The sequence below is a fragment of the Dipodomys merriami genome, unplaced genomic scaffold (assembly GCF_024711535.1).
Source record: "Dipodomys merriami isolate MVZ:Mamm:240054 unplaced genomic scaffold, mDipMer1.0.p SCAF_20, whole genome shotgun sequence".
Lineage (NCBI taxonomy): Eukaryota > Metazoa > Chordata > Mammalia > Rodentia > Heteromyidae > Dipodomys > Dipodomys merriami.
This window is the reverse complement of record NW_027203382.1, coordinates 29,928,397-30,000,485: the sequence shown is the minus strand read 5'-3', so window position 1 is coordinate 30,000,485 and position 72,089 is coordinate 29,928,397.

Here is a 72,089-nt window from a genome sequence, read left to right as displayed (position 1 = left end):
AAACTAAATACATAAAAAGTATATAAATAAAAAATGAAAACAAAAATCCCCTTAAAGAATATATTTAGGGCTGGGAATGTGGCTTAGTGGTAGAGTTCCTGCCTAGAATGCATGAGGCCCCGGGTTCGATTCCTCAGTACCACATAAATTAAAAAATTTTAAAAAAAGCCAAAAGAATATATGTAGCCTTCCTAGTTATGTAAGATTTTTGAGAATAGTTCTTGTGCATGCCTATATTGAGACAGCAGAAATTAAGAAATACGTTCAGGCATACCTGTTCAAACCCCTATTTGACTGTGGAGGCTTCAGGTCCTGACTACATGTCCTATACTTTTGGCCCCATTGCAAAAATTCAGACATGGGATCAAAAAGTGTTTTGGTTTGGGAAATAGGAAGTCTGCTGTCAGGGAAATAAGCAAGTAGTTTATCATAGCCCTCATTTGCATTTTTATAGTTTGCTTGTATCAAGAGTCAATCTTGGGAACCCTCTAAAATCCTAGAATCTGAATTATCTGCTTAAAATGATGAAACTGCAGTTGTCCAAAGCCAAGTCTATTTTCAGTTTCCTGTGGCTAGATTCATTCTGAGTCTCAACCTAAGCTATTTAGTACACCCTTTCTATCTACCTGCCCGAGTCTAGGGATAAATAGCGGAATCTAGGAAGATCAACTGAACATGTGTGATAGATTGCTGGGGGATGGAGACTTTGGGTTCTGTGTTAGATGTTGGAGGCTCAGAGATGTCTATGAGACTCTAAGGTATACAGCTACAGCTTTCAAAACTGTTTTCCTCCAAAATCAGCTATAATATTAATCAATACCTTCGGATAGTGTTTCTTATCCCATACCATCAATTTGTCTTTTGGAGGAAGACCAAAATGAATTAATCATAGGAAAGGTGGAACCAAAGGGCACAAGTTCAAGACCTGACGGAGAAACAGGACTTTTAATTAGGAGTTTTGATTTCTTTTCATGAAATATGGAGGATCCTGAGCCTTATCAACACTTGGGAACATCTAGTGGATTTCCCCGCCCCCCAAATAGCTCTGTGTTCTTTGCTAACAGGAAACAGAAAAAGACTCATTATATTTTTTTAAAAATTGGACTCAGGTCTGCTGTGAATTAGAATGACACCACCAATGCATTTCAGATGGGCCAACTAAACAGCTTTCGATGGAAATTGCTTTCAGTGCTTGCTTTCCCACCTCTTGCCCAGAACAGGAGCTTGTATTTCCTGCAGAACAATGTCACTCTACTTAACCAACTTTCCTGATACAGCCAGTGCCTCTGGTGTCTAGGTGTCCAACTACTGTGGGTTTTGGTTGAGACTGGAGTCACTTAGATGCTAAGGTTTAGAGCACGCACTCTCAGGGTCTATAAGGTAGTACTGTGCATGCTAAGCACCGGGTGAAAACAGAGGGCTCTGGGATCCATCATGAAGTATTTCCTGTCTTCCTGTTAGTGTCTTCTGGAATCACGGCTAACTCCAGAACCCCTGACCATCCACACTGGCGCAGTCAATCCACTTGCATGTGTACAGGAGCCACTTTTAGTTTCCTGTCATCTCTGCAGGCACAAAATACCATCTATGTGTTTTCATCTTTTAAAAGGTAGGATGAAGAATCTTAACATTTCCCAGACACTGCCTATTTTATCTCTGTCCTAAGAAAAGTGTCTTTAAATCAAGATGCTCAACATTTTCTCATAAAGAAGTAGTTTTTATTTTGCTTAGAATTTTGCTTAGAATCAGGACATATTCAAATTGGATCTTTGAATTATTTTATTTTCCTGATATGATAACCATTGACTCAGTGTGTTGCTTATTTGTTCATGGACCAACCAATATCTTCCTTCCTTCCTTCCTTCCTTCCTTCCTTCCTTCCTTCCTTCCTTCCTTCTTTCTTTCTTTCTTTCTTTCTTTCTTTCTTTCTTTCTTTCTTTCTTTCTTTCTTTCTTTCTTTCTTTCTTTCTTTCTATCTTTCTTTCTTTCTTTGTCTTTCTGTCATTCTGTTTCGGGCTTGAACTCAGGGCCTGGGTGCTGTCCTTGAGCTTTTGTGCTAGAGGCTAGTGCTCTACCACTTTTTTGCCATAGCTCCACTTTTGGTTTGGGGGTGGTTAACTGGAGATAAGAGTCTCCTGGACTTTTCTGCCCAGGTTGGCTTTGAACTTTGATCCTTAGATCTCAGCCTCCTGAGTAGCTAGGATTACAGAATCAATTTCTTTTTCACACCTTTTGTGAGCTAGGCATTGTTCTAAGCACTGGGTATACCAGCATGAACAAGATAGCAAAGCCTCCTGTGCATAAAAAGTCTACATGGAAGACAGGATAAGCGAATGATCTTTATAGTATGTAATATATGATATCATTTGTGAGTGAGACAAAGGGACTGAGGTCATAGAGAGCAACAGGTGAAGCGTGTGAGGCTGCTTTTGGTAGAGTATTGAGAACAGGTCCTGGAGAAATGGTGTTCTAGCCACTGGGGAGAAAAAGTTGGGGGTGTTCCGAGGGTGCATTGTGAATATAGGGAAGAAGGGGAAGCTTGGTAAAGAAATACAGACAGCTGTAGGCGATGATTTGTCAGTAGGATCCCCTTCAGATTTCAAGTGACTAGTGAAGTTTATTAGAAAATATTATTCTAAACAATTTCAGAAGTGTTTACCCTCTCTCTTCACTTATCATAGTGGGAATCATAAAAAGACTAGCTCAAGTGAAGTTTTATATAAAAATATGTGTTCCACTTCATGGTGGTATGGAAAAGAGATGGCCTTGATACTACAGACTCAATGAGTTCTAATGGTAGAGATAAATTACTCACCCCTGAGCACACGACACACAGAATGACAACTGAATACAGTCTCATTCCTGGTCATCCCTTCTCAGCTAGAAATAGACCATCCTTTTTGGTCTTTGTAGTGGTCCTCAGCAATAGCTAGCTTTTCTGTGCACATCTATCCTCGGGGCTGTCCCCTAAGTTCCTCAAGGGTAGGGATGGGCAAAAATTGTTATCCAGAAGCAAACCCAACACCCAACATATTACCATGCCCATAAAAACTTCTCAATGAGTATTTGTTGAATGATTAATATAGAGGTACTTAACATAATCTTTAGGGAGATTAGTTATTAGAAAGGCAGTGCCACTTTTTTTCTTTTATAGCTTTTACCCAATTGTTTGTACAGGGAGCCCATAATTATTACTGTTCATATCAATAACAACAACAAAAAAACCCTAAGTCCATTATAGGATCCTCGTCACATTGCTTTGATGATACCTTTGGCCCAGTGACAAGAGTGACTGAGCTGTTTAGCAGAACCCACAGTCTGTTGCATCACTCTGCGGAGATGTGAAGTAATGTCTGAATGTTTAGTTCCCAGGTCCCAGGGGAGGACTGGCTCCGACTCTGCTCCTAGTTCAGACAGCAACATCAGCCCTGCACCCTGTTCCCGAATCCTTGCTCTAGAAGCTCTAGGCCAGTCCCACAAAAGACATCTTGGCAAGCAGGTCCATTAGGAAGTACATACACAGCCCCAGAAGGGTCTCATAATTACAGGTGTCTTCCAGGGAAACGTTGGGGGGAAGATAGCACCTTTCTATGTAGTCCATTCCCTATAGTGCCTGAAAGGAAAGAGCAAGAAGTGGAAAAAGCAATTAGAAATTGCTTTGTGCCTTAACAAACAAACAAATGCAACACCCACATTGCATACAAATCCCAGGTTAAACCCCTGTTTATACCAAAGCAAAAGACATCCTTCTCTAATGCAGATGGTGTACAAGAGATAACAGAGCCAGGAGGCTATCTGGCCTTGGGGGTTGGGTGCCAGGGAATGTTTCCCCTTTTAAATTAACATTCTGCAATCATCTCACTTTGCTTATATTAGAAAGTCTTTTTCAGTGACAGGAAAAAGGCTCAAAAAATCCTTCTAGAATTTGAACTAACACTGTAATGTTGTTGTAGGACAGAAGTGGGAGATGAAAATAAAGATAATGAAAAGGATCAATGTCAGTAATTTGTTGGTTGGCTCTCTGCCCCAGATAACTACTCAGCCAACACCCAAGGAAACTGGGCTATATAGTTAACAGGCTTTTGGGCCGGAGACACCGAATGGCATTTATAAGTAAATGGAGGATTCCTGTGCTCACGAGGAAACACTCAGGAATGACAAACTTCACGTCCAAGTTGGCACTTCTTAAAGACACTGTGCTGCCTGGTTTACTTTGGTCTAATACCATATAATTATTGTCAGATGAAGAAAGATGAAAGATCTAGTGTATTTTTTTTAAACTTCTCCCCTTCCCCCCCCCCCCCCGACTTATTCTGCCCAAAAACATAAGCTAAAAAGAAGCCGAAAAAGATTTTTTTTTAAGGCCAGTAAGAAAAGGACTTTGGACCAACAGTGAGGGCAAAATCTCCACAGTTAAAAGAAAGACTACAGTTTATTGTGTTTGGGTTTAGGATCACCAAGAGACCAATTAACACCTTATTTTGGGGTTAGCCATTCTAGTCTTTGCAGATAGTTTCCTAAACAGGACTGGGTGTGGAATCCATAGAGTAGAAGTGATCAAAGTGTTGATTAAAGAGATTGTGGAACAAATAGATTCTTACAGAAAATGCTAGAGGAGTGCCAGGCTTGAGCCTTCGGAAAGCTTGGTACCTCATTCATTGCTGGTTGTAAGCTTCACAAAAGACAGCCTTTAAAGGGGAATCTGGTTTTCTTAGAACTAGTTAGTAGTCTATTTGTTCTCTGAAGATTGCTTTGTTACATGCTTTGGTTGCCAAGTACCCAGGGGTCTGTATCTCCTAGGATTTGGAGGTTGGGGCTGAATCTGAGATTTTCAGCCAGGAAATTATTTTTTAAAAATTGTTCTTGGTTACCGCCTGTTTTTATGTTCAATTGCTTCGTGATTGCCATCTGCAGTTAGAGAAACTCTACTGCTTTTCTTGACTGTATTTATTTTGCTTATGAGGGAGGTGCTGAACCAGGAGGTGGAACTCTAGTTCAGAGTTGGTGTGACCCCTGCATCTTGAAGCCCTAATGTTACAAAGCAGGGCCCCAAAAGAAATCACCCTGGTTATTCCCTTTGGCTGTACTCTCCCACTCTCATCCCCAGGGGGGCTAAATGAAGCTTGTCTTTCAAAGAAAGCATGAGGATTAATCACAGGTCCACATTCCCATTACTTAAACTTGTAGGGCTAACCAACAATAGAGCTTGTATGGATCAATATAATCTTACTTTGTACTTGAAGAAAATGAGTCCTGGAGAAGAAAAATAATCCCCCAATGTACACAAGTCTCAAAGTAAGTGACCAGCAGAACTAGAAAAAAGACCAGACCTTGCATTCTCAGACTAGCTTTCAACTAGTATTTGACTTGGTAATTAGAATTGTCAAGGTTCCAACCTGGATCTTTTCCAGAAGGGGTGGCTTAAGATCTGGTGCTAAATACCCCCAGGGATGCCTGGCCCATTGTCCCTTTCCCTTTCTTCTCAGTCGACATCTTGGAAAGTAGCAGTCTCCCCATCTCCGATGTCAGAATTATTGTTTAGAAACATTTCTAGCCTCTCTCAACCTTCAGAATCCGAATCTTGGATGAGAATGCTATCCAGAATCTACACTTCAATAGGCACCCCCAGAATATCTTAAGCACTCCAAGAACTACTTTATCTGGGCCAAAGTCTATTTCATGTACTTCATTGACTTAATGTTTTAGAAATAAGGTATTACCTTGTAACACACTAGTAACATAGGAAAATTTATTTTCCTCTCAAATGAATGGTATATCTTATGATCAAAGCAGGTGAGAATTAAGGACATACTGTGTTTTTATTTCTAACTTTTTAGTTATGGAGGAAGCAAACATTTTAATTTGTGTCTGAATTGAAGTTTTTGACATTGATTCTTTCAGTGCTTAAGTTCCTCTTTAGTAAAAAAGAAAAAGAAAAATTGGGAAGTTTTATTTTCTCGAACATCTTCTTTTTACTTTGCAGTGAATGATAGTTTGCCTGGACCAGCATTCTTCACCGAAGAATTCTTAAAGGCTATGAAGATGACTATGTCTTTGGGCACCTGTTGAAGATAGGAGTTAATCTAGTTTTTTTCATTGAAAGTCATTTATCTTTTCTCTGGTACTTTAAAAAATGTTCTCTTTATCTTCAACGGTTAGCTGTTCCTTTAAAAATGTGTCTTCTTATTGTTTCATTAGTATGTATTCTGTTTGGTTCTTCGTATAACCTTTTGTTCTGAGAACTCATATGACTTCATTCTGAAAGATTCTTAGCCAATATCATTTTGACTATTGATTCTCAGAAATTTTTTTCTATTCAATGATAGCCTGTCAATATACCTTCCATGTCTCTTATCTGCTATTGAATGTTTTTCTCCTTCTTAAGGTAGGTGTGTGTGTGTGTGTGTGTGTGTGTGTGTGTGTGTGTGTGTGTGTGTGTGTGTGTGTGTATGTGTGTGTGCCAGTTGTGGGCTTGAACTCAGGGTCTGGACACTGACTGTCCCTGAGCTTTTTTTGCTCAAGATAAGCACTCTACCACTTGAGCCACAGCTCCATTTCTGGCTTTTTTTTTGGGGGGGGGAAGGGTGGTTAATTGGATACCAGGATTTCATAGACTTCCTGCCTGGGCTGGCTTCAAACCATGATCTTTCGATTTCAGTTTCCTGAGTAGCTAGGATCATAGGTATGAGTCACTGGTGCCTAGCTGTCTTAAGCTTTTTAATTTAAACACTATGCTTTTATTACCAGGATTTCTAGTCAGTTCCTTTGACTATCTACTTGTTCATGTTTTATTCTAAATTTGTTTCACAATTTAATGATCTTTTGTGTGTGTGTGTGTGTGTGTGTGTGTGTTTGTGTGTGTGTATGTGTGTGTGTGGTAGTCTTTCTTTTTCTCTTAGAAGATTCTAACAATTTCTATTGTAAATTTACTCTCAGATTCTGCTATTATTTTCAATTAAACTGGAATGAATGTATCCCAAATCTTGATTTCATTGGTTTCCTTTTTCAGAATTAGTCTTCAAGTGTTTTAAAATTTTAATCTGTGCAATATACTTTTGGAGCAGTATTACTGTCTTTCTCCTATCCCTTCCCCTCCTGATTACTCTTTTCCATCTAGAAGTTTTGAAATTGCTTCTGTTTATGTTCTAATGCCTCATCCTAATCTGTTCTATGTTGATGACTCCAGATGTCTGTCTGAGGATGGTATTGGAATACTGCAGATTCATTCAGAGTCAACAGCCAGCATGGCCCAAATTCTGATCATACCCGTGAGTCTCTATCTTCTAGGTTCACATTCATGTAAGTTCTAAACTCAAGTAGCAGGTGCAACTTTTTTTTTCCTTTCAGGCAGAAATTCTTTAATTCATTCAGATTTGAGCGACAGGCCTTGATGTAGGCTCCAACTATCTAGGGCATCTTTACTCCTCAATAGTGTGGAAGCAGTATCTTACTTATCTCTGCCTGTCTCTATAGCTTATAAGATTTCAACTTAATAACTTACTATGTTATATTTCTGTTCAATTTTTAGGGCATAGCTATTTATTTCTTCTATATGTATGTATATGAATGTGGTTTACTTAAAAAAAACTATGAAGGGGGAAAATCTGTCTTTTGAACTTACCCTTAAAATATTTTCTGTGCAGTTCCATAGTGTTTAGAGTTTAGGAAGTGACTTCAAAGCATGAGCTTCCTTCTTGGCTCAGCGGTTAAGAATGGCAGCATCTCCCTCCCTTGTGACATCATTACTGCCCTTATTGCCACCACTATATTGTTACTGTCTTTGCTTTCCCTGCTAACATGCATTCTTTCCAAAAATGGCTCTCTGCCTGACAAAACCCATTCAGCATCAATTAATTCTCTCCTAAGTGACTTCATTAAGCCTATCAATGATTCATTTAGTAAGTACTTTTGTAATAAATTTGCAATATCCTCTAAAGAAATGGATCTGGAAAAAAGCCAGGTTGGAGGGAACATGGTTTAAGAATGAGTGAATCATTCTCAAAAGCATACAGGGTGGCTAGAGAAATATATCAGTATGATTGTGTAGTTCTGCAGATTAAACTAAGATTTTCTTTTGTGTAGACAATGGAACATACAATAAAAACCAAGCTTTCAGAGAATTTATGTGCTTTAACCTTGGAAGAATACTCATGATATAAGGCTGAATTACAGCAGTAAGAAAGCATAGGTGAGTGAGGGATACTCAAGAAATTGGTTCTAGAATCCCCTTAGATGTGCAGTATATAAATCATATGGCAAAGAAAGTTAAATGGATTGTATAAGGTTATACATAGATTTCCAGAATAAATTTCAATTCTGTCATTTAAAAGTTTAGTAAAACAGTCCCAACATTATTTTTGACAAGTCACTATTTTTAAGTGAGGTCTTTGATGCTTATTGACATTTGTCCAGGCTCACTCTTCGGGGGTGGGTAAGATCATTTGTCAGTTCACAGAAGGGGAAACATTTCATTTGTATAATAAGTGTTGGTATGAAGATATGAACAAGAAGCTCAGAGAAGACTTGCCAGAGGAGGAAATGTCAGAGCTAAGCTTACACGAAAATTAGAGGTGTGCCAGGCAGATGGGGTGAGAGAATAGAAAAAGGTGCAATAGTTCAAGTATAAAATAAAATGGGTCAGAACACATTTAGTAGTTTCTTTCTTCCTCTCTTTCTTTCTTTCTTTCTTTCTTTCTTTCTTTCTTTCTTTCTTTCTTTCTTTCTTTCTTTCTTTCTTTCTTTCTTTCTTTCTTTCTTTCTCTCTCTCTCTCTCCCTCCCTCCCTCCCTCCCTTCCTCCTTCCTTCCTTCCTTTTTTATTTTTTTCTTTTTGTGTGTGAGGTCGGTTATGGGGCTTGAACTCTGGGCCTGGGAGCTGTCTCTCAGATCTTCAGCTCAAGGCTCGCTCTCTACCACTTGAACCACAGCACCACTTCTGGTTTTCTGGCAGTTAATTGAAGATAAGAATCTCATGGACTTTCCTGCCCGGGCTGGCTTTGAACTGTGATCCTCAAATCTCAGCCTCCTGAGTAGCTAATAGTTTCCTTTCACATGACCAGTTTGTGCCATCCCCTTTCTTATAGCATGGTGATATGGAGGGATGGGAGGAATTACCTGTACTCTATTGTTGTAATACCAGCAGTAGAAATTATCTACCACCCTTCTTCTTACTGGGAGTTGAATCCTATTGTGCCTTAACTGCCCTCAGTACAACTGTGTTCCAAATGCAGACTTCCACTAAGATGTTTTCTCCTAGAGCTTTGCTCTCCATCCCAGGATGCACAGAATTGGGAAGGTGCCATACTGGTGGGAGTGTTCCCATAAGAACATTTTTTGTTCTCCTTTCTGTTTCCTTCCAAGAATCTATGGTTCCTGACTCTTCCCAAGTCTCAACCCCTATATATTTTTCAATGAAATAAATTCTGTCTCATTTGACCAATGAAACCAACCCATGCCAGGGGATAGAAAGGGGTTCAGCATGAGTAAGACATGGTGTATGCAGGATAGTGAGAGCTGGTAGCTAGAGAATTAGATAGATAGGCAGCTTTGGCAATCTAGAACCCACAATCCTCTTGTCACAGACTCATGAGTGCTAGGACTACAGGAATATGCCCTCATATCACTGATGATTTGATCTTCTAGAAATTAGACTAGTGAGATGTAAGAGAAAGAGAGAAAAGAGACCTTGCTATCAGAAGTAGAGGGCTCAGATGACAGTGAAGCCACCTCAGAGAAAAATAGTATAAGAGGTTGTGTGTGTGTTGGACAGGGAGCTCAGTTGTGGTTCAAAGTGCTGTGACCCAGAAAGTCCTCACCTCCTGCAGCAACTGAAAAGAAGCCCCCCATCTACCAACTGTGGTATTGGCTGTTCTGGTCCAGCTTTGAGATTCCAGCTGAGCCGGCCTGGGAGCCATCTGAGAGGTGGATCTGGAACTTCATGCAGAGACAGGTGGACATGGAGTGAATAAGTGGATGACAGTACCAAGAAGTTTCAAGCAGTATATGAAGCCAGGCAACCTGCCAATGCCAACGGTATTCCTACAATCCTTCTCCTTTGCTCCTCTGGTGGACCCCAGGGTTTCTCAGTCTAGGTCTCTTTTCCTTGCCCCCATCTCTTGCCACTTTAAGGTGTCTGTCTTCCAGTGATTCTCACCTGTTACAGAGGTGAGAATGGTATTGTTCTGGAATTGGACTGGGGCCCATAGAAAATGGGTTTGGCCTACTTGGTGACAGAAATAGGGCTGAGAAATAGAACACAGAAGAAGCATCCTGTCAGAGCCTGACTAAGGAATTGATTGGTGCCAAGCTGGTCGAAGGCACCAGACTTTGTCTACCATTAAGCGGTTCACACCCTGAGATTTCATTACACTCTGGCAAAGTAGTTTCTGGCAAAACTCAGTTTTGCAGAATAAGGTATTCTTAAAGTAAAGGGAAAGATTACAGTACTCTGGGCACAATTTGTGGAAAAAAAAAAAACAAAAACGAGAACACTTTCCTTTTCTTCTACATCTCTTGCAACAAGAAACAAAATATTACCCTTACATTCAAATGCTCAGAGAGATTTATCTTTATCATGAAATACTTTTATCCTAGAAAGTTTTCTCCCATAATTTTCGTTTATGGTTTGAAGGTTTTGTCTTTCCTCAAACTCATCTGTTTGAACTTAATCCTTAACAGTGTTGACAGATTGGGTCTAATGGGAAATGATGAGGCCTGGATAAATGTCATTTGTTGTTGCTGTTGTTATTATCATTTATTGTGTGAATGGCTTTGTCACTAAAGTGAGCTCTCATGTTTGTGTTGTTTTATACACACTTCTTGTTCTCTGCACATACCTTCACCAGATGCAGCCCTTTATCTTGGACTTTCTTGCTTACAGATCTGGGAAAAATAAACATCTTTCTTTCTTTTTAGGTCTGAGATTGGGACTCAAACTTTGTACATGACACTTTTACTCATCCGCTAGTGCTCTACCAACTGTCATGCCTCCAATCCTAAGCATTTCTTTTCTTTATAAATGATTCAACCTTGTGGGTAACCTGCTGTAACACAAAATGTACTATGACAAAGGGTAAAGGACAAAGATAATTTTTTTTTGTTGTTCCAGTACTGAGGTTTGAACTCAGAGCCTGGGTGCTCTTTCTTTCTTTCTTTCTTTCTTTCTTTCTTTCTTTCTTTCTTTCTTTCTTTCTTTCTTTCTTTCTTTCTTTCTTTCTTTTTCTCCTTCCTCCCTTCTTTCTTTTCCCTCCCCTCCCTCCCTCCCCTCCCTCCCTCCCTTCCTCCCTCCCTCCCTCCCTTCCTTCCTTCCTTCCTTCCTTCCTTCCTTCCTTCCTTCCTTCCTTCCTTCCTTCCTTCCTTCCTTCTTTCTTTCTTTATTTTTTTGGGGGTCGGTCATGGAGCCTGAACTCTGGGCCTGGGTGCTGTCCCTCAGCTCTTTAGCTCAAGGTTAGTGCTCTACCACTTGAGCCACAGCGCCACTTCTGGCTTTTTCTGCTTATGTGGTGCTGAGGATTTGAACCCAGGGCCTCATGCACTCTACCACTGAATCACCTTTCTAGCCCTTTGGGTGCTATTTCTAAGCTTTCTCTCTCTCTCTCTCTCTCTCTCTCTCCCTCTCTCTCTCTCTCTCTCTCTCTCTCTCTCTCTCTCTCTCTCTCTCTCTCTCTCTCTCTCAAAGTAGAGCTCTACCACTTGAGCCACAATTCCATTTCCAGACTTGTTTTTTCTGGTTTTGGTGGTGATAGTCCTGGGGCTTAAAAGCAAAGATAAATTTAACATTCCCCCCGCCCCCCCGACTTATTCTTTGGACTTTCCATCACACAGTTAATAACACACTTATTATATTGAAGATGATCATTTATAGGTCTTTTGGGTTAGAAACTTTAGAAACTTCTTGCAGATATAACCTCAGTTTTAATCACTCTTCTTTCTTTTCCGAGAGCTTTGTCTAGAGAGCCTGGTACTCAATGAAAATTTGGTAAGTGCTTGTGAGTCGGATGTGATTTTCTTCCTTTTGTTCTTTTTCTTAAATTTCTCTAGTTTTTATTCCTTCTTCCCTTTTTCAGGAATGCCTTCATCCACTCCTATTTAGTGGTTGGGATGAGGAGGCAAGCATATTGAGAAATCTTATAGCTCTATAGACCTGTCTACCTCTGACCCAGTACCCGAATAACTGTCCGAAGTTCATGAACATCAAGGAATTAATAACTAACAATCGTGTACTTGCTTCTCAAAACAAATTCTTTTTTTAATTTATTTTTTATTTTATTTATTTATTTTTTTTGTCGGTAGTGGGGCTTGAACTCTGGGCCTGGGCGCTGTCCCTCAGCTGTTCAGCTCAAGGCGAGCGCTCTACCACTTGAGCCACAGCGCCACTTCCTCTATTTTTAATTGTGAAAATACTGTACAGAGGAGTTACAATTAGATGGGCAAGATAATGAGTACATTTCTTATCAAGCATTGTAGCCTCCTCCTTTGTTTACCCTTCCTATCCTTTCCCATCCTCCCCTGCCCCCCTATCCTCCCCGCCTCCACCAAAGTTGTAAAGTTTGTTTTTCCACATAACGACTTGTACATCTCATTGTTGCAATGGATCCACCTGTATCCCTATTTAAACTATTTGTTTTTTCCCTTCCCCTCCACAAATTATACCAACCTCAAATACAGTAAAAGCAGGGGTTATACCATGGGAGAGGGACATACAAAGCAACAAAGAAATGATCTTATAAATGTGTTAGAAACAATCACCTGAAAGGAAAAGAAAACATTTGAATGCATATCTTAAGGTTCATTTCCCTAACATCAACTTATCTGACCTTTTCTGCTTGACTCAGACATATACTAGTTATTGCAAATAAAGGAAACCATGGGACCTATGTTTCTTTGGGCCTGGTTTACTTCACTTATTATAATTTTTACCAAGTCTTTCCATTTCCTAACAAATGGGGCAATGTCATTCTTTCTGATGGAGGCATAGAATTCCATTGTGTATATATACCACATTTTCTTGATCCATTCATCAAAACAAATTCTTTTGTTGACAATATAGGACTGTGACTTCTTTTTCCTCCTCTCTTTATGGTTCTCCCTAATCTTGCTGTCTTTCTTATCTCCTTTACATCGCTTCCCAGCCATCTAGCTATTAAGAGATTAAATACTTCCCAGCCCCTTTTGGTTTTTAATACATTTTCTTTTGGGAGTTATTCTAAGAGAAAGGCAATGGTCTCTATTTACATGGACAAATCTAAGCACTTGATAAATTCTTGAAATCAATTCTGCTTTCAAATAAGAGACAACGAAGGCCTGGTGCCAGTGGCTTATGCCTGTAATCCTAGCTACTCAGGACCCTGAAATCTGAGGACCATGGTTCAGAGCCAGCCCAGGCAGGAAAGTCTGTGAGACTCTTATCTCCAATTAGCCGCCAAAAAGCTGTAAGCGGCACTGTGGCTCCAAGTGGTAGAGTACTAGCCTTGAGTACTTGGGGACAGCCCCCAGATCCTGAGTTCAAGTGCCATGTATGACAAGAAGAAGTAAAAGAGGAGGAGTAGGAAGAGGAGGAAGGAGGAGGAATAGGAAGAGAAGGAGGAGGAGAAGGAGGGAGAGGAGGAGGAGGAGGAAAGGAGAGACAATGATTCTTCTGAGGAATGACAGCGGGGAGGGATGCATTCTACAGACAGGCCAGCCAACACGTGGCTATAGCTATGTTGATGTTTAGAATGAGAGTGTAGCCCTTTGATGTTTTTTTTTTTCTTTTTAGTATGTGCTTTATTTCCCTAATTTCTCCTTAGACTCTTAGTAAAATTCTTTTGAAAAACCCAACATCTGTCAGCTGAATCAGAAGAAAGGGCGTTTTGTATACTTCTAGAGTTGAAAGCAAGACTCATCATAAGAGTTTTCTATACCTTCTGGCAGTGATTCCTAATTTCAGTAGGTATCAGATGTCAGGTCTGCCCTGGAAAAATGGCTCCTTCCCCATTATTCTTCCTGGGTGCACACATGGCCCCTTCCCTAGAAGCTCCTGCCCAGCATTCATAACCCAGGTAACTGGCACACCTGGGAGCAGTGGGAAATCCCCCAGGCTCTGAGGTCTTCACTGCAGCCATGCCTCCTCCCTACCCTTTCCCCATATATCAGTCTCAATGATTAGTTCTGCCCCTTGGTTTACTCCTGGCCCCTTTCCGCTTCTCCTTTTCCTTTCCCCTGCATCCCTTGCACTCCCTGCATCCCTCAATTTTTGTGCAGGCCCACAATATGCTCTCCCCCCAAGCCTGAACCATGTGGTTCAGGCTTTCAGCTGGACCTTATACCAGACCCCTTGAGAATCTTCTGGAAGTGATGGACTTCTTTTATAGAAGAATGTACAAAAGCACAAAAGCATGGGTTTGATTTCCAGGGAATTGGAAAGCCTTGTGGATCCCAAGTGGAGGATCCTTGTTATGCCAGGTAAGGGCAAGGCACAGAAAATAGCCACTGTTGGATGGGGGCCTCCGTTCTTGGGTGAGCTCACTTTTTTTGCCTATCGCGTAGATTTGAAAGAAATTATTATTTCATCAATATGATGATGATGAATAGCTTACATTTGTTGAATACTTGTTAGCACATGATCTCACTGAATCCTGCCAACAACCTCTTGAGTTAACCGTATTATTTTCATTTTGTCGATGAGAAATCTGAGACCTAAGGAGATTTAGGCATCCATCTTAAGTATCCCAAGGCAACCCCTACAAATCCAGTCCATGCTCTTCATGCTTTTGCAAAGTGAATTCTTGATGTTCTGTTGTGTTTATGTATGAGATTCCCTTAAACATCTGAATGCCAAGGTTGCCTTCCAGTTCACTTTGAGGTCACAACCATGTGTAGCTGCACCCATTTCTGTGAGTGTCATTCGGCATTCTGGAAAAATCCATCCTCACAGGGAATATTTTCATAAAAGAAAAAGACAGAGTTTAGTGGGTTTGTCTGATACCAAGAGCAAGAGATTGTTCTCCTGAGAGACTTACTGGTTTCTTCTTTTGTAGTCACAGCCATTAAGTTAGTACCCACTGTATGCTAGGTTCTGTTACTTCAACGGATCTAGCCACTTGTTGCTTACTTAGTGGGAAAATTGAACAGAATTGTTGGATTTCAGAACAAGATTCCTACAAACATGGTCCAGGAGACTTGAGTGATCAGAACTTGGAATGACCAGAAATTGATGGGGGAGAAGTTTGTCTCTGCATTGGTATTCAGTCCCCAGTAAGGATCTGAACTGGAGGAATTGTGGGCTTGGGCTTTCAGTCACAGTGGTGACATTCACAGGATATGGTAGGGAAAGCCATCAGTAGTCATGATGTAGTTGTATAGGACAAAACATACTCTCTTTATGATAAAGGCTGTTAATAACCATGAGACATATTAAGTTACTGATACACAGTGCGTATTATAAAACATGCAGGAGTTAGAGGTGGAGTAGAGAAATACAGAGTGAATTGTCACGCAGAAGACTTCATTCACTGTTTCAGGGAAGAGGGTCCTCCCAGTGGGGCCCTTCCCCTCCTGCTGTCCCTTTAGCCAGACGGTGAGTGTAACAGGAATCCTGCACAGTGTCCTCCAGCACATGCTGCACGTTACTTGGACAGAGAGAACAGGCCTGCCCACGTTGTTCTTTGAAAATCAGTAATTCTAAGACTTTCTGTCAGGTCAAATACAAACATAGGGATTTGTCTCTGTGAGATGAACACATCTGAAAAAGCAGATTTCAGGAGTTGTTTTAGTTCAACAAGTTAATACATATTTTCTATAGAGAACGGCCTCTTCTTTTCATGTTGCTTTTCATTTTGCTTTTCATTCATCCACAGTCCCCAAACACTGAGAAAACCCCATGTTGGTGGTGTTCTTGCTGAGACACAGATGTACAAAAGCCAGGAAGTCTGCCATTCATAAGGATGTCACTTCTTCTCTCCCAGGTTGACATTTATTTTCCCAGGAGTGGGAATCAAGGACAGTGCCAACTCCATCTTTAGACATCTTTCCTGGGTATGGGAGCCTGGGCTACTTAAATATGCATTGTGTGCACGGAGAGTGAGGTTGGCGGTGTCTTTGGTGCAGCCATTTCCTTCCCAGCCTGGCAAATCCCAGGGTAAACCCTTTCAAATGGGCAGAATGGGGCTTTTGGAAATGCAAATGTGTGGAAGGAGGGGCTTGGGGACACAGGATGGCTTATAATTAATGATCTTTTGTGTGTTGCTCATGAAGGGGGTCAACTCAATAAAAAACACATCGCCTTTTCTTTGTCAGTGACAGATACTCTTATCAGAAACAAGGCTCTGATTGTACTGGCTTCTCTCTGATGATGGGGCAGAGGGATCTCGGTGCCTGGTGCTGAGGGGAGCAAAGCATGGGAAGAGGGGGAGGCAGGAAGGTAGGCTTCTCTTGAAAGACCATGTGAAAACACTAGATCTCTATTGGAAGAAGGATTGAGGAACAATTTCATTTACACTGCAGCTTGAGGATAGGGTTCAAGTCTGTCTATATATTATGGCTTTGAGGCAGAAGTCTGGCAACTCTTAAGAAGGGACTAAGCACCCATCACTTACTTTGGAGATAGTAGATCAAAAATAAATAGTAAAATAGACACCCCTCCCCCACTCCCCATGGGCTTTCTGGACTTACCCTTTTTAATTTGAAATTTAGTATTCCCCTTGAATAGTCAAGAAGCAATTCAGAAAGCACCAAGTGGTAATTCAGAGACTGTAAAAGAGACGTAGTAACTGATGAATGAGATTCCCTGTTAGCTTATTATAGAACAGTAAGTAGCTTGCTAGGTGGAGAGGTCTCATGCTTTAGAAATACCTTTCAAGCAGCTGCACCTGAGAGAAGCTAGTTTTAGGGTAGTCACTGGACAACTGAAAACCTCTAAGGTGGTAGAAAATTTGACATCAATAGTTTACTCTGGATTAAAGTCATTCTAGAAGATTTCTTGTACAGAAGGTATAGGAACACGAGGCTCTCTGAAATAAGTTCAAATAAGTAATCATAATGTTGTAAGGTAAATCATCCCAGAAGCCACATCTTAAAATATAGAATATTGGAGTCTTTATTATACAGTTAACAGGCTGCAGGTAGCTAGTTGTTAGGACCACAGCATGCAAATACACATAACATGGCTAGAAAACATGCTAAAGAGGACAGAAAGAACAAAAACAATACCAACAAAGCTCCAATGGAGAGCTGAATTGGGATGCCATGATGTCGGGAGGCAGCCAGGAGATCCAAGACAGGACATGATCACGGAGACACTTGTGGCATGGTGTCCTGGCAGCTAGGCTGGTCTGGGCTTAAATAGGTCAGTGCACAGAGTAGATTCTCAGCAAATTCTCAGTCCCAGGCACTGGACTGACAGATTCAGTAACCTATCAGCCAAGTGCCTGCCCCTGACTCCAGGGATCTGGGCCCTCCCATCACCTGAGAGGCAGGTGATGGGCATGGGTGTTTCCTTCCCCCAGCATGAAGACAAGATGCCAGACCCTACCATCCACCATGTAGCTAATATGGCGCTGGCCAGACCTGACCTCCTTACTTCAGTAAGTGTTCTCTGGCGTGCTGAGCAGAATAGCAAACGCTCATTTATTGTCACGCTTGTATGACTTGGCCCAGCTGGGTTACTTCTCAGTCCCTCAGGGTCTTTATCTGTAAAATGGATGCAGAATGAGTTAGGGGCTATAAAGTATGTGGCCAAGGAAAGACAGAGTTCTGTGTTAGTTCTCCCCTCCTCCTTCCCCTTCTCCACTTCTTCCTCCTCTCTTTTCCTTACCTGCAGGCAATTCTTGCCACCAGACCATAAGAACACAGCAATCTATCAACCCCAAATATTCTCAGAATTTTCCAAAAGGGTATGTGTGTGTGGGGGGGGAGGGGAGAATCCTCTGAAAATGAAATAAACAGAAGAACACAAGGAAAAGGATTCACATGTAAAATTTCTCTTTAGAAAGGAGCTAAATGAGTTTAGTGTGTGGTTCATGCCTGTAATTCCAGAATTTAGGAGAAAGGAAAGATTACAAATGCAAGGTTGATTACATAAGGAGATCTAGTCTCAAAAAAAAAAAAACCCAACAACAAAATAAATGTTTTTTTTTTTCCAGGAAAGAAACTAAATGTAAGTCACATGTGACATTTCCCTTCAGTCCTGCTACCAATTTCCTGAGTCTGAAGCCTACGGCTTCTTTTCCCTGCTTCTCCCAGCACAGGAAGGCAGGAGACCCAGAAGGAGTTCTTCCTGGGGCTCAGAGCCTGGTTCTGGCCGTCTCTCTGCAGTAGATGTTTAGGGCCTGTGAAATCATTCTACTTCCTGAGACTTGGTTCCCTCCACTGCAAAACAACAGGTCTGGGATCCCTGATCTTTAGGCTTTTTGGCAGATTAGGCAGACTGGGGTTGCAATACCCAAGAACCTGGGCACTCCATGTATAGTGAGTACTGGTTGAGTAGTTCCTTTGGCTTCAGGTGGGCAGGGCAGGGCAAGGCAGAGGTATAGGTTCTCTGGGCCCTGTTTGCTGTCTTTTCATTTGGCTGTTTTACTTTTTTTTTTTTCTTTCAGCACTATGGCCCTTATTTAGGATAGGAGCTTCATCTATCCCTAAACCATTCCATTCTCTACACCAGGGCTCTGGAGTAAATGGGCCATTCCTCTCTACCAGACTTTTTAGCACTTGTTCCTGTGGAACAAGCTAGAGTGCTTGGATAAACACCTGTCCTAGAATGAGCAAGGCCGCGATGACAGTAAAGGGAAGACTTCCTGTTGCTGGCGCCTGCTTCTTATTAGTAGAGCAGGATGGTAGCTGAGGCTTTTGCTGAGGAAGGTGATTTATTAGTTCTTGTATTAGCACTTTAATGAATTTATTGCTAGTGTGTGTGTGTGTGGGGGGGAGGGATGAGGGGAGGAGACTGGACTAGAACTGGAAGGTCACCTAGAGCCCCCCAGGCTTCCACCCTTCTGGTTTGCTGGCAGAGCTGAGGATTGTAAGAGCTTGTGACGGCCATCTGCAGTTCAGGCAGCTCCATGGAGAGCAGCTGCTCAGAGTGTGGCAGGACTCTTCCCAGCCCAGAGAGAAGCTCATCCCTCTTCTCAGCCCTTCCAGGGTCCTGAGAGAGGGTGCTGACCATGTGAATGTCAGGTGAGGTGGCCAGTGGAGAGGAGAAGGGGTGCTTTTGCAGCCAGAAGAAGAGTACAGAGAATTGAAAAGCTGTCAGAGCAATGGATGTCTGTGAGGCTGTGTATTGAAGGGAGGAGAAGTTGCTCATCCATTCAGATTTCTGAATGCAGTGACAAAAGCCTCTTAAATAGATCTGAAGAACAGCGAGTCCTGGAGCTGGTCTTGTTCTGGAAGTCAAGTAACCTCAAGTGGGCTTGTTCATGGTGGCCCCCTGTGTACCTATATTTCTGCCTTCCTAAGCTGGCTTCACCTCCACTCAATATGTTAAGTTCCCTGAGAGCCAGTTTGTTTTCTTCTCATCTTAAAGACAAGTAACGAGAAACTCAAGAGATCTGAAGTGAGATGGTGAAGGTCACATCGCAAGGCAGGATTAGAACTCATGTCTTTGACCTTTGGTTGAGTGCCAAAGGGAGACAAGGAAGAAGATTCATGTTGATCTGGACCTGCGCCCTCCCTGTACTACCACTGTGCACTGGTTACTTGAATAGGAACTATTTCATTGAATTTTACTCTGTGAAGGAGGAATTACTTCCCCACTATAGCCATGAGGGAGTAGAGAGTTTTGAGGGGTTAATGAATGTGCCCTGATGAATTGTAAAGTTCCTCAGATAGATTATAACTTTTGGACCCGCATGTTCATGATCTTTCTACTATACTTTGTGATACAAATGTTCAGCACTACCATTGCTCTTACAACTTGGTGAATCAAATCAACACCGATACTTTTCCTGGCCTTCTATCCCTACCAAAACATAGCTGACCATTCTTTCTCTATCTTTGGGAGGTCATGCCCTTTGACCAAATGATGTAGTTCACATAGGACTGAAGTGAAATCTTTGCTTTGGTCCCTTCCAGATCTCCTAAGCAGGAGAATGTCCTCTGTATCCAGGAGATACTTGCTAATAATTTTGGCCATATAATAATTGTGTGGTGATATTGTGATTGACGTCCTGGGACTAAGGATACTGAACATAATTTCATATTCTAGATAGTTCTTCAGACCCCTTTTCAAATACATTGCACTTGTATGAAATAAATACATTTTTCCAAAGACATTTTGTAATTTACACGGTAGAAATGTAGGATAGAGACAAGCCCTATCCCGTATTCCCTTCTGGTATACACCAGAGCATGACTTCATACTCCAAACAGAAGTCTGGCCCTGAATAAATATATCCTATATAATATTACTGCTTTCTTTACGCTTTCTTTTTTGCCAAATGGGAATAATTATGATACTTACCTTACAGTAATGTTGTGTTGTTTTAATAAATTGGTAGAGGTGGAAGTTTACCACGGTGTTTGGCACAATTAATTCAATAGACATTAACTTAAATCCTAAATTTGTATGATGAAACTTTTCTATAGAATGCTCAATTGTGAGTTGGGCACTGGTGGCTTACACCTGTAATACTAGCTTCTCAGGAGACTGAGATTGTGGTTCAAAGCCAGCCCAGGAAAGAAAGTTCATGAGACTCTTATCTTCAATTAATCACCAGAAAAAGCTGGGATGGATCTGTGGCTTAAGTAACAGATCACTAGCCTTGAGCATAGAAGATCAGGGACAGCACCCAGGCCCTGAGTACAAGGCCTGGTACTGGCATACACACACACACACACACACACACACACACACACACATACACACACACACACACACACACACACACACACGCTCAATTACATGAAACACCCAATGGTTCTACTGTTCACCTAAATTTAAAATTTAATAAAAAGCAAATTATTTTGTGTTTCTTAGAGTATCTACTTGCAATTGGAGATAAGCATTCTAGTAGGGATTGGAGTTTCAACCAGAGCAAATAAACCCAGATGTACCTATGAACATTGCTCCAGGCCTGAGTCATGCTTCTGCAACTGGATTATCTGTGTTGTTCCTGTCTTCTGGAGCCTGGGGTGGACATTGGTGTCCCTGGTGAAACCTATCTGTGCTACCATTGTTCTCTGGCCAGGAGTAGCTAGGAAACCCTGGAGTGTGAAACTCCACGTGGGCTCCTTCATTCTTTGGTAACTAATTTGTGTGTGTGTGTGTGTGTGTGTGTGTGTGTGTGTGTGTGTGTGTGTGTGTGTGTGTGTGTGTGTGTGTGTGTGTGTGTGTGTGAGTGATGCTACGGATCAGATCCAGTGTATCAGACACATTAGGCAAGTGCCATACTACTGAGACCTACCCCTGTCCATCTCCTTCACTCTTTGGTAGCCCTCGATGACCTTATAAATCCCTTTGCAAGGCAGTTAGACTTGGCAATAGGTGGTTGTACTTTAAAGAGCTAGGGCATTTTAAAGGAATGTGAGAGGCGCACATTTGGGGACAGAGATTAAACAGTTCGACAGTAGATAAGTGATAAGCTCTCTTTCAACAAATGGCTATCTACAAGTTAACAATTCACTAGCTCCAGCAGAGAAGCTGTTGACCAGGCTCCAAACATGGAAGTTGACTCAGAAAAAGAGTCTGTGGCAAGTGATGGAAGATGAGTTTATCGTCTCTGTGCATGCAGACCCTCCTCTATGTTGTTGAGAGACAACTGCTTAGGAGACCGCCACGTGGTTCATGCAGAAACGTTTATTGAGAGGACAGCAAACTGCCAGCCTGCACAAGCTGGAGGTGCAGGGATGCAAGGGGTGCAGGGGGAGAATTAATCATGGAGATTTGTTATATAGCGAGTGGGCAAGGAGAAGTCATTGCCGCAGTGAGGGTAGGGAAGGCTTGAATTCTGGGCCTGCATGCTGTCCCTGAGCTTCTTTTGCTCAAGGTTAGTGCTCTGCCACTTGAGCCACAGTGTCACTTCCAGCTTTTATCTTAGGAGTTTATTGGCGATAAGAGTCTCACAGAGTTTTCTGCTCAGGATGGCTTCAAGCCATGATCCTCAGATCTCAGCCTCCTGAGTGGCTAGGATTACAGGGGTGAGCCACCAGCTCTTGGCTTGATGATTGTTGTAATATATTCTAGTTCATACAGGAGTATTTCTCAAAGAGTGTTTTTCAGAATCACAGATTGGTTACAAAAGAAAATCCCTAAGATCCCAAGTGTGGTGGGACCCAGAAGCTTACATTTAAGGTAATTCTGATATACACATAGGTTTGAGTAGCATTGGACTGCAAATGGTATAGGCGCCTAAGCCTTGGGGATGAAGGCTTCGTTTCTGTATCTATTGATCTCATGTAGGCTAGTTTGTGAAAGAGTTTCAAGAGATCTTTAAAAGGAGGGTTGCAGCCTGAAGTTTTCAAGATGAAATGTCTGTGACAGGTGTGTTTGTAAAGTGGAAGCATTGGGATGGGAGGAAAGGCCTGGCCTGACCTCGGTGGCAGGGAGAGGAATGAGTGAACGTAATCTCAATGTTTATGAAGTGCCTCATTGAGTTACTGATGTGTCCATCCTCCGGGCTTAGTCCTAATGCTTCTTAGTATGTGGTCGGTGAGGAGGGAAATTTGGGGATTTGTCTCTCCACAAATATTTATCAATGGATGTTTTGGGAATGAAAACACACCAGGAAGTAGGTGTAATTTACACAAGTGCCTGTCTTTGTGGGGCTGGGTTGGGTCGATTGGACATCCATGAGATAGAATGGGTACCAACCCCTGGTTGATTTGAGATGCTCCTGATTGGGATGCAATGAAAGTTTATTCTTGGCAGAAGAAAACTGAAGGCTGGAAAATAGAAGTTATAGAGGGAGAGTGAGCGGAAAGGGGAAGGAATGTATTGGGAGTATGAGATAGCTCACAGAAGCTCAGTAGTTGCTCCAGATCCTGTCAGTCTTTGGGGATGTTTCTCCAGCAGAGACCAGGGCACATTGTCCTGCTTGTGGTTAAGCCTGGAGTAGAAGTAGGGGAATGTACTAGATGGGAACATGATTATCTGTGTGGGCTGGGGAAGATCGGAACAGAAAATTTATGAAAGGAAACTGGATGTTCCCAAAAGCCCGGATCCAGCTGCCTGAATTGCAGAAGACAGTGAGGTTGAGCCCTGAGAGGGTATTTCATGGCATCACAAAAGGGTGGCATTTTACATGAGAAGCAATGGGTTAGAGAAGAAAATCAAGTACTAAAGTGAGAGAATGTTAGATTAGGGTAGATGGCTTTGTACACATCCTTTTCTTATTTTCCAGATAATAACGGGCAAATCAAGAATGTTAATGTCAAGAGCTCAGGAGGGGAAGACTTAGGTTTGTGGCTTGCCTTTGGGATTTGGTGTTCTTTGGTCTGCCCAAAATGAAGGAGAGATTTCCATGGAGCATGGTTTATCCTGGGAACGGACCTGCTTCCTCAGTCCTCAGGTTAGTTGTAAATGCTGTGCTCCCATGGCTTAAAAATAATGGGTACCCCAATTTGCTACTTTCCTGATACTCTTCTTCCCTTGTGATATTTGGCTCAAGTGGACAACTATTATTCTATTATTATTGTTGTTGTTGTTGTTATTTTATCAGTAACTCTTCCAGGCTTTCATTTTTGTTACTGTCCTAACTACATGAAGGTTGAGAAGCGTGTTCTCCAAAGTGCATTTTAACTCCTGATGCATGAGCTGAGCATTGAGTAACCTCATATGGTAATTAGTCCTGGTTTTTCCTTTAGGTTCCCAGCAAGCCATGAGCGGGCTGGGGTCTCAGCTTGGCATGGGGAATACACAAGCTGAGAAGAAGTAGCAGAGGCCCTCTGTGGGCAGCACCTCCACAAGGCCCTCTTGGAGCCGGCTTGGTCTCAGAAAGCCCCATAGTTGGTCAGCATTCCTTGTGAGAAGATTACTGATCTCTAGAACACTCCTGCTTGCAGGGGAGGGGGGAACTGTGGTGTTTGCTCCATGGGAATACTGTAGGGGGGGTGGGGGGACTCCTTATTCTCAGCACAGGGTGAGGGAGCTACGGAGGAGAGGATTTAATTTATGTTTCAACAAGCACAATGTGTTAACTCATACTCATCCAAGTAAGGGAGTCCTTTCAAAGTAGCCTCAAAGTATGTTAAATGTTGCCTTCAGGGACCCAAGAATGTTACTCAGAATAGTGTACTTTCATGAGGGTTCTGATTTCAACCTCTTATATTTTTAAAAATTTAATTTAACTTAGTGTGTGTGTATGTGTGAGAGTGTGTGTGTGCGTGCACGCACTCCTGCGTGCATGTGTTTGTGCCAGTACTGGGAAGTCAGAGCCTCATGGTATCACTTGGCTTTTTCTCTCATGACTGGTACTCTGCCACTTGAACTACACCTCTACTTTCAGCTTTTTGCTGGTTAACAGAAGATAAGAATCTCATGGACATTTCTGCCCAGACTGACTTCAAATCATGAGTATCTAGGGTTACAGGTATGAGCCAGTAGCTCCCTGTCACAACAGTAATAAGTATTTTTTAAAATTAAAGTACTTCCATCCTTAGACATTTTCTCTGAATATATCCAGTAGTAGTAAATCTTTATACACAAATTGATGTTCATAGAGTGTGAAAAGTCCTTAGGAATAAAGGTCAGTGAATAAGGTAGCTGATCAAACTAAGGTAAATTGTAAGATCTAGATAATCTCTTCTTCATTGAAAATGACCTTTAAAAACCTTCTAAAATGGGCTCAAGAAATGACCATGGGAGTGGAATCAGCCTCCAAGGTAAATCTACTCATGGCAATGCGCAAGGTCTAATTTGTTTAACATATATGTCTCACTACTATTTTTCTCACATATTGCTAATATCTCCAATGAATACCGAAGTTATAGTCCCCATGAGAATTATGTGTCTAAAACAAAGCTCTTCCTCTTTTGTAAAGTGCTCTACATACATATAAAGTGAGTGAAGAAACTGACTTTGAGCAAATAAAAATGCATTATGATTTTAGCAGAATGAATGTTTTTGTCTATACAAGGTTGATGGACTGACAGCTCTTCCTTACTGTGAGTACATAGAGTGAAAAGTCTGATAGCAAGCACGTACGGGGACATTAGCTTTACTGGTGATGAATACTAGAAGAAGGACTTGATTTGATTTGGCCTAAACCTAGCTTGAACAATTTGCTCCTTTAACAGATTATCTAGTGGAACACTTGAGTGCTTTAAAAAGATAACCTCCAAATGTATCAAGAATGTTCTAATTTTTTTCCCTTTGGCCTTGGAAAATTTCAGGCCAAGGTTGTCTTTTCCTTCTCAAATTACAGGCTCTCGAACTGGGCAGGTCAGCAAAATCCAGAAGATAAGATGTGAACGGGTCTATCTGTCCATGTCATCACGTGCAGAAGTTGAATTGCTGGGGTATTTGATGAAAAGACTTCTCAGTTCTCACTAAACTGCAAGTGGGTTTGGGTTTGGCAGATCCTTAGCTGCAAACCACTGAGAAACTCTTATTTCTGAACAGTATATTGTAAAAACCACGTAACCATTTCTTCAATTTAGATTTTGGAAGTTCCAAGACCTTTTCAAGTCCCTTTCTGTGAGAGATTGATTTATGATATAAGAAATTAATATGTGTCATTGTGAGTTGGGCATTTGACATTCTGGAAAATTGTTCAGAAGTTAATAAACATAAGGAGAACACCATAGGGCTAGTTTTTGCCTTAAGTGAACCAAAGAAAGGTGAGAACACACAGAAGTAATTTCTTGTAAAACAAACAGTAGTCATTTCAGTATTCTCTGTACTGACTTGAAACTTCAAATGGAGTCATAATAACAAGGAGGGAAAAGTACTACTAGGTAGGAGGTATTCAGTAACTACTTACAAAGTTAAAAAAAACTTTTAGTTATATATATTGCCTAAAATATTTTTTCTGTGAAATATATGAAGAATGTATGTTGTCAAATTTCTTTTTTGGATATGTAAGTGACTTAAGATTCATATGTTTCTCCTAATTCAGTTTACATAAAATCTCTTAAACTTAACATGGTTTTGCAGCTGATTATTCTCTACCCAATTCTGAGAAAAAAGTATTTTATAATACAAATATATGGAATTTGTCTTTAAAAAATAATTATACTGGGCTGGGAAGGTGGCTCAGTGGTAGAGCGCTTGCCTTGCAAGCCAGAGGCCCTGGGTTCGATTCCTCAGCACCACATAAGCAAAAAGCAAAAAAGCCGGAAGTGGCACTGTGGCTCAAGTGGTAGAGTGCTAGCCTTGAGCTGAAGAGCTGAGGGATAGTGCCCAGGCCCAGAGTTCAGGCCTCACGACCGGACCCCCCCAAAAAAAATAAAAAAAAATTATACTACTGAAAGTATTTTTCTAACAACATCAAAGAAAATTTTAAAACAAAAATGACTTATCTCATTATCCTACCCCATTTTTATGTATCATCTTCCAGTTATTATTCACCCATGTCCACATTCTTTATTTTATTTTATTTTATTTTATTTTATTTGTGAACATATTGTACAGAGGGGTTACAATTACATGGGCAGGATAATGCATACATTTCTTACCAAGCATTGCAGCCTCCTCCTTTGTTTACCCTTCACCTCCCTTCCCAACCTCCCCGCTCCCCCCCAATCCTCCCCCCTCCCTCACCCCCATGTCCACATTCTTAATCTACTTGTAATCATTGTAAGTGCCATTTTGTAATCTCCATTTTCATTTGGAATATCTGTAGTTAGTATTGCTGTATTACTACTACTACTACTACTACTACTACTACGATTGGGGGGCTTGAACTCAGGGCCTGGGCACTATCCCTGAGTTGCTTTGTGCTCAAAGCTAGTGCTCTACCACTGGAGCAAGCACCACTTCTTGTTTTTGAGTGGTTAATTGGAGACAAGAATCTCATAGACTTTGGGTCTGGGCTGGCTTTGAACCATGATCCTTAGATCTCAGCCTCCTGAGTAGTTAGGATTACAACCTTGAGTCACCAGCACCTGGCTAGTATTGCTATATAATTGAGAATATTCAAATAATCCAAGAAAACCAGGCTGCCTCAAATTCACAATATGCATTGACATATACATTACTGCTTTCTACTAGTTTATTTATTCAATATGGGAAAAACTCACTAGATATGTTATGAAGATAGAAAATGAAAAGGCAAGCAGCTTCATAAGAAATGTAAAGTATCAGCAGTGAGTGTGTAGCCTGAAAGACATGCTAAAAATAGAATGAAATATATAATAGAATACAAGATGGTTACTCTCAGATAAAGAAGGAAAGATAGTCAAACACTCGATCACTTTGAACTGGCAGAGTCCCTTAGCTGATCCTCATTATAATTTCATTGTGGATCAACATATGCTTGGTTCAAGAAACAGATAAAATCTGTAGTTGTTCAGCAAGCATTTTGGTAAACTACTAGTGCCTATGGCTGAGGTAAGAGTGCATCTTTGTCTTGAGGAATTTTCCTTTTTTCTGGGCCTCCTTGTGCCAACCACAATTCAGGTTCTTGTAATGTCAGTAGTGGAGAAGGCTCATTGGGCAAAGACAGAGAGACCGAACATCTGAAGATTGTGTAAGTAGCTTTCAGGTGGTATGGCCCTTTCACCTTGCTCTGACCTTATACTAATTACATTAATATAGTTCATCTAGTTCCCTTTACATCATGCCAAATGTTTTAAAGGAATTTGATACATTGCACAATGTGAGCATGTTAATTTGGTCTCTGAGTCTTTCTGTCCCATGGCCCGTGGCTAGCCTGATAAACACCATACTTGGAGATCACCGTAGAACAAGATCATGAAGATTTCCAAAGGCACTAATGTACAGTAGAGAGGCATTCTGACTTCTAAACAGTAAATTATGGAAGAATTTGTGTGGGCCAAAAGACAGAAGCTGATTTAGCAGCAAGATAGGGCTTTGAGTCAGCATGTTGTCTACAGGTGCTTAAATAAATATTTGGGTACTGAGAATTGGGCCTAGCAAAGGAGCCAGGCAACTTGAAGTGTGGAGAAAGAAAGTGGTTGGGGTTTAAATCTGGATTTAAGATGTGTGAGCTAAATGAGTGTTAGAATTCATATATATGTAGGCCAATGGTCAAAGATCTCTGGCTCTATAAGCTATTTTTTTTTCTTGCAGTGGAGAGAGTCTGAGAACAGAAAAAGGAAAGAGCCATGTTTCCCAAAAGCTGTATTTTTAATTAACTAATTAATTCATGTTTGTGTTGGACCTGGGGCTTGAACTCAAGGCCTGGGTACTATCCCTGAGCTCTTTTGCTCAAGGCTAGCACTCTACCACTTGAGCCACACCTCTACTCCTCCACTTTCAATTTTTTAGTGGTTTATTGGAGACAGGAGTCTCACAGACATTCCTGCTCTTTGAACTTTGAACTGTGATTCTTAGATTTCAGCCTCCTAAGTAGCTAGAATTTTAGGCATGAGCTACTGGTGTCCAGTGGCCAGAAGCTGTATTCTCCCCCGCCCCGCCCCCCTGCTTTCCTGGAGCTTGAACTCAAGGCCTGGGTGCTGTCTCTGAGCTTCTTTTGTTTAAGGCTAGCACTCTACCACTGGAGCCACAACACCACTTTCAGCTTTTTCTGAGTAATTTATTGGAGATAATTCACAACAGTAATTGATTGGAGTCTCACAGACTTTTCTGCCTTGTCTGGCTTTGAACCATGATCCTTAGATCTCAACTTCCTGAGTAGCTAGGATTACAGGCATGAACCACTGGACCCTGGTTCAGAAGCCGTATTTTTATAACATCAAGTTCCTCCATTGAAGTGTTGAGATTTACTTCAAGATATTTCAGAATATATTATGAACTGTGTGTGTTTACAAGCACTAGAGATGACACTCAGGGCTTTTATGTATGCTAAGAATGAGCTTTACGACTGACCTACTCTCTCAGGCCAGCTTGTCGGTTTTTTTTTTTTAATCAAATTCTACAGCAGATAAAATGTTTAAATCAGGGTTCTAGATTCCTGGGATAATAAATTAGTATTTGAATGATCCTAGTTGGAAAGTCATACTCAGAGACATTATGATAAGCCTCCTTCAACTAGGCCCAGGTAGTTTAATTCTTGATGACTTGTTAGTTACAATAGGAATGTTAGAAATATCTTTTAATGGAGAATAGATTGGGTGCATTGGGTCAAAATATACATTTACATGAATGAACTAGGCTCTGGGTGAGCAGAAAGCCCGGCACCTTTTTAGAGTGCCATCTTTCACTCTAGTTTAGCATCTTTCCTCTTGGTGAGGAATTCTGTCATGTTGTCCAAAAAGAACATTTACTGAATCTTGCCACTGGAGAATGGCTCCATCTGGATCAGGTGAACCTTTCATGGAGGGGTTTGTTAGTATGCTTTAACAATAGAGAGGCAGGACTTCACTATCTCAATAGAACAGGACAGAGAATGGCATTGGGCCTGTATGCTAATAAATGCTCATACATGTGCATGGTCTTTGCTATCATTATGGCATATTGTCAAGAACTGTGAGGGGGTCTGAGACTTAACCTTGCTTAGAAGCTAACAAGTTATTCTGCTGTGCTTCCACAGATGCTGGCAGAAGACACTAGACTCTGAAATCACAGATGAAGGGTAGTTTAAACCTTGCAGCAGAAACAGCAGCCAGAGTAGCAGCATTTTTAGGCTGCTTCCTGGCTCTCACAGGGTGAAAAGAGAACAACCAGATGACACATAAGAAAACCAGATGACACTTAGATGTAGAATGGATTGTGTTATAGGAAATAATGCCTGAGTTTGGAGAAACTGATTTTTTTTTTTAATATAAGGAGGAGGGAGCTCTAGAGAGACAGTCTTTGTATTCCAACATTACTCTTTTGACAATATTCTTGAAAGACAGTTCAGAACAAAGGCAGTTTATATCCTGCAAACAATTCATGGAGGACGTGAGAGAACCGTGGAGAATCATCTCCCAACACATCAACCCCAGGAATGAAGTGTGGAGGAAGAGTCCTGCTCCCCACCCCCTAAAATCACTGGAGGCAACCCGTTCACCAAGGAACATGAGAACTGTGAAAAGCCAAATTGTCCCATTGCCCCTGTGATCTTTGAGTGAAGCTGGCTGAAATCCTCCGGCAGAAGTGGTGGGAAGGCCTTGGCTGGGACTTTGTATTTTGTCCCCTTGCCCTCCGCCTGCTCAGTTGGAGAAGTCACTCTCCAATGTTCATGGCTGTAAGCTGTAAGAAGGCTCAGTCAGCCAACTTCCCCTCACCCAAGGAAGAAGCTGCAGGGCCAATGGTAGGCCCTAAGCCAAGCCACCGCTGTTCTGTGGGCTATACCCTGGTGCAAGAAGGCCAACCACTGGGAAGTAGACTCTCAGCTTTTCTGAATCTGACACACAGACACAGAATCCTATCACCATCCCTGTAGGAGTGGTTTACTGAGTGGGGCAAGTCTGAAAAGGGTCTCAGTACATAAGAGAGTGACCAGGAGAGTAAAAAGATGGTTAGGGAGGCATGAAAGGAGGCTGTGGGAAACAAGAGAAACCAACCCTTTCTTGTTTAATCTTAGGAATTCTCCAGTCCCCAGCCAAGCAGTAAATGGAGCTACGGGTGCTATGGTACTGCAAAAGATAGCAGCTTTACCAGGAAGCAGAGCATTGTTTCATGTTCTTGTTTTGAGCTTGTGTTGATAACTACATCCTTAGGGACTGAATCCTTGGAAGAAGCCAGCTGGGCGTTTGCTGAAGCTATCAGTTTCTGGATATTGAATAGCTGGCATTGATAGAGGCGTGTAGGGCAACATTCCATCAGGGCAAGGCTGAGATTAAGACATAGAGACCTGATAGAAGAACAGATTTGTGTTAACACACCCAGCCAAGGGGAAACAAACAGCTTCTCTACCTGCCCCATTAACCGCAAATTCTCAAGCCAAGCTGGGGGCAAATGACAGGAGGCAGGGCTCCCCAGAACACCATTAAGCAGCTGGAAATTGAACCATTAATCTCTACGATACAGCTTAAAGGGAAAGGAGCTTTCTAGTGGATGAAAATGCCGGTAGGCTCCATGCTGGGTTAGTGCTTCTAGTTGGAAGGTGGTCTACCCTTGGGAGAGCTCCCGGGGCTGGCTAGAAGGGTGGCAAGCTCCCTGGTAGCACCCAAGTGTTTTATTATAACCATAAAGGGGAATGAATGGGACACCCTTGGAATTTGCAAATGATTTCAGCTTCACCAATTTGATGGTGAAGCACCAGATGAGGAAAAGAGACCTGCTTCTGCCATGAGGAAGCCTTTGTTTTTGTCGAGCCCTAGAGAAAGAATTGGAAATCCTATCCCAGGAAATATGGCTAACCCAGACCATCTACAGACACTCCTCTGGGATCTAGTCAGCCTGGCTTACCGTGTCCCTTCTTAGAGGCGGGCTTATTGGCTTCTCATAAAGAATTCTAGTCTCGGGTCTGGGGATGTGGCTTAGTGATAGAGTGCTTGCTTATGTGCATGAAGCCCTGGGTTCAATTCCTCAGTACCATATAAGCAGAAAAAGCCAGAAGGGGTGTTGTGGCTCAAGTAGTAGAACACTAGTCTTGAGCACAGAGAAGCTCAAGGACAGTGTCCAAGCCCTGAGTTCGAGCCCCAGGACTGGCAAAAATAAACAAACAAATAAATAAAAAAATAAAAATTCTAGGGCTGGGAAGGTGGCTCAGTGGTAGAGTGCTTGCCTTGCATGCATGAGGCCCTGGGTTCGAGTCTTCAGCACCACATAAGCAGAAAAAAACCAGAAGTGACACTGTGGCTCAAATGGTAGAGTGCTAGCCTTGAGCTGAAGAGCTGAGGGACAGTGCCCAGGCCCAGAGTTCAGGCCCCATGACTGACCAAAATAAATAAATAAATAAACAAAAATAAAAAAAATTCTGGTCTCTTTGAAGTTGAAAGAACTTCATTAGGTCCCAGGTCTACTTCAGATGTTCTCAGGATATAACAGTATCTAACAATTATTGCCCACTTTCTCTATCCCAGATACTGTCCCAAAGCCTTATGCATTTTCATTCATTTACATCTTCCCGATCTCTAGTGAGGTATTGGACATTTGCAACAGGGTTTAAGCAACTCACCCAAGGTCACCCAGCTAGTAAAGGGACAAACCAGCCTTTAAACTATGCAGTGAGCTCATATCCCAGGACATGCTACTTCTCATGAAACTCTCTTAGTCACTGACATGCATCCAGGAGCAAGTGGGGCATCTGTTGTGCAGAGACGGGTTGCTGCGCTTATTTGATGCGCATGGATGTCTGTACTGTGCATGCTCCTCCATCCTGGGCTGGGCTTGGTGCACCAGTCGGGATGTGCTGTTCTCTGTCCAGCTGCTTTCCTGGAATATTGCCATAAGTTTATTCTCTGTTGTCTGTAAGGTTGCATTCCTGAGGGGACAAAGGACAGTCTGAGAAGCTGTGGGTCCATTGTTGGCCTTTTCCCTACATTATTTAAGCACTGCCCAGCTATGTTCTTGATACAGTTATTAAAGCAAGCATAGGTTCATGAAATATTGGAATGATACAGTGGTGGAGTAAGAAACAAAGAAGTTTTGGTAAAGTGGGTTTGACTCCCATCTCCCTTGTGTAGCAGCTAGGAGGGCTTCAGAAAAGCTGAGAACTCAGAGCTTCCCTGGGAAGAAAATAAGAGTTAATCTTCATGAGAGCACTTGACATAGGACTTGGAAGGGCTCAATAAACCTGAACTCATGAGACACAGTGCGTAGTAGGCTGTCAATAAACTGTACCTCTCTTCCCTTGCCTTTTCCATGTGAAATACAACTACCCAGAACAAAGAGGCAGCTATTTCAGCCACAGACCCTCAGAATCTTGTTTGCTTCATTCCTCAGAAGAGGATCTGCTGGTGTTTGTGGGGGAGAATGGGCAGTGTATGCACCAAGCCATTAATAACGATGTGGCTTGACTGTTTGAAAGCCAAGGATATACTCATACAAGGCCTAAGTATGTTTTTACAGCTCCACAAACCATTCATCCACCTCAGCAGGACTTTTTGAGTGCCAGTAGAATTTTGATGTTTTCTCTTTTCTCCTAAAAAAAGTGATTTACATTGCAGAGTAGATTTTGGCTTTGGCAGGGTATAGAGTTGGTTCCTGGACATTTTTGTTTTTGTTTCCTTCACTATTTATTAAAAGGAGAATCCAGCTTGGAGGGATCCTGGATCCTATGAATCTTGTTAAAAAAAATTTCAGCTTCAACCACTTTTTGAATGTAAGAGGAAAATAATTGATTTTAAAATATATACATAAATTTCCAAGTTGGGATCCTTGCCGAGTCCTGGGGAGAGAGAATGGTGGGAATATGGGAACCCAGAGAATTCTCAGAAAGGCTGGGTAGAGGAGTCTCTGGGCTCCTGTGGGAGGGCTGGTGCTGGTGGGAGCTTGGGGCTGGCTTGTCAGGGGTTGCCAGGAAGAGAAGGCTTAGTGAGTGCTGCCTTTGGAAGCCCAGGAAAATGCAAATCTCATTCATAACTAAGTTCCTTTTCAACCTGAATACACTGGGGGAGGAAATTATGAGTGTGTGTGTATTGGCCAAAGTAATTTGAATAGAGTGCTATTCTGTTCCAATGAAAACTGCTCTCCTAGACAGCACTGAGGGTGTTGATACTCCTATCACTTGCATAATCGGGAGCTGCCAAATTCAAGATCTATTCCTGAGATATTGGCCATCTTGTGTATGTGTATGTTGGTCCTGAGGCTTGACTTCAGGGCCTGGGCACTGTGCCTGAGCTTTTCTGCTGACAGCTAGTGCTCCACTATGTGAGCCACAGCTCCACTTGCAGTTTTTTTTTTTTTTTGGTAGTTAATTGGAGATAAGAATTTCATGGACTTTCCTTCCCAGGCTGGCTTTAAACCATGATGCTCACATCTTAACCCCAGAGTAGCTAGGATTATAGGTGTGAGCTAACAACGCCAAGCTGACCACTGTTTTTGTTTTTTTATTTTGTTTTTGGTTGAGGGGTTTGAACTCAGGGCATGAGCATCATCCCTGAGCTCTTTTGTCCAAAGCTGTGCTTTACCACTTGAATCACAGCACCACCTTTGGTTTATGAGTAGTTAATTGGAGATAGGAGTCTCACAGACTTTCCTGCCTGGGCTGCCTTTGAACCACGATCCTCAGATTTCAGCCTTCTGAGTAGTTAGGATTACAGGTGTGAGCCACTGGCACATGGCTTGTTTGTATATTTTAATAGCATATAGTCATGGTGTGAGGGATGTTCATTGTAATAATGAATAGTCATTGTAACCATGAACAATAATTTTCTGTAATAATGTGTGTCATGTGTTTTGAACAAGTTCACTCTCTCTGTTATATTCCTATGCTTGTTCTCCTCCTCCCTTTTTCAAACACTGGTGGGTTTCATTATGTTGTTTTCATGTGTGTGTATGTGTGTATACACACATACACATATACATACATACATACACAATATATGTACATACACATATACGTAATTTAATTTGGGCCTTTCATACTACTGTATGCTTTTCCCCTACCACTGACTCCAAACAGTGTCCCTTTTGTATTCATATAGTATCATTATCATTATCATCTTCATAGTTTTAGATCTAGATACCTCAAGTTAGAGAAACATGCAATATTTAAGTTTGGGAGCTTGACTTATCTCACTCAACATAATGACTTGAGTTCCATTCATTTTCCTGAAAACGGTATGGCTAATGCACACGTTTATGTGTATTGCATATATATGTTCATATAGATGGACTTGTAAAGTTCTCATAAAGGCACACACACATATACATGTGGTATAAATGGTCATTCATTGGGAAATGAATGACAGCCTATTTCTGTTGTCTTGGACTTTTGTCCAACTAGGGAAGGTTGAGAGCAGGCAACTCCAGATTTGACTAGATAGCAGAAGCAGAATATTCTAGTAAACAGGTTCTAGGAGCACATGGTTCCTCTGGAGAGGACACCATGTGTGCCTTAGTGTGAACACTGGAAGTGACTGTGTTGTCTGTAGTCACAAGGATTTGTAAAGACACTTAGGAAGGTAGTATGTGTGTGTGTGGGGGGGTGGGTGGAGGGGGAGAGGGAGGGAGAAGAAGGAAGAGAGGGAGGGGGGAGTAGGGGAAGAAGATGGAGGAGGAGGAGGAGGAAGGGGAGAAAGAGGAAGAAGATGAGGAAGAAAAAGGAGATGAGAAAGAAGAGGAAGAAGAAGAGGAGGAAGATAAGAAGGAGGAAGATGAGGAGAAGGAGGAGGAGACAAAGTAGGATGAGGAGGATGTTAGAATTGGTGAGGACTCAAAGCTGTGAAGATGTGTTTTAACTAACTTATTCACATAGACAGGAGCATGAAGCCAGTCAGGCATGTGATCCTTCTCACTTATTTGCCATTCCCTCACTGCCTTCCTCTTATTGCTTCCTGCTGACACATGAATAAAATTACTGTGCTGAGATCTAACTGACACAATGTCTTCTTGAGGCAGGATTTTTGGCTGAATTGTTAGGCTCAGCTTGACTTCAATAGCGCCAGGAATCAAATCTTGGTCCATGGGTGAAAACCAAGGACCCTGTTCACACACAGAGGCCAATGAGCACTGAGCATAGCTTGGCAGAGTGGAAATCTGGATCACAGATGAGCACTCAAGGCCAAGTCTAGGGTTGCGAAGTTGTTGCACTGGTCAGAGTGAAATTTAGCCTGCACCCTGGGGAAATGTCTGCACAAAGGTGCTGACCTTTTTATAGTTTGCACTAAGGCAAAGAATAGGCCAGCTGTCTGACAGCCCTCAGGGCCATTCTTCAGTTTGGATTCTCTCATGGAATTATTATTGTTGTTGTTGTTATTGTTATTTGTATGTAGGGGAGACTGAAGTTGAACCTGAACTTGCTAGGCAGGTGCTATACCAGTTGGCCCATGCGCCAAGCACTTTTTTGCTTTTAGTTGTTATTATTTTACCTCTCATTTACAAATCAGTACCATGCCTGGCTTATTTGTTGAGATGAAGTTACATTGCAAACCTACACACACTGGAGCTTGAACTCAGGGTCTCAGGCTCATTTTGTTCTCTTTCTCATGATTGGTGCTCTACCACCTGATCCATGCCTCCAGTTCAGCATTTTGGTGGTTAGAGATGAAGTCTTGTATGCTCCTCTGCCTGGGCTGCCTTTCAATCATGATCCTTTGGGTCTCAGCCTCCTGAGTAGCTAGGATTGCAGGCATGAATCACCAGCACCCAGTGAGATGGAGGTCCTATTAACTTTCTCAGTACAATGTAGAACTTGAAAAAAATATATGTGTGTATATGTGCAACATGTTCTGATTTTTGTTTTCAATTAATTTTGGGGGGGGAGGTCGGTTGTGGGGCTTGAACTCTGAGCCTGGATGCTGACCCTGAGCTCTTTAGCTCAAGGTGAACACTCTACCACTTGAGCCACAGCCTCACTTCTGGTCTTCTAGTGGCTAATTGGAGATAAGAGTCTGGCTTATATTCTGATTTTTTTTTTCGGTCGTGGGGCCTGAACCCTGGGCCTGGGTGCTGTCCCTCAGCTCTTCAGCTAACACTAGTGCTCTACCAGTTGAGCCACAACCCCACTTCTGGCTTTTTCTGCTTATGTGGTGCTGAGGAATTGAACCCAGGGCCTCATGCATGCAAGGCAAGCACTAGTGAGCCCTCTTCCCAGACTCTTATGTTCTGATTTTTAAAGGCAAGAGTTGATCTCTTTGTAAAACTTGGAAAAAAAAACAGAAAAATTATTTGTGATCTTATAATTCTTATAATTCACTAGAGACCACTGCCTTCTTTTCTTTTTTTCCCCAAAGACTTTTCCCCCAAAGAAGTTTTCTGGAACAGTTAAAGGACAATTTATTTATTTATTAATTTATTTATTTTACTTTGAATTTTATTATATTTAGTTTTTTTACTCGTACCAATTATTTACACATGGGTGTTTCTATTTTAACATGTTCATACATGCATACAATGCTTCTTGCTCAGAAACACCCCTCCATTCTTCTCCCTCTTACCCTCCTCTTGCAACCAGTCTCATTGAGTTTCCCTGATTCATTTTCACATACATACACAGATTATTATGACTATATTTGCCCTCCTTCCTTCTCCCCATTTGCCAGCCCTCCTCCCACTCAAACCCACAGCCCAGTCCAGACATGTTTCAGCTTGAAAGGATGATTTCATATGCAAATTTCACATGCATATGGGGCTACAGGGTGCCCCTCCTGTGTATGTGAACAGAGCTTCAGGGCTGAATGTCTTTCTGGGGTGCCTGGTAAAAATTATCTCATGTCTCTTCACATTCAATTGTTATGAGAATTGATGGCATTTCCTTTTTCTTTTCTCCATTGCGGTGGAGGAAGATGTTTATGCATTAGATTTGGTCTAATTGGAATGGAGAACTGACTTAACTAAATCTCAGGATTTCTCTCTCTCTCTCTTTCTTTTTTTCCAGGCGGGAAATGATTATCCAAGCACAAGAATGAAGTCTTAACCACATCACCCCAACCTCTTAGGCTGAGAGCCTTCCTGTGGCTCAGAGCCTTCCTGTGTTAGAAAAGCTAAGATGCTCTGGATTGTTGAGCTTTTCCTGTGTGGCTCTTATAATGGGCCCAGTAGATAAAGATCTCCCAGCCTTATTTTAAGTGGACAGAGTACTTGTGTTAGCGGGAGAGGTGATTTTTATGTGGTATCCTTTTTTCTTTCTTTAGTTTTTTTTTTTTTTAACCCAACAACATTAAAGCCTTTTGGGTTTATATGACTTGAAAGACAAGGGGATCTATAGTTAGCTTGAGAGTTAAATTATAACTTATTGCCTTCTGAAGAAAGAGTCACTTGAAAAAAGAAAGAAAAAAAAATCAATGCCCAAATTGGGCGGGTGGGGTCCTTTTTCAAATCATCTCCTTTTTCTATAACTACTAGTTGCATGAACTTGACTATGAAAATGACTATTTGCTGTTTTGCTTTGTTTTAAAGCTTTGAAATTTATTCTCTTCAATTCAGTATAGTTAAGATATCATTTTGGCATTTTAGGCACCTGCCTGATGAGGTGCAATGGGGAAGTGGGGTGAAGACAAAGCTAGAAGCAGAAGGCTCCTTTGGGTGCCAGTCCTGGGTAAATCCCTATCTAGCTGTATGCTCTTTTACTGTAAGGCATAAATGATACATTATTCCTTTTCTGAAATTTTATTTTTTACTTGAAAAGGTGATGTGTTGGGGGGGTTACAGTTACATGGGTAAGACAATTAGTACATTGTTTTTAATCATCATTACCCTATCCCTCTTTATTTCCTACTTACCCATGATTCATTACTCTTAAGTTTCCTTAATCAAGAGGCATTAATTGGAATGGGAATAATACTAGATATCTAACTTCACTAGCAATCTTGTCTAATGACTGAAACGAATGCAAAGGCCCTGTTCATGGTCATAAGTATACTGTTAGCCCCTACCTCAGGTTCACTGGGACAGCATAGTTAGGTCTTCTTTGTCATTGCAGGGTTTTGGGAAGTCATCCCAAGGCCCAAAGATTATGTAGATTGGTTCCCATCCCACTGTGTTCCCCTAATTTTCTCTAGAACTATTCAGAGTAGGACAAGGCCCATGGTTGGCCCTTCCAGCCCCAGCTTGTTGGGTGATGAGAGAGAGATCACAAGTCATACAAATACTGGGGACACACCTTTTGCTAAGCTACTTTTGATTTTTTGTTGGTTGTAGGGCTTGAATTCAGGCCCTGAGCTCTTTTGCTCAAGGCTAGCTCTCTACCACTTGGAGCCACAGCTCCACTTCCAGTTTTTGAGTGGTTAATTGAAGAGTCCCATGGGGACTTTTCTGCCCATGCTAGCTTTGGACTGTGATCTTCAGATCTCAGCCTCCTTGAGTGGCTAGGATTACAGGTGTGAGCCTCTGGCACCTGGCTTACTGAGCTACTTGTGACTGTTATAAAGGGCAGGCCAGGCATTCTAAGCCACCATTTTAGGTTCTGGGTGGTTTGACCATTTTGGCTTCTTTATCTGATGAACATCACTGAATTGTCACGAAACAGAAGCAAGACTTCCTTTGGAAGTTTTATTTTACTTAACACTCCTTTAGGGTGATAGCTTTTAATATCTGGCAGGAGAAGTAAAACACAGATTAGATGACATACTTCCATTCAGATAACACATGAAATTCCTGTGGGTTTGGTGCTTAGGCCATTTTGGTTACAAATCTTCATCTTTCACCCTTGAAGTTTGTTATAATTTTCTTAGTTACTCCCTCCATCCCTTTCTTCCTTCCTTCCCTCCTTAGTTCCCTCCTCCTTCTCTTCTTTCTCCCTTCCTCCCTTCCACTCTTCTTTCTTCCCTTCTTCCCTTTCTCCTTTCACCATTTTTCTCCTCCTCCTTTTCCTCTTCTTTCTCTTTTCCTCTCCATCCTCCTTCTCTTTCCTCCCTCCCTCTCTTTTCTTTCGATCCCTCTCTCATTCTTTTTGTAGCGTAGGGATCCAGTTCATAGGACTTTCTTCATACAATCAATGTTTCAGAAGTGCTGAGTGGGAGAATTGATTTTTGTCTAGACTAATTCTATTTTTATACACAACAGAGACTCTTATTTCTCTTTTCATCTTTTAAGAATAAGGTATGCATTCTTTTCTAGAGAAAGCTGCACATCTCCATTCATTTTCTTCTCTAGATCATCTTTTAAAGTAATGAACTTACATATTTATTAAAAATTAGGCCAACAGTTATTCATAAGCATGATAACTATGGATTAGCTAATTCTGTGTCTTTCTAAAAACAAGTCTGAAGAGTCCTTTTTTTAAAATTTATTTTCCGGTCTGGTCATGGGCCTGAACTCTGGGCCTGGGCGTGTCCCTCAGCTCTTCAGCTCAAGGCTAGTGCTCTACCACTTGAGCCACAGCAACACTTCCGGCTTTTTTTTCTGCTTATATGGTGCTGAGGAATTGAACCCAGGGTTTCAGGCATGCAAAGCAAGCGCTCTACCACTGAGCCACCTTCCCAGCCCTGAAGAATCTTTTTCAAGCCCGCATTCTCATCTTCAAAGGTATTATTTAAATGCCTTGTGGGCCCAAGGATGCATACTCAGTTGCTTTGTTTTGTTTTTTGTTTTCAGTGTTATGATTAGTAGCATTTTCTTATCATGTCCCATTTTCAAATTGTAATCATTGGTCTTTCCTCCTGACCTTTCTGTTCAGCAGCCAGAATATTCTTATTTAGGGCTCTCCATTGGATCAGGGTGACAAATGGCCTAGGGTCATGTCCTGGGTCAAAAAGAGATGAAAGGCTAGTGGTCTTGGGAAATGTAGGCCTCTCAAAGCAGCGGAAACTGAGCAGAAAGAGTGTCCATATGTGATCCTGCCTTCTATCAAGAGAGAAGGGCCTTGTAGGCTCTCACAAACCTCTTTGATTTGTTGCCTATTCCACATGATGTTTAGTAATAAACAGAGTTCAATGACCAGAGTCTAGACAAACAAATCAGGGCCTGGCAAACCCAGTGTTCTGATGACATGTTATGTCTTTGTAGCCTAGAGAGGAAGGAGCCAGCTTTGAAATCCTAACACACTGCCTTTGTGAGCTAGCAAGCAAATAAGAGGCTACGAATGGATTTAGATAAACAGACCTGTGCTGGCTAAATTAGAAGGTATTTCTCCCTTTTGTGATGTGTGATTTTCCTATTCTATCTTCCTCCGGGCATTAGGAAGCTGCCATGAACTTTAGTAAAACATGAGAGGTTTAAATACGAATATTTCTAAGGCCCTCAGGGTACACACAGCCACCTGCTCCCCCTCCCGCCCCCCCCCCCCACACTGCAGCTGTCTGAAACAGTGCTTACTAGAGAAACAGCCTTTTTCTCTTTAAGGAAAAGTAGTTCATCAAAGTTGGGTTTTAATTGAGCCAGAATGCCTTCTAAGGTATTTTGTGTTCACTAGCTTTGTCTCTGCCATTTGGAGGTGAAGAGAAATGACAGCCCTTTCTATTGCTGTCCTTTTTCTCCTGTTGAATATCAAATGCAGGCACACCGTGGCATATTCTATGTTATCAATATGTAGGATAAGTGCTAGAATCCCATTTCTGTAGATAGTAACCCACAAAACATGCTAATGAAGGCCAGAGCCTGCTGAGTTCCATGTACAATAGTCTCTAGGTGAAAATACATCGTTATAAAAACAATCAGTTCTTAAAAATACAGTTCAGAATGATACCTAGACAGCAAGGAATGCTTAGAAAATGTGATGTGTTGTGCTGTCTGTGAATGAAAATGCATTCAGGCTATTTTCACTCCAAAGAATTCATCTTCAGCATTTATCAAGGGAGGTTCTCCTACAACCTTTAAATTCAGTTTTCTTTGCAGGCACTGCATTGTTTACTCACCATTAATGGTTCTGCACAAATATCTCTCGACTCTCTCTGTAAACTGTCCTCAAAATTAGACCCAAAGGTTCAGATCTGATGACTCCCCTTTGGTATCCAGCCTTTTAAGGTAATCTCTCTGCTGCTATCTGTGCAATTAGCTGAAAGCATTTAATAACAGGGAATAATAATTGCTGTTTGCTTATCATTGAGTGGAATTTCCCCCTGTGCATTTATTTTTAGGAAGCTGGATGGTTGTATAGCACACGGTGATGGTGATAAGACTTTAATTATTGTGCAAGAGATTTTAGTGGGTGTAAAATAAGAATTTTCAATGGATTTGTTCATATTTTGTGGAAATATGTGAAAAGAACTTTAAACTCCACTAATGGCTAAAAACACAGAAACTTCCAGAATACAAAGTGTTTTATGGAAAGCCATGTCTATAAAAATGTTTATGCAGGCAAAAAAAAAGGCCAGGAGATGTATAATTGATTTGGAGATAAAGACCAAAAGCTTATGCTTTTGCTATTCTTCCATGAAAAAGTTTTATTCTGGGCATAAATTAATTTCTCTGTAGACTTCTTCTTCTGGGAAAAAAATATGTTCATCAATATTACCCATTGTCACACAGTATTACTTCCCTGAATATCTTTCCATAAGAAACCACACATGACCAGCTATATATAAATTTAAATGCTAACTGCAATGTGAGTTGTTTATACCTGATCCTGCTCTAACATTTACCCCAGAGGTAAAAACAAAACAAGCTTGCTTTGAACTGTGTTAGATAAACTCAATGAGTATATCACCAGGCCTACAAACATGTTAAGGGAAACATGTTAAGTTCCTGTAAATATTCATCAGTTTCAACCTTCTGAGGTGCCAGGGGCTCTTTTTCATCCTCCATGTGGGAAAGCAAATGTGGCTCATGGAGCTTTAGCATGTCCAAGCCAGGAGACTTCAAGCCCACCAATCTGATCACTTGAACTCACTGATTTCTGCCTTTATTTGATAAGGGAGGCCCACTAAGGTCCACCCCTACTTTTTACTTATGTCACCGTAGTGAGAAAAGCAGAGTAACTCCACAATCAGAGCTAGAAGTTGGGGAAATGGACACAATTGGACTTGCATTTGGAAAAACTCAGACTTGTTTTTTTTTATATAAAGTCAAAGATAGTTGTGTAATTCAAGGGAACTCCTGTGATAGGCCCTTTTAATGCTAGGGAAATTAAGGTGACAAGTGAACCAAGCATTGTGGTCCATGCCTATTATCCCAGCTTCCAGGAAGTTGAGGCAGGAGGATCATAAATTGGGGGAAGGGGGAGGTCATCCTACATTACATAGCGAGACCTATCTCAATAAAAAACAAAAAACAAAAAACCCCAAACAGCAACTTTGTTGCTTTCTGATACTACTATGTTTTATATTGTGTTATTTGTAAGAGAATTCTACACATCCATCCCTGGGGACCACGCAGAGGCAGGCAGGCACAGGAGAGAGATTATTATAAGGTGTATTACGGGAGCCATATTTCCCCCAAGAGGGAGCACATGGCCTCTGTCACCATCCAGGTAGCAGGAGGGTCTGGGGGATAGGAAGGGAGGTAGATGGGAGTTCATGTGGGTCTGGGCAGAGAGAGGGAGGGGCCAGCTGTTTGGAGGGAACTCCAGGAATGGAAGAGGCCCTGGTTTGGGTGGAGCTGAGGACCAAAGGTGAGCATAGTACTAACATTATTGAAATTAAAAACAAATGGTAGGTACTGTTGTTATTTCTTACTTTTAGCCTTATTTATTTTTTTGGTAAAGGCCAACAAGGTTTTGTTGGCATAATAGTTATATAATGAACATGAGTTCACAAGCAATCAAACTTAATTTCTACCTTGAGACCCCATTCTCTTTGGTAGTTGCAAACTAGTTGCTGTCAGTGCGTGGGAAAGAGTACAATTAGTAATGACACAGTTGTTTGTAGAGTTTTGCCTCTTTCCTTTTCCTGATGGTCGTTTTGTTGTTGTTGCTGTTGGTGGTGATAGTTGTGGGTGTAGGCATTTAACATTTGTAGAATCAGTTTGTATGTCTCTGGCTCACTGATGAAGGGTTGGCATTCTGCAGTGTCTTAGTCCTTAGAGATTGTTGGCCTCCATCCCGTGGGATTCTACTGTTAGATATATAGGGCCTGATTTGACCCTTCAGACTGCTACAACAAAATGCCATAGACTGGGTGACTTAGAAACCACACAATTCTAGAGGCTGGGAAGAACAAGGCACCTGCAGATATGGTGTGTGGTGAGGGTTCTCTTCCTGGTTCATAGACGATGCTTTCTCACTACGTCCTCACATGGTGGAAAAGTTAAAATGGGGGGATCTCTTTGGGTCTCTTGTATGAAGGGCACTGATCTACCCTCATGACTTAATTTCCACAGGCTCCATCTTGAACACCACTATCACCTCAGAAGGTAAGATTTCAACATGTGAACTCTGGGAAAGCACAAACATTCAGACTATGGCACAGCCTCTCCTCACTGAGCCTCCTGGGTCCAATCAGGAGACTTTGGATCTGTCGCCCTTTCTTTGCTCTTCAATGTCCTGGCCATAGCGGGACTTCTCACAGACCACTGGAGTAGCTCTTTCAGGGTGGCAGCTCAGGTAGCCTGTAGCACAGGGGCTCCACAAACTCAGGCCCCTCTTCTCTGGGCTTGCTGGCTGAAGTGATCAGAGGAATGTGGGAGTGGTAAGGGAGGCAATGGTTGAGCACCTAGCTCTCCAATTATTTCTCAACACCTCATTCCCTGACAAAGACTATTAATATCTCACCAAGATTTCTAGCCTCAGAAAACCTTGTAATGCATTAAAAGGCCTAGGTTTTTTTTTTTTTTCAAATCAGAAAGTTCTTTGTAAGACTCTTGGCTCGACTATGAACTTTAAAAATTGTTATTAAGAAATGTGGTTGCTTTGTTCTCACTGTATTTTGTCTTCTCATCAATCATAAACCTCAACCTCCAAATCCAATTTAAATGGAAGAATACAGGGTGGGTAGGAAAGGCTGTGAAGGAGGGAAAGTGAATGATTGGCGAGAAGACAAATTTACTGAGGAAAACCCAGGAATAAATACATTAGACAGACTATCTTATTAAGAATAAGAACTCTCTACAGTTCTTTTTATCCTTCCTCCCTTCCTCCTTCCATCCCTCCCTTCTTTCCTTCCTTTCTTCATCCTTCCCTCCCTCGCTCCCTTCTCTTCCTCTTCCTTTCTTTCCTTCCTAGGAATGAAACTCAGAGCCTTGCTTTTGCTAGGCAAGAGTTCTACCAATTGAGTCACACCTCTAGTCCTTTCCTGCAGTTCTTAGAATAGGAACTGACAGAAACTCAGGTTTTATTTTTTTTATTATGAAAATACTGTACAGAGCGGTTACAATTACATGGGCAAGATAATGAGTACATTTCTTATCAAGCATTGTAGTCTCCTCCTTTGTTTCCCCTTCCCATCCCTTCCCATCCTCCCTTCCGTCCCCCACCCCCACCCCTCAGGTTTTCTTTATCCAGGGCACAGCACAGCACACTCTTCAAAATCACTCTGATGTGTCTGCCCATTTCTTTTGTTTGCAACTTTCTTAGCAAGGTCTTTAATGAGGCCAGTTCTGTATCTGACCAAAACTTATGACCTAATTTGCCCTGAAAACTATTTTTTGTTTCTGCTTTCTATGCCTCCACAGCGGTTTTCAAATTTGCCAAGTGTGAAATCTCACCCCAAAGCCCTTTTCTTTTAAGTGATTCCTGACATCGAGGAGTAGATGATATAAGACACTTCTCAAAAATTATTACACAAAATGTGGTATGATAGGAGACAGGAACTGCAAGCCATGAACTAAGAGGGGAATGTAATGCCAGGATTTGGGAAAATGAGATTTTGTTGATTCTAACAAAAGAGTCATTACTAGATTTCAGTGGGGGAAAGGGAGGCATCAAATAAACCTATTATTCCTCCTATGCCACTGGATGCTGCCATGTAATAACTCTATAAAGGAAAACCAGGGCTGGCAATATGGCTTAGTGGTAGAGTGCTTGCCTAGCATGCATGAAGCCCTGGGTTTGATTCCTCAGTACCACATACACAGAAGAAGCAGGAAGTGAACTGGCTCAAGTGGTAGAGTGGTAGCCTTGAGTAACAGAAGCTTAGGGGGCAGTGCCTAGGCCCTGAGTTCAAGCTTCAGGACTGGCAAAAAGAAAAAGAAAACCCAAATAGCAATTCTATTCTGAATTGTGCCTGGCACATAGAGATATTCAGAGGCATTTATTGGCTTTCCAAAGGTTTCTTGTGGGCTCAGGAGACACGTGGAGCTGACACGCAGCCAGCAAAGATCATTGGCGCACCTTGTTACCGAGGGAAGAACTCAGGAGATGCATTGTCAGAAGGAAGGAGGTGGGACAATGGTTCTTGTTCTCTAAGACTGTCAGGGGAGCCCTGGTGCCTAGAGGATATGTTTGTGATTATTGAACAGAAGCGCTTGCTCACCTTCACCTTACCATTTGGGGTGAAGTTTTGTTGGAATCTCAAAGACAGGACAAGATATTTCCCTATTTCGAACAAGCATGGAGTAGAATGAGCAAGCACAAGAGTAGGTGAGGCCTGGGCCTGCTGTACTTGTACTTTCTCTTTAATGAAAAACCAGTGTGGTAGAGTAAACTGTGACCATCAGTTCAAACCTTACCTCAGCTGCTATCTATCAGGTGTATTGTACATTATAATAGTTAAAAATGTTTTACAAATTTGTGAGATTTTACAACTAAATATATTCTTACAAATGACATGGTGCTTCTCCCACATTAGTGTAATTCTGTCAGGGAGAATTCATCGATGAGAATTGAACTATGGAGAATTACTGAATACAACCTTTTGCACAAATCTTAGTGCTAGGAGCAACCACTGCACAACATTATCAGGTAAGCCACTGGAATGTCATTGCTATTCATTATCTCAAGGCATTTAGGAGACTGCTCCATGCATGGGGCACTGCCTAGATGGGTTCATGGCCTTTGATTTCTAGCACCTTACAAGTAAAGATGTTCCTGCAGATATCAGGCAGTAAAGCAGAAAGCTGACCTTGCAGAGAAAGCCTTGCCATTACACATGAGGGAAAGGAAGGGATTCTTTTTTTTTTTTTTTAATTTAATTTAGGAAGGGATTCTTGTGGTCATAGAAGCATACTAATGCTGAGGAATAAGGGCTGGGAAGGTGACTCAGTGGTAGAGCGCTTGCCTTGCATGCTTGAGGCCCTGGGTTCGATTCCTCAGCACCACATAAGCAGAAAAAAAAAGCCGGAATGGCGCTATGGCTCAAGTGGTAGAGTGCTAGCCTTGAGCTGAAGAGCTGAGGGTCAGTGCCCAGGCCCAGAGTTCAGGCCCCACGACCGGACCTCCCCCCCCAAAATGCTGAGGAATGAGAATTGAGTATGAAGATGGTAGAAGTCAGTCTGGAAAATCTCAAAGGTAGTAATAAATTTGGGAGCTATTGCAGGGAGGGAAAGGATGTTTGTGTGTGTGTGGTGTGTGTGGTGTGTGTGTGGTGTGTTTGGTGTGTGTGGTGTGTGTGGTGTGTGTGCGTGCATGTGCGTGTGTGTGTATGTGTGTGTGTGTGTGTGTGTGTGTGTGTGTGTGTGTATGTGTCCATGTCCAGCTAGTTAGGAATAAATCCAGATTGGGGTGAATTTATCTGGTAAACAATGTGATTTCAAATGTTTGATGAGCTGTAAGCATCTATTTTTTTTTTTTAAATTGTGAAAATACCATACAGAGGGGTTACAATTACATGGGCAAGGTAATGAGTGCATGTCTTTATCAAGCATTGTTGCCTCCTCTTTTGTTTCTCCTTCCCATCCCTTCCCATCCTTTCCCAACCTACCCCCCTCCCACCAAAGTTGTAAAGTTTGTTTTTCAACATAACGTCTTGTACATCTCATTGTTGCAATGGGTCCACCTATATCCCTATTTAAACAATTTGTTTTTTCCCTTCCCCTCCACAGATTGATTATACCAACATCAAATGCAGTGAAAACAGGGGTTATACCGTGGGGGAGGGACATACAAAGCAACAAAGAAATCATCTTATAAATAAGTTAAAAACAATCGCAAGAAAGAAAAAACATGATCCTACCAATAAACAAATTATTCTGCATCTGCTTTATCCTGGCCCTGGGCTGCAAAGAGAAACCATAAATAATTCCTGCTCTTCATACCAGTATCCTGCTCTTCATACCAAAATGGTTGAGTGAGAGGAGGGGAAGAGTTCAGGTAGTCGGGGACCAGTGTTCTATAGATGAGGAAGCTGAGGTCCAGAGGTGTGAAGTTAATTGTCTATGAATTGTCCAATAAGGCACAACAGGGGAAAAGCAGATCTGAGATTGCAACCCAAGCCATTGCCCTTTGCTATCCTTCTTTCCAGGCCACTGTTGATGCCTATGTGTATGTTTAAGGAAAGTGGGGAATCACACAGAAAAAAGGAACTGGGGACAGAAAAGAGGGCTCCTGGTGGGTCCTGGTGATAGGCCTTCAGATTGAGTTTGGCTTGTTATGCAAAAGACTTGTATCTAGGACTGAATAGAAGCCCATACAGTACAGAGTTGAGAGATAAAACTCTGATGCTATCATTTGACCTCTGAATTCAGTTATGTCTGAAGCCAGTTCTACCCATAGAATCTGGCTTCATCTGGCTTGTATTGTGATAATATTGCTTCCAAGAATTTTTTTTTTTTTTTTTGGTCCGGTTGTGGGGCCTGAACTCTGGGCCTGAGCGCTGTCCCTCAGCTCTTCAGCTCAAGGCTAGTGCTCTACCACTTGAGCCACAGTGCCACTTCCAGCTTTTTTTCTTTTTGCTTATGTGGTGCTGAGGAATCGAACCCAGGGCCTCAGGCATGCAAGGCAAGTGCTCTACCACTGAGCCACCTTCCCAGCCCGCTTCCAAGAATTTTTAACTAGTGTCATTAAGCAGGCATGGTTAATTGGACAATGCCTTTTGAAGCATTTTGGGAGCTTACTGAAAAGATATTGTAGCAAGGTAACAGGACCCATTTTGTGGCTGTAGATGTACAAATGGGAAAAGATAGCCCCTGACAAGCTAAGAAAGACAACGAAGTAGGAGAATCTGGGGAATGATGGCTTGGGTCGATTGAAGAATGAGTTTCCTGTCTTTTGTGTAGTTCCTGGGGAGGCGATATCCTCAGTGTCTTGGGGACTGTGAAGAAGGGAATCAGACAATCAGCATTTGGGGAAGACTGAAAAAAGTTCTTCAATTTCCTGTCTTAGCTTTTTCTCTTTCAATCATTTTTAACTTGAATAATGAAATCACTATCTGGAGTGAAAAAAAATCTTGGATTGCTTAAAGTAGCCCAGACAACAGCTTGAATGTGGTTTTTGAAGACTTTCTGGCTACTGAGATAACTTTAAAGCCATCTTCTTGGAAAATGTACTTTAGGAAAACTTGGAAAAGAGCATCACCAGAGCAGTGGAAAATTCCTACCCTGTGACTTCAGAGTTTGATGTTCAAATCATACGAGAGCTAAAGATTCAGAGAAGGAATTAGGATGCCCATAAATGCTATTCATGTAATTAGATGATGGAAAGAAAATTCTAAAAGCTTCCAATTCAATTTCCTTCATTCAGGATGTCCTTATTTAATTAGACCGAGCGGCCAGAAATAGTGTTGAAAATATAGGGGACAAAAGGAACGCAGAAACTCTGAACATGATTGTGCGGTCATAATGCATATATTTGGGGATTGATTTTAGTCCAAGATTTACAGCTCATTGCGTTTTCTCACCTTTCCTTGGTGCTGGAATATAATTGGATTTCCTAGTTTCACAATGGGAAATGCAGAGTAAGATCTGAAACACATCTATGCAGAGGCACTGGAAAGATTCAAGGTGACTCAAGAGCACCAGGTTTGGAATGAAATAGTTCTAGAAGGTCACCTCAATGGTCATAAGAGGAAAAAATTGTTCTCTGGTTCTCTCTGAAGCATTACAGATGCTTTGTTTAGTATAATGGATGCTTCAATTATCTGGGTAGTCTTATTTCATTTCCTGGGTGATCCAACAGCTGAGTTTGCATAAGCATTCCTCAGGAGGCATGATTCATGCTGTTGAAGAGGAGATCTCAGGAAAGAAGTACCAAGACCTTGATTATGGAATCCATCAGAGAAAGAAGACATCCATTGTAAGATGGGGAACATCTCTTGTTTAGACTCAGAAAACTCAGCCTGCACTTTGGCAATGTTTGCTAATGAGAGGAAGGAGCAGAGTCAGTAATTCCAGCAGCAGTGAGTTTCTTCTTTGAAAGGGATAGAAAATTCCATCCTATGGATTAGCTTTTGAACAAGAGATTCCTGAGTAATTAAGTCTCTATTACCTTTTTTGGTTGTTGTGGTTGTTGAGTGACCTAAAAGTGAAGAGAGACAACCTTTTGTCTTAAACTACAGACATGACAATTTTATACAGTTCAATTTAGTATTTCAGCAAAACACAGTGAAGGGGTGAGAAAGATGGAAGCTTTATTCTCTGGGATTATCTTTTGCTTATTAATTTCACTTCCATGGAGCTCTGAAACAAGCCAAAGTGAAATTGGATACACTTGTTCCCTGTTGATTTCCTGTAGGCTCTGCCCACTCATTGAGGCCTTTCTGCCTTCACGGCTGCCACAGGCATGTCTGCCTCACTTGGTTTTCTGTTTGGGTGGCCAACCTCAGGTTTCTACATTATGCATGAGCATAATCTACCCACTTGGGTCACTGATAGACAGCTCTCTAGCCATTCAGTCTCCATTTCTTTAACAAAACAAAACAAAACAAAAACTCTGATTTTCTTTTCTTTGTTGGGGGTAGGAGATGGTTATATAAACCTTGCTCATATTTTATTTTATAACTATCAAACAATTACATCTGAAAATGGAATATAGCTGAGTTTTGCTTGTTTTCTCTTTCTTTAGGATATTACTGACAATCATCTTAGATATCTTGTATCAACTCATTTATTATTTATTATTTCCTCTGTAGCTTGCTAACTTTGCTTCTATACCTGTATCTCTAGGAAAAACTTATGTTCAGGTTCTTTGTTGCCTTAGTTTAAAAGTCTTATGTGATTCAATATATAGAAGATACCTCAAGCCTGTGTTATCATGGATCTGTCTATAATAGCCAAGCTATGAAATCAACTGAGGTGACCCACCACAAATGAATATGTATGTATAAATATACATACATACATACCATGTAATATTTACTCAATCATAAAGAAGAATGAAATTATCTCCTTTGAAGGAAAGTGGATAGTCATTGTGTTGAAGGAATTAAGCTAAACTTAAAATGTCAAGTGTTGTATGTTTTGTTTCTTTGTGAATCTAGACCTAAAATGATGATGATGATGGTGATAATGGTGATGATGATGATAATGGAACATTATTATTATTATTGGGTGCATCAGTAGGAGGGAAAAGGAAAGGACACTGGGAGATGAAGAAGCTCTAAGTACATTGCATAAGTGTGTGTGTGTGTGTGTGTGTGTGTGTGTGTGTGTGTGTGTGTGTGTGTGTATAGAATAATGAAACCCATAAAGCACTGCAAAAGGGGAGAGGAAGGAGGAGGTGTGCGAGTATAATGGACTTGTTCAAAGTCCACTGCATGCATCTATAGAGTTATCTCAGTGAAAACCTCTTGTGTTATTGATGTATGCCAATTCAAAAATTTAGAAGTCTTGTATTTATATTAAATTTTGTACATAAAGGGTGGAATTTCAAATCAACATAGGCAGTTGTCTAGCCATATTGGAAGAGAAAGAAAACACAAAGGAGAAGGAGAGAATCAAGAGAAAGAGAGGGAAAGACTGTTGACAGAGATGGGCAGGGGGAACCTTTTCTTGGAAAAAGAGAGAGCCTTTGCATGCTGAAGTTTAAGAACCAATGGGATAAAGGAAGGGCTATATTGTGTTATCTTCATACCATAGAATGGTATAGAGTAGTGAAAAGAAATGAATTGCATTTGCATATATTTCCATGAAAAAATCTTAAGGTAAAAAAATTGTGAAAGGACATACATAGTGTGATGCCACCCTATACATCAAAAAATGTATGGTTTAAAGATACATACATATAAAGTACATACATAAAGATAAATACATAAGTAGCATATGAATGATACATATTCATTGTAACAGTGGTCACCTTTTAAAAGGGAGGAGGAGTGGGAAAGAATGGAGGAGGCTTTGGATTATAGCTGTATTTGTATTTCATTCCTTAAAAATAAGGGATTTGTAGTAGTAAGGCATACATATGTCTGTAATTCCAGCTACTTTGGAGGTAGAGGTATGAGGATTTCACTTAGAGATGTGGCTCAAGTGGTAGAGCATTTGCCTAGCAAGTGTGAGATCCTGAGTTCAAACTTCAGTAGTGTATTAAATGATAAATAATTAGTAAAGGCAATCAAGGATCATAGACTTTACCTTTAAGACAGCTGAAGTAACAACTAAGTACTTTAATACCTTTCATGCATATACTTAGTGTAGCTATCATATGGCAGTTGGAATCTCTTAAGTAAGAACCTTCCCCTGGAGTATCTTCACTCATACCTACCCCTGGGATCACACATGTGTATGAGAAAGAAAGGAGAGAACACCTGCCATATTCCATGACACTTACATTATAGCAGCCTGTAAATGATGTTTCTATTCCAAACACTGCTGCTACCTTAAATGAAGCAGGATTTCTTGAGCAAGGAAGGAAAACAATGGAATGAAGTATGGCTTGTTTTAGCCTTTTGAATGAATTCTTGGTGTTGAGGTGTTCCAACCCATTTGCATGAGAAACATAGAAGCAACTTGTGTTGTTTAAAGGTTGGTTTGTGTCTACTTATGTTAGTTTTTATAACATAATCAAAAGAATTGAGAAGACAGTGCATAGTAATAAACTCATGTTTATGGTCTCCAAATATTTCTAACCCCACTCTGCTACATTTATCACCCAAAAAAACTACAGTATTTCTTGTAGACAGTAGTCACAAATGATAATGTAAATGCAAACAAATCCATAATGGAAACCAATATGGCCTTTTTTTTCCTTTATGGGGTTTGGTAAACTGCTTTATATTGCATTTAAGTTCATTTCTATATGGATCATAATGATTTCCTGTGCTAGCTGCGAAGGTACATAACAGTGCAGTCTTTTTTCCACTATGAGAAAGAATATTTTCCAGCTGCATTGCAGTTCTGGAAATGGAATCATCCGTAACCACGGGCACCAAATATGTAGTAGTCTAGATGCTGGCAGAGAGCGGAAGAGGAGAGTCTGCTCTGCTTCCTAATCACCATGGCCACAGGCTAGATATTCTAATGTGATATTTCTGTGTTCAGAATAGTTGAACTTGTAGGGAAATCCAGCCAGGCCAGCAGTCAGGGTCAAACCACAACGTGGAATAATCCTGTCCACCAGTGCATTTGTCTTGGATGGGTAGAGAGAGAAAGCGGTTCCATATTGAATCCATGTTTGATTATGGACTTGTGTGGATAATCCACTTTATGGATTATGTGCAGCTATTTGGGGGCCAAGTCTAGATCCTTTTATTGCAGCAGTCTAGCCATCCACTATGATTCTCTACATTGTCTCTTCCTCTCAGTTGGGGTGTGCTGAGGAAATCAGCCTTCATGCTACCATGCACACATTTATTAAATTTCTATCATGTGCTCAACTTTTTATTAGGTTGACCATGACATGAGTTGTAACAACTTATTTTCCAGAGTAGGAAACAGATTTAGAAAGCCCAAGATACTCCTCTAGAATTCCACATTGCAGAGTATGATGAAGTTTAGGCTAACCATTTCCTTGATAATGTAAGCTGTAGAAACTTCTATGAGTAAGAAGAAATTGAAATGTATTTTACCAACATAGCATGGAAAAGTTTAAACATGTCTCTTTTTATAGTAAAAAAAACTTAAATGAATTAACACTTAACACTTGGAAGAAGAAGCAAATCAATCATAAGCATATCATTTATGATGTCTAAAAAATTAACAAAGATGGTGAGCATGTCCTTTGTTAATGTCTGTATAAAGACCGTTACTTTTACTTCTGGTCCTACTGTATAGCGTTGTTTCCATAGCAACACGGCAACATGGTGAGGGCAGCCACTTGCTCTTGATATAATGGAAAGTTCCACCTTCCATAACAATATGCAAATCACTTCAGCATATGATAAACAACAAAGAAAGTGATGCTTTTTTGGGAGACGGCTTATTTGGCTTTTGGAATGTGCTCATTTTTCTGACAGCTTCTCTATCTTGTGCTATCTTTCTTGCCTTATTATTTTTTTTTCTGAGACCAAAATAAAATCATTAAAAAACAAAAATTCAACCTGACATTGCATGTGATTCAATGACAGATGTAGTGATTTGTGCTTCCAGAGATAGTTCTTGAGTAGAACATTTGTATGTAAAGACTTTTAATTGCAAAATGACATAGACTCGATTAGGTTAACTTTACTTGCCAGAATATAGTGAAGAATGAGATATTTCTTCTAAATGAAATTTTACAGCCTTCTTACAATGGAGGACCTATATTATTGTTTTTCCTTATGTCTTGTTAAAAGATTATTTTGGGGGGGGGAATTGGTAATGGGGCTTGAACTCTGGGCCTGAATGCTGTCCCTCAGCTCTTCAGCTCAAGGCAAGTGCTCTACCACTTGAGCCACAGTACCACTTCCAGTTTTCTGGACTCTGAACCGGGATCCTCAGATCTCAGCCTCCTGAGTAGCTAGGACTACAGGTGTGAGTCACCAGTGCCTGGCACTGAAAGATTTTTAATAGACTCAAATAATTAATAGTAGCAGGGCATTGGTGGCTTATGCTTGTAATCCTAGAAACTCAGGAAGGAGGATGAGATCTGAGGATAATGGTTCAAAGCCAGTATGGGCAGGAAAGACCATGAGCCTCTTATTTCCAAATAACAGCCAAAAAACTGGAAGTGGTTCTATGGCTCAAAATGGTAAAGCACTAGCCTTGAGCAAAAAAGCTCAGGGACAGAACCCCAGGCCTTGAGTTCAAGTTCTGTGACCTACAAAAATAAACAAATAATAATAATTAATAATAGTCTTCAATATTGGCCTACATGGTCTTAACTCAGTGAAATGTAAGATATTCTTGATGGACTAGTAGAAAAAACTTTTAGGATATACATACTACTTTTAGGTACTTTCACAGTTGGGCTTTCCCCAAAGTGGAAGCTGTTGCTTAAATAATCTTTTTTGAGATGGTCAAAAGAATAGAATGGACAACATAAACATCTATCTATTTTAAGTGTAGGTTTGTTTGAAGTATCCCTTTATACAACATAAAGCACACAATAGACACTGTTTATAACTCATGGAGTAAGTAAAAACACTGAAATGGTTTGTCTATAAAGTTAGGAAGTGCCTGCATCATCTCATTGTGAGGCCAAATATAGTTATACTTCTGAACTGTTCATTATTTTATTTATGGGTATTGTGCTTAGGTATTTTATGACTTTGCACACCATCAAGGATCCTAGACTATCTCTTTAAGCCATTGAAGTAATGATTAATTACCTCAACACCTCCATTTATGCATATACATAGTGTCACTATCACACACCAGCTGAAACCTCTGTAGTAACACCCTTCCTTTAGAGTGTCTTCACGCATTCCTTCCCCTGGGATCACACCTGTGTCAGGCCTGGCACTTATGAATGGGACTTCTATACATCACTCATTGCATATTTTGCTCTAGTTAATGAAAGTTAATGACAAGCTCTATCAGAATAACTTAGGGTAAGGACATAGAGCTCTCAATCCAGATCCACAAAATATGCAATGAGTGATGTATGGAAGTCCCATTCATAAGTGCCAGGACATTGCCTAAATTTTTAATACACTCCTCAATTAATTATTTCTAATGGTCAGTCAAGCTGAAGAAGCCTTCTCCAGCTAAGTAATATGATGAGAGGGCTGTCCCTCCCACAGCATTCAGGTCCCATTCTGGACAGATAGCAGTAACATCTCTACTTCCTTCTGCTCTTCAACTCTGCCCAGACCCATCTCCTCCTGTCTTTGTCCCTGAACCCATCATCAGCCTCCAACTCAGGCCTCAGAACCTTCAGGTTCCTGTTTGTAAAATGATCTCATTTGTAAAGCATGGTTCAGGCATGAAAGTGTATGAGGGATGTGTAAGTTTGGTAAGGGAGTTATAGAGGTTTGTGATTTCATCCCAAGAGCTTTGTGCTCAATGGACCACTGTGACTGCAAGACTTTGGATCTTTCTGGGAGTGGGGTTTGGATGAGGGTTGAGTAGTAGCCAAGGATGGATGCTTATAAAAAATGGGTAAGGTGTGATAAGGGAACTGTAGAGTTTTGTGCTCCCACTGATAGCTTTGCTATCAATGGACCATGTTGACTACAAGACCTTGGGAGTAGTTTGGGTATGGAGAGAAGGGTAATAGCCAGGGGAATTCCATATAGGGCTCTGTTTACATGAAGACACTTGCACATAGTGAGATGAAGTCTTACCTTGAGAGCCTTCAGCATGGCATGGTTATCTCTTTCACATTTTGGTTCTCACCCAGACGAATCCTATCTTGCATTCCTTGAGAATAAATTAAATTGTCGCTAAAGGAAAGTGACCTAGAAGAATTGATGGTCATGTGGAGAAACCTGTTTAGAGTTTTAAAAATAAACTCATCAACAATCCTTTTTTGTTAGTTTGTTTGTTTGTTGCCTAGGTCTTAAAGTCAAGGCTTGGGCACTGTCCTGAGCTTCTTTTGTTCAAGGCTAGCACTCTACCACTTGAGCTACATCACCACTTCTGGATGTTTATGTGGCACTGAGGAAGGGAACCCAGGGCTTCATGCATGCTAGGCAAGCACTCTGCCACTAAGCCACATTCCCAATCCCAAACAATTCTTTTTTTTATTTTTTAATTTTAATTTTAATTTTTTTGATTTTTTTGAATAATGACTCATTTGGGAACACACAGCTGGGTGTGTCAAACAATTCTTAAGTGGATATTTTTGACTTGATTTAATTGCTATTTAACCAACAGATGATTTGAAGGAATGAGAGGCATGAAAGGGTGGGTACATTGGGTGGGTATTACCAAACAAGGCCTGTCTCAGAATCATAGATGAGGTGAGTTGTCCATGGCATTTCCTTGGTTTGAGGATGTGAAGTCAGATGAATTTGGGAGAGGATGTCCATCAGGCATTTTTATTTTCCCCAGGGCTGGGCTGGCTGTTGACTACTAAGCTTGGCCGCTAACGAAAGTGGCAATCCCTTCTTCTAGATTGAAAATTCACAAAAGGTATACCTTCATTCTGGTGAGTCCCTAGATATCCCCTGCCAATAGTGTGAAATTGCTCCAGAAGATTCAGGGTTTCTAATAGGTGTTTGTCAGCAAATGTTCCCACCTCACTGGGGAATAGCAGGTTGTTGGCTTGAGATGTAGCAAAGCCATGCCTTGTGAGGGAGAGGAGAGTGACAGAGAAAGCAGCCTGACACAGAAGAAGCAAGCAAGGCCCATGTAGAGGGCCTGGTCAAAATAAGAGGAAGATATAGGAGGGCAATAGACTCTACACCCAAGTGAGGGCATTTGGAAAATTCTACAAGGGATAAAGAATAGTAGTGTTTGGCTTTTTACAACCATGTGCTCTCCCAAGTCCCCTCAAGATGTGGTGGTGGTCATTAGCCCCATTTATAGATGAAGACACTGAAACCTAGAAGGGTAGAGGTTTATGGCTAGCTAGGGTATATAAGTCTGTTGTCTCCTGTTTTACTCTTGTATCTCTTTCCCTCTCTCCACACTCAAGTGATAGACGAAGAGCCCCACAGGAAACTACCTACTTCACAAGTTTGGCAAGGTTTAGCATAAGCAGTACAGGGGAATAGTGATCTGAGAAGGCAGATCTGGCAGACTGGACTTACTGCTCAGGCTGACTTTTGCTAAGTGGATGCCCATAAGCAAAGATGCTTTGTTAAGCTACACTGTATAATGAGTTTTGAATGTGGGTAAGGCAAGACCACCCAACTTACTTTTAACTGATGAAGCTGAAACCAGATCTGTAGAGGTGAAAGGCCCATGCATTAACCTTGTGAAAATAGATTTCTAGAAGGCTGGAATCTATCTCTATCTCTGCCTTTGGCCAGTGATATTACCCAATCAACTGCTTTCTGTCAATAGATCATGAGATATAGTGCAAAGTGAATGTCCTGTGTAGAAAATGGTCTTTATTCAGGGTCTTCTATAAAACCCTTTAATGTGCAATCTTCAGTTGAGGCTCTCAGAGGGGAAACGCTCTGAGAAAGTTAAGGGTGAAAGTGCTCCACGTGATATTTTTCTTTGGAAATATAAGCAAGAAAGAGTGAAAAAGGAGAATGCATTCATGAGTGGCTTTGAGCAAAGTTTATAACAAAGCATCCTCTCCGAGATGTATTTTAAAAGCAGCATTGTGAGTGACACAGAGAAAGGCGGAAGAATATCCTTGATAGAACTGTCATTTTCTCACAAAGAAAATGATTCTTCTCCCTTCTGTTTTATGTAAGTGCATCTCTGAGATGTGAATTAATGTAGTCCATCTCAAAAGTGGATGAGTCGGCTACATGTAAATGATGATATCCTAGGACGTTTCCTTGACATTCAATTGGGGGAAGATGAATTAGGTAGGGGCTGGTAATTGAGCTTCTTCCTTGAGGGCTGCATACACCTTTGCATAGGAGGAAAATAAATGCAAAGGAGGCTAAGGTATTATGCTGCACCTGGGACTGGACAGGTGACTGATTTTAGAGATTCTTTTTGTTGTTGTTGTTATGTTTAAATTTACTTTGTATAATTTGAGAGCCAGTGGCTAGTGCCTGTAATCCTGGCCATTCAAGAGGCTGAGATTTGAGGATTTTGAGGTTTGAAGTCAGCTTAGGTCGGAAGGTGTATAAGACTCTTATCTCCAACTAACCAGCATAAAGCCAAGATCTGTGGTTCAAGTGGTAGAGTGCCAGCCTTGAGCAAAAAGCTAAATAACAGTGCCAAGGCCATGAGATTAAGTTTCAGTACCAGCACAAAATGAAGCAAACAAATAACTAAATAAATAAGGTTGTTTTATATGGTTTGGGGAGTAAATTAATTTAATATCATCTTCATGGTCAGAATATGGAACACTATTCTGAGCAATAAAGCCCAAGGTAGTCAGGATTTTAAAGAAGCCAGCTTGTGGAAATGAGGATGCAAACAGCCTTAGAGGCAGAGCCTGAGCGGGGTGTCCCAGATCCTGGTATGGCTCCCCTATCGATGCGGCTGAGGTCACCAAGAGGCATCAGATTCCCCAGCTCTATCAGGTCTGTAAGTGAGCACCAGAATCGAAGGGAACTTGTGCCAAATCAAACACTACTCTTGAGTTTCCAAGAAAGATATAGGCTGACAGGATTGCTTATCGCTTCCTTCTCAATATATGTCATGCAGCTCTGAAGAACAGTAACCTAACAGAGCTAAAATTAGAGAAAAGTAAAAGTTGTCAGTTCTTGATGACTCCTGATTTCTTAGCTCTCCTTAACACAATTTGCAGTTAGACCCACGCTAAGAGTTATAAAAAGGCTATAAAAGAAAGGGTGTTAAAATATTACAAATAACACTACTTTCTTTTACATGTCTTTCTCAATATAATGCAGACATAGATAAGTTTGTGTAGCTATAGGAGTTTCCATAACCTCTCCTGTGTTATAGCTTTTATTTACAAAATGAACAGAGAAATAACAGTCTTATTCTTTTTTGGGGGGGGGTCCGGTCGTGGGGCCTGAGCTCTGGGCTTGGGCGGTGTCCCTCAGCTCTTCAGCTCAAGGCTAGCGCTCTACCACTTAAGCCACAGCGCCACTTCCGGCTTTTTTCTTTTTGCTTATGTGGTGTTGAGGAATCGAACCCAGGGCCTCAGGCATGCAAGGCAAATGCTCTACCACTGAGCCACCTTCCCAGCCCAACAGTCTTATTCTTTAAGCCTATGAATTTCACTGGGAGTATGAGTTCTAGGAACTTAGCCTACTCTCCTGAGTACAGCATGGGAATATATTTAATGCAGTATAAGCAACATGATGCACCTGTTGTTATTAGTGGGTGTTATAATGTTGAACTTTATCTGCCCAACTTGTGTGGTATACAATGCTCAAATAGTTAGGCGAACAGCATTTTGGATATTTTCATGGGAATGTTTTTAGAATGAGTTTCACATTTTAGTAGGTAGATTTTAGAGGATAACCTTTCCTAACATAGGTGGGCCTTATCTAAATTGTTGAAGGCCTTAACAGAACAAGGACTGATTTCTTCCAATCAATACAGAATTCAGTTGGCAGACTGCCTTCCAGCTTTATCAGTAACATTAGCTCTTCCTGGTTTACCAGGAGAATTCTTTTGTACTTGAACTAAAATTGCTTCTTGGGGTTCTAGCTTTCTTCTAGCCATCAGATTTTGAGCTTTCCAAGCCCCTCCACAGATACCAATTTTTTAAGATCTCTCTCTCCACATCTCCAGAGTGACAACACATCTTTATAGGACCAGCTGGATGCTGATGGCTCATACATGTAATTCTATCTGCTCAGGAGCCTGAGATCTGAGGATTGAAGTTCAAAGCCAACCGAAACAGGAAAGGCTGTAAAACTCTTATCTCCAATTAACCACTAGAAAACTGGGAGTAGTGTTGTGGCTCAAAGAGGTAGAGCTCTACCCTTGAGCAAAAACTGCTCAGGGAACAGCACCCAGGCCCTGAGTTCAAGCCCTATTACTGACAAAAAGAAAAGAAAAGGAAAGATGACTTTTATAGAAACCTTCCAAGGCTTAATGGTAAGTACAAAGAATATTGGAAGTATTTATTGGTAATATAGATTAAAAAACTGGCTGCCTATAAAGATTTTCCAGTTTCCATTACCCAGCCAAGTGTGAGATATGACTCTATCAAGCTAAGTAACCTTATGCCTGCCACTCCATTGGGATGCTCTATGTTTTCCTCTGACTCCCAGGACCTCCTCTGCACTCTAGTCTAGCCAGGCACCCAGCTGATCCTTCTGCTGGAGTTTGCTTGTGCCTGACTCTGAGTGAACTTCTCATGCAGAGTACACTGGTGAGCCTAAGATAAAGAAGAGAGCCAACACTCCATTTGCAAGGATAGGCTGGATGACTATTATTTCTATTTGTTTACTACTCAGTGTTGTCTAGGTAGCACAATTTGATAGAAGACTTGCTTTCATTCAAAGCTAATAATCATATCCTCTTTCACCTTTAGTATGGCTGTCACCATCTTACCAAAAGAACTGACTACTGTTTTTTTGTGCATCTCTGGCCAAGCTAGTGAGAGGCCTCTTTCTCTGTGATGAGGAGTCTGTTGCTCACAGAGCCTTCTGCCATCAGGTGTCACCTTACAGTTTCCCTGCAAGGCTGAGTGTGTGCAGCACGTGAATAGGAATATGCTGTATGCCATTTTATTTAGAAAGTGTTTCTCCACCACTTGACAGAAATGGTAATACTAAAATATTATGCTTTTGGATTGACATTGCTGCAATGTGACCTACTCATTTGTATGCACACAGGGCTTCTGCACAGCTATCCCTAGCCTGCAGATTCTTCTAATTAACTAGCTGGAAAATCCATCTACCATTATCTCATTTGAACTTTCTGTACTGTAATTGCCTACTTCCTCTACCACTTCTTTTTAATGTATAAATAAAGCCTTCAGACTTTAATTTCCCTGTGACAATTCTTTGCTGGTAAGTACCACCTTTCTTGACTTTTTTTCCATCGATTGTTTAAAATAAAAGTGTATTACTTTATCTTTCCAATGCAGTATTAAAAGGTGGATTGCTATAATCTCCCATTATTAAGGAATTTTTTATTAATAAATATTATGATTCATTGCTACAAAACATTAAAGTATATAATTTTCTCCTCTGTGTTAAGCTTTATCATTATTTTTCAATATACCTTTATTGTTGTTATCAAGGAGTTGTACAGAGGGGTTACAATTCTGTAAGTCAGGCAAGGAGTATAAGTCTTCTTGGACAATATCACCCCTTCCTTCAATTTCCCCACCCTTCATTGTTTAGCACACATAAAGTTTCATTATTATTATGTGGTAGTCGTATTTAGGAACACCCTTGTTTTGGGGCATGTGGTCTCTGGTGGTAGAAGCTGTTTAGTAGCTTTTGGATGAGCATCTAGGAATACTATTTTTAAAATCTGTAAAATGTAATTATCTTATTATCATGGGTTTTGGATTTGTGTAGCTACAGGATGATAAAGTCATTCTGAGGAGCTGGAATAAGACAATTTTCTCTAAGAACTGACTATCAATTGATCACTAATTGAGTTGACAACTATTTCAACTTCAGTGTTTATAATAAATGTAAACATTAATTACCCTTTAGTCACAAATTTAGTCACAAGTATCACATCATGTCCCATAAATATGTATGCTTATTATGTGTTCATAAAATACTGTTAAAATCTCAAGGAGGTGGTAATGTTTTAACTCTCCTGATATGATCATTGCATATTATATATATGTACCAAATAATTACATTGTACCATATGCATTTGTATAATTATAAAAGCAGCTAATTAAAAAAGACTAGTAGAACTTCATCTTATTTGAAAATACTTTGATTTTAATTGTGGTCAGAAAATTTTCTCATAAAAAGATGTTTAAATTGTTTTATGTGGCCAAATATGAGTATCTATTTATTAAATACAGGTGGTAGATATGAGTATTTGCTATGTAATAAGACTAATTTAAAGTCACATCTGCTCAATAAAGGCAGCTCCCCTATTTTTTCCTAGTGCTATATTATAAAGAAATCACTTCTCCCTCAGTTTATCTCCTATAGGGCTGTTGAAATAGAACCATGTGTCTAAGTGCACAATATCTAGTAGGTCTCCTTAAGTATTTACTAGATAAAGGAAAGGGGATGATCTATGGTAGAGGAAGGAAGGAACATTGTACCCAGAGTGCTGGCCACATCTTCAACCTCAGGTGTTGGGAATGGTATGTCTTTTTTTTTTTTTTTTTTGGGAGTCCGGTCGTGGAGCCTGAACTCTGGGCCTGGGCGATGTCCCTCAGCTCTTCAGCTCAAGGCTAGCGCTCTACCACTTGAGCCACAGCGCCACTTTCGGCTTTTTTTTTCTTTTTGCTTATGTGGTGCTGGGGAATCGAACCCAGGGCCTCATGCATGCAAGGCAAGTGCTCTACCACTGATCCACCTTCCCAGCCCCTGGTATGTCTTGTAATTGGGAATCTCAAAGCAGATTTTATAGTGGAGATCACTGAACCAATCACATCTGAGACTCCAGAGAGAATGTATCAACCCTTTCCCTACCTGGTGCATCTTTTTCCCAGGGTTTAAATAGCACGTACATTTTGGCCAAGGGTGCTGCGCAGACAGATAAACCCACGTGGAGAAAGGGTGAATCATACATCACATACCACCAGACTCCTGCCTTACTTAACATCAGAAGATAATGGTACAGCATGACATAATGTCTTGAATTAATGAAGGCTTGTGGGGTTAGTTTTATCTTCTGAAAAGCAGAGGCAAATTCCTTAAAGGAACTGGTGTATTAAATTCATCTATTTATCCAGGCACTGGTGGCTCGTGCCTACAATCCTAGCTACTCAAGAGGCTCAGATCTAAGGATCTAGGTTTAAAGCCAGCTTAGGTACAAAAAGTCTTTAAGACTCTTATCTCCATTTAACCAGCAGAAAGTCAAGGGTGGAGCTGTAGCTCAATTAGTAGAGCAAATTAAGCAAGAACATGAGGTCTTGCGTTCAAGCCCAGGACTGAGACAAAAATAAGTAGATAGAAAATAAACTTATCTTATTTATGGAGTGGCTGGCAAAGTACTCAACTCATCATAGATCAAGTGAATGCTAGAGAACTATAATACCCTACCCTTCTTAGCTCATCTGTACAAAATACAAGGATTATTTAAAAATCTTTTCCAGCATATTAGTTTTTAACCAGAGCTTCTCTATGTTGAGCTTGAAAGTAAATCTTCTAACTATAATGCTAAATCTCCATGGAATAAACAGTCTATTTTTAATGTCTCATTTTGAATTCGTGTTTCAGCTCTTTTTTTTTTCTATTCTGCCTCATGATTGGATATGAGTAGTCTACAAGATTCTTCTCTCCTCTAAATGCAGACCTGTTTTCCCTTAGATCTGTGAAAAGTTTGTTTCCATAGGTACTGTACCTTGTTATCCTTTTGTGTTTCAGGCTGGACGCACATAGTAAAATACCTGCAGGAGATTAGCAAAAAACCCAGCACAGTGTGAGCAGAGCAATCTGGCAAATCAACATAAAATTCAAAGCGCAGCTTCTGACAATATGAGTGGCACTCATTCTCTGAAAGATATCCGGATAACATGGTTCAGAAGGTGTTCAGGGCAGTACAGTGTAGTTGTTTGAAAATCTGCTTTTATTGTGAAGTTAGTCGGTCCTATTGTTTTTTTTTTCTGGAAAAAAGTAAAGGTGACAAAAGAAAAGATATAAAGGAAAAGAAATGAGGGAGAAGAAGAAGAGTAAAGGAAAAAAGGGAACAAAAGAGAAAGAGCTGACGGTTTGCGCCTGTAATCATAACTACTGGAGAGGGAGTTAGGAGGAGGATTGTAGTTTGAGGCCAGCCCTGGTAAAATTTCCAGAGACCTCACGTCAACTAATAGCTGGGACTGCTAGTATGTACATGCCATCTCATCTACAAGAGAAAGGATAAAAAGGAGAATCATGATCCAGGGTGACCCAAGAAAAAAGTGAGACCCTATGTCAAAACTTACCAGAGCAAAAAGTGCTGGAGGAGCACCTGTCTAGCAAATGTGAGACCCTCCAGTACCACTTTTTTTTTTTTTTAAGAAAGAACAAAAAGAAGAGGTAGAAATATGCTAGAACACACGAGCCCTGTGGAGATGGTAGAAAGATTCCCTTATTCATGTCTTGTATAGCCATTTACTTCTTTTTTTTTTTTACCACAGCTGTTTTTTTTTTCTGTCCTCTTCCCAGCCTAGGATATAATTTTTCACAAATTACTTTCCAATTTTTCATTGTGAAAAAATATACATGGTATAAATTTTACCATCTTAACCATTTTAAAACCAGCAGTTCAGTGTTATTGGCAGATTCATAGTTTCACCAGACTTCCAGTACAAAGGTTTTTGTGTCAAAGTTTTCTACCTAAGGTACAAGAGGTAACTGAAAGGCAGCCAGGTATTATATGAATTAACTTGACATTTTTATTTTTATTTTTAAAAGTTGCTAAACTTAACTTGGATTTTTTCATTAAGTGTATTGTTGGTGGTGTAGTGGGGGTTGATGATCAACAATTAAATTTGTCATTAAAAATTTTTGTCATCAAACATTATAGCAAGAGAATGTCATTGGTGTGATAATTTCAATTAAAAAAATCAAGAATTAAGCTGGGATGGGGTGGCTTATGACTGTAATCCTAGATACTTGGGTGGTTGTGAAAGGGAAGATTGATTTGAGGCCAACTTGGGTAGAAAACTTTTTTAAAGATTCCTTCTCAACCCATAGCTCTGGGTGGTGGCATGTGCCTGTCATCCTACCTATGACAACAAATCTAAACTAAACAGATAACAGTTCAGGTGCTTGCCTGGGAAGAAATTCAGGCCCTATATCAAGAATAATCAGTGTCCCCAATGTACCCCTCCAAAAAAAAAGACTTAATGGTAAAGTGCCTGTCTAGCAAGTGTGAAGTCGTGAGTCAAACTTCACTACTGCCAAGAAAAAAAGTCAAGAATTAAATATTCATCACATACCAGAGTTGTTTTTCTAAACTGGTTCTCATTTCTTAACTAGACTCAGTTTTCAGTTTACCTGAAGCATCTGAAAGACAGGTAACAGAATATGGTCAATGTTACTGAAGAGCCAGAAGGCATAATGAAATCTATGATGCTATCATCTAGATTTGGACTTTCCTGCAAAAACCCTTGGGTGTTAAAGACTTAGTCTCCAGTTGTACTATTGGCAAACAATGGACCTTTAAGAGGTGGGGCCTAGTGAGAGGTCTTCAGATCATTGGAGGCATGCCCTTGAAGAAGTGTGTGACCCAAACCCTTTCCTCCTCCTCTTTTACTTCCTGGCCAGGAAGGAAATAGTTTTACTTTGCTACATGCATCAGAATTTGCTACACCCTTCCCTTCAAGACTGCATGAAGTCTAGAAGCAACTGAGCTGATCAATCATGGACTGAAACCTCTGAAATGGTGAGCCAAAATGAAACTTTCCTTCTTGTAATTTGATTGACAAGTTGACTAATAGAAATGCCAGTCCCATGATAGAATTGTGTTATGTTCAGTGGTACTGTGCTGTATATCAACCTTACTTTGTTCTTACAAAGTCTTTTGTATCTCCAGAGTGTTAAATACTTTGTGGATGGGGCTTGTGTGTGTAGGTGGCCTTTCTGAACAGTATGACATTGTTTTAATTAGCCATTTCCCACAGTCTATGCAACTCCAAGCAGAAATACAGGTAGTAAATGGACCTCACCTTCTTTTTTTAAAAATTGCTCACCTGGCAGGAATTCTGTCTTGTCCAGTGTGAATTGTTATTTGTAAAGCAATCTTACAAACTGAGACATAGAAAGAAGAGCTAGCTGGGTGTTGGTGGCTCACACCTGTAATCCTAGTTACTTAGGAGGCTGAGATCTGAGGATCACGATTTGAAGCTAGCCTTGGCAGAAAGTCTCCATGAAACTCTTATCTCTAATTAACCATTCAAAAACCAGAAGTGGAACTGTAGCATAAAATGTTAGAGTGCTAATGTTGAGCAAAAGAGCTCAGGGACAACACCCAGGCGCCAAGGTAAAGTCTCATGACAAAAAAAAAAAAAAAGAGAGAGAGAAAAAGAAAAAAAAGAAAACATATCTTAAGAGCTGTTAATTCAAATTCCTATTCTCATCCCTTATACCTTTCCCTTCCCTCTTCATTTCTCCTCTCTGATAGAAGATATACTACCTTGTCCAAATCATCTTTCTGTGATGAATATCCACATCATATCAGTGATACACAGAACCACAGAATTGTTTTCTTGATTGGAGATACAGTTATTGATAAGATCCCAAAGGGTTACTCAGAAATATGCTGTTTATGATGTTTGCTGTGATGGTACATGCAATTCTGCTTTCTTTTTTGCATCTTTTAAAAAAATATTCCAGTTTGTACTTCATAATATCCTACACTTAAAGAACATGATTACTGTTAATTATCATTTGGAAAATTGTTTTTTTTTGCTTGATTAGAGTTTTTATCTATCTGTACTGAAATCTAGTGGGTCTTCATTAAATTCAACTCTTCATATTCTGCTCTGGCTTAAATATTAATATATGGAAATTTAGCTTCATCTGCTATACCTTTTGATGTCAGAAGCATAATCAGTATAATTGGCTTAGATTGTTTTTCCTCCTGTTTGTGTTTCATATGGTCTAATGTCATTAATGAGTTGACTACTGAGTGGGTAATCTGCATTTCAGAACTGCTTTTTGAGCACATTATTACCATTGGTTTTGATTATTTTAATTCCCATTCACCCCAGGCAAGCCCTCAAGCTGTGTTACATTGTTCAAAGAACTGCTTTTTTTTTCCATTCAGGGAGCAAGTCTTCCTGTTTGGGAAAACCAGTCAGCATGGTGGGAAGATGGATACAAAGGCCTGCGTTCTCACTTTGAATGGCAGGTACAGAGGTTGCCTCTCGGTGCCTGAAAGCAAGCTGGTAGCAGGTCTGCTCTGAAATCAGCCATGTAATTGACTGGCTTCTCCAAGCTTGCCACCAGGGTCCCCCATCCTTAGGCCTCTGTTGTTCTGACTGCTGGTCCCATCTCCTTTTCTCTCCCTAAGGCCTATAAGGTCTGTCTTTTGCATTTGGCAAATGGTGGCTGGACTGATTTAAGGAATGGAATCTAAGATCCTTTTGGCTTTTGAGTAGATTCCAAGACTAACTGTAAAAAGAACCCCACATTAAAGTCTAAGTTTGGCTACGGTCAGCCACAGATTCTGGCTCAGCCTGGGGCTGGGATGCATGGGCTTGGTTTTGCTGCTGGTGGTTATTAAGTTATTTGTACTTGTACAGGACCTTGAATGTGAAGCCTGCAAGGGAACTTAACACTGCCAGTGTTCTGTTTCTGTCTTTTTATAGATGAGAAAGCAAAGGCCCGGAGAGGAAAAGAACTGGCTGAGGTCACACAGCTAGTGAGTGGTACAGCTGGGCATTACAGAGTCCCTTTGTCTGGGTTGGGCTCATTATGTCTTGATGGTACCTTGTTAGTGGGTGATGTAGTGTAGCAACATAGCATCTGCACCTGCTAATCACTCAACTAGTGTGTATGATTGACATCTTTTATGTGTGTACTTGTAGTAGTCCAATGTGTGTTTTGGGCCAGGACCTTTTTATAAATAAAGCGAAAATACAAAAGATATGTAATTAAAGCACATATATGGTCAGTGCTTGTAATCATAGGCACTTAGAAGGCTAAGATCTATAAGATCAAGGTTTGATGCCAGCCTCAGAATAGTACTTGAGACTCTTCCTCCAAAATAACCAGCAAGAGCCTGGTTATGGCTCAAGTGGTAGAGTACCAGCCAGGCAGGAAAGCTGAGCAAGTGTGCGGCTCTATATACTAGTACTGGCAAATAAATAAATGAATAATGAGTGAAAGAATGGAAGGAAGGAAGGATAGGAGGGAAGGAAGGAGGAAAAAAAGAAAGGAAGGAAGGAAGGAAGAAAAGAAAGAAAGAAAGAAAGAAAGAAAGAAAGAAAGAAAGAAAGAAAAGAAAGGAAAGAAAAGGAAAGGAAAAGAAAGGAAAGGAAAGGAAAGAAAGGAAGACAGACAAAGAACATGTGTTTATGTGAAGGAAGTTATCTTGTGATTTTTGCCTGATTCTGCCTGAATGCAAGTCATTGGATTGAAGATTTATGTTAAGGTTTCCCAAGAGAAATAGAATGACTAGGATACATACAGACATATAGAAATAGATGTATTGTGCGGGATTTGCTTTGATTTTGGAGACTGAGATCTGCCATTGGCAAGCTGACAGCCTGATGATACAGATCTAGCCTGAGAGCCAGGGTCTGGTATTCAGTCTGAGCTCAGAGGTCTGAGAACAGGATTACAGGTGGATGTCATGATTGGAACAGTGAGAACAAATCCTTCCTTCCTTTGCCTTTTGGTTTTACTCAGGTCCGTCACAGTTTGGATGGTATCTGCCCATGCTAAGTGAGCAAAATCTTTTCTGCTTGGTCTACAGACTCAAATGCTAATCTTGTCTAGGAAAACTCTCACAAACACATACAGAAATAACTTTTTTTTTGAAACCAACTATCTGGGCATTCCTTAGCCAAGTTAGGTTGATACATAAAAGTAAGTATTTTCTATAAAGGTTTTTCCTTCTGTGAGTGCAGCTCTCTGCCTCTGTCCTGATGGGGAAATACAGATACCCAGTGCTCCCGGGAAAGCAATGCTACAGGAGACTCTCCAGGTCAATGCTTTTCTTCTTTGTCTGATTTGAGCCAATGACCTGGAATAGAACAGGACTTTTCTCTTTGAAGTTCCTATAAACTGAGTAGTTTAGGACCTACCAAGGTGTAATTCCTAATGAAATTATTATAGAGATTCTTAATTATCAAAGGTATAATAAAATTGTTTTAACTAACAAAGCCTCCAGGGTGAATATTTTAGAATATGTGACATCCGTGCACATAACCAGCAGTTCTTCTAAGTTGGCTTAAGTTAATTTGGCGTCATCAAAGGAAGCAAATAAAATTGATCCAGACAATATTTTACCACACATGTCTAGAAACAAGAATCTTAATCCTAAATAATCATTTCCTGCTGTTTCCTCTTTGGGCCAGGCGTCTCCTTGTTTTAATTTGATGGTTTCTGATTCGGGTTGTGAGCTGATGTCTTCCCTGCACAATCATGTGTGAGCCCTGGTCTTCAGACACAACTGGCATGCACCTTCCTCTTCCATCCAGCGAAAACACCAGGCAAGTGGGTCACTTGGCACCAAGTCTAAGGTAAACCTTAACCTGCCAGACATCACAGGCTGAATTTTTGTCTGAATTGCCAGGGAACTTTCAAACTGAGTGGACTTAGATACATTGGACTAATTTACTTAGTTACAAAGGACAAAGGAAAGGACTAGGCCAGCCAGTAGTTTCTAGAGTTTTGGATTTCACTGACCAACATAATTTTTGAAATGATTTTGGAGACCAACATGGAGTTATCAACATTTCTTTTGTAATTTCCAAGTAAGATCATGAAAAAGGCACCTAAGTACTGTCTACTATGAATACCACATACATATGGGGATAGGAGAAGTTTAAAAAAAATGGATAGCCCTGTGCTCAACTTTAAAATTCTATGATAATCAGCCAGGCACTGGTGGCTCACAACTATTATCCTAGCTACTAAAGAACCTGAGATAGAAAAATCCTGGTTTAAAGCCAGCCCAGGTAGGAAAGTCCATGTGACTCTTATCTGCAACTAAGAAGATAATATAATGACCTTATTCCTTTTTTTTTGTGATAGAAACGGATATTTATTTGACAATAAATGAGCCAAGAGGCCTTTGACCTTTGTGGTGGAGCATTGACTTGTGTTTAAGTTGTACTCTATTGTGATCCAAAAGTTCTTTTTCTCTTTATTCTTTTTTTTTTTGTCTTTCTGCATAATTCTTTCCTTGCTCAACTCATCTCCTTTCCTTATCTACTATCTACTGCTCTAGCTTAATCCTCCCCATCTTCTTCCCTTCTTCTTTGTTACTTTCCCAGGAAGCCTTTGAAACACAGAAGGGGCTTTCTCTGGATTTCTAAGGCATTGGTTTCTCTCACTACTGAGGCGATTGATGTTCTCACAGTGAGCATGCTTTCATGCAAAATCCTTGTGCTATAGATAAAATGTATAATATCTCTGATCTGCTGACATTGGTCAATTCATAGCTATTCCTGGATATAATCCTATCCATTAGCCAAGTAGTTTTGTGTTCTGAATAGTTTGACCATTAGTCACTCTCTTGTTACAAAAAAAGCATGTAAAAAAAATCTTTCTTGAATCAAGGTATATCATGCCATTTGCTTCTTTTCAACCTACTGGGTCTGTTACTCTGTCATAAAAATATATTAATAAGCTGAAAACCTCACTGGAGCTTGTGTTCTCAAGAGTTTTGCTGATGACTGCATTTGTAATATAGTTCTGCTTCATGTTCAACATTTGACTTTATAGTTTCAATAGAATATTTCCCAATTATGTAACAGTGAAGGAAAGTTAAAGTATTATTATAGATAACACACATGTACACACTTAAACACCTAAACACCTCTTGTTGGCTTGGCTTTTGGATGAAAGTTAGGTTAGAGTATTCCTCATTCAAATAAGTTCTGGAGAACAATTATATTCATTTAGTATGAAACAAAGCACGCTTCTTTACCAAGTTGTAGTCTTATCTTCACATCATCATAGAACAGAAAAAATCTAACTTCTAAATATGCACATATATAGTGATTTCTTAATTTCTTGATATAGGTTTTAATTAGAAGATTTTTTTGTTAAAGAAAATACTTTGAGTTCTTTAAAACTTCAGATCCTGATTTTGTTTGTTTGTCTTTAAAAGTGCAATAAAGTCTCAGCTAAACAGGAATCATGGTTCCTTAAGATTCATTTTAATAGACATTTTTTCAGAGATAGTTTTGATGGCTGTGGAGTATTTATAATCTTCCACAGTGGAAAAACATAGAAGACTCTTAAGTTCTCCACACAGACTGTGGGGCTCATGTTGTCCAGAAATGAAAATGCTAATGCACTCACAAGAATGAGCTGCTCCTGCTGAGCAACTTGAATCAGAGCAGAAGTGCTCTCCTATGATTTTGTGTTTAAAACACTAATGTGCACGAGGCGTCCGTTCAGCTGCTAAGCTCTGGGAATGGCTTTGCTCATCTGTGATGAGATCAACAGAACACTGAGCTTGGAATCTTTGGCTCCTAGTCCTGATTTCCTCTTCATTGGTCCCTCTACTGAGTTACTGAGAGAATGCACTATTTACTCAAAGTTCCCATGAACATCAAATGTGGATGAAATTCTTTTACACACTGTGTCATCTTATATAAGAAATCACAATCACCCTCTACATTCTCTGTCAAGTGTCATGTCTCTGTCAGGCAGTTGTGGCCTGTGTACCCAAGCTCTCTTTTCAGCTTTGTTATGTTGGTTTGGTGGCAGTTATGGACTTCAATCATATCTCCCAATTATCTTAGGTCTTGCAATGTCACCCAAGGAACTGCCCATCAGGATAAGTACAAAACTAAGACCCTACAGGGTTGATGATAATTATTTTGACTCCAAAGTATTGTAATGCACCTTTCCCAGGAACAAAAGGTATGCAAATTAGAATCATAAGAAAGTATGGTTTCTCCCTGAAGGTGCCATTTGACTGGAAGTTAGAGGCAATCCCAGTCTGCACTTGTGGTATCTGAGCATAGAGTCTGGATGGTATGGGGGCAGTGTGGAGACCCATGCTTTGTGCTTGGCCTGGAACAAAGATGTGGGTCTTCCAGGCTGCTTGGCAGACAGGAGTTATAGCATCTGTTGGACAGAGAGAGTCTTTAAGTGGAGTTAGTTTCAGTTTCTCAGTTTCATCTCACTTGGGGATGGCATAGCCAGTTGT